The sequence below is a fragment of the Silene latifolia genome, chromosome 10, assembly GCF_048544455.1.
Source record: "Silene latifolia isolate original U9 population chromosome 10, ASM4854445v1, whole genome shotgun sequence".
Lineage (NCBI taxonomy): Eukaryota > Viridiplantae > Streptophyta > Magnoliopsida > Caryophyllales > Caryophyllaceae > Silene > Silene latifolia.
The window spans coordinates 15,932,008-16,004,096 of record NC_133535.1 but is presented as its reverse complement, the minus strand read 5'-3'; the positions used below and the strand labels follow the sequence as shown (position 1 = coordinate 16,004,096).

Here is a 72,089-nt window from a genome sequence, read left to right as displayed (position 1 = left end):
CACTTGGGTAGCTAGAGGCACGTACGCCGAAGAAGCCTCAAAGGAGGTTAGCTTTTCCCCCTAACCGAGTGGCTATAGCACCACAACTCAGTCACCGGGAAGGGGAAGAAGCCATCAAGGCAAGGGCAAAGACAAACTATGGAAGGAGCATTAAAGACCACTTTCCTGGCCCGCTCAGGGTTGAGGTACGACATCGAAGTAAGACCTCATGATTATTCAATTTCGATATCCTTTTCGTCATAGAGGAGGTTCGAAAGGGAACGGAGAAAGACTCTCAAGGTAATATCTTTGAACGTCATTAATCGCATGTTGCTCGAGGTGGGAGCTTGCTTCCCAGTCAAGCAAGGCATTAGGCGGCAGACGCCGCACTCAGCTGGAATATCGGTTATGGAATCTTTGGGAGGCTTGGCCAAGCCAAGGTGAGAGGCAAACAAATCCATGGTCAACAGAAAACTGGTATTCATCAATCTAAACTCAACAGTCTGACCCGCTGGGTCATAGTTAAAAGAGCTCATGAACTCCAAGGTAAGAAAAGGGTAAGTATGCTTCCTCAGCCTATACAAACCCGTAAAACCCAAGGTCTCGAATATGTGATGGACATCCGTCTCTATCTCTAACTCCTCTAACACGGTGGTGTCTATACACTTCGTAGGTCTCATCTTGCGTTTTTGCAAGGCTACAAAACGCTCCCTCTGCTTGAAATCAACAAAAACAACTGTAGGGTATTCGGGGACTGCGGGTACCACAGGTCCACTCCCCTCCCCCGTCTCAGGTGGGTTACCCCTCCCCCGCTTACTTTGGCGTGTTCCAAGGTTCGGTCTAAGCATCCGCTTTAGGCATAAGTTTAACAACTTGCATAAACATTCAAGCATTTATTTCATGTAATTCGAATTCGATATACTCAGCTAGGCATACCAATTTATCAACAACTTTCAACATGTGAAGCACATAATTTACGCCTGTTAGCTTTGAACATGAAACTAAGTACACACATTCATCAGCAGTTTCCAAAAATTGACATGTAAGTGCAGGTTATTACTACTCATAATCCATAGTTGTGAAAGAAATTATCATGGTGATTACATATGTTCAACAAATTCGAATATCCTAGCATGCTTCTAAATGTTGTTCCAAACACACTTCTAATCACATGTGAGTCATCCTTACTAGTTCATGGACAAGAATAGCTTAGAGCATATAATTATCACCCTTCACTATTATGAACAACAACTCAACTAGAATTTTCAGACGGTCTTTACAGCTGTGATAATTTTGGCATATTTTCATCAATTATCGTTTCTAATTTTCATATTGAAGTTCAACTCATACTTATACTGTCAATTACAACATCAATTTTCAATCATAAATCACGAATTTCCATTTGAGGCACTTTTAAGACGGAGTTTTAAGGCAACTTTCTAAGGGTAAAACCATCAAAATCTATCCTTCAACATGATATAAACAATACTTAAGGCTCAATTCTACCATCTAACCATTGTAAAACAACCAAAAATCAATTTCAATTTTGGAAACCCTAGAAATTTCGATTTCAAATTTAGCAATTTCTAATCTAATTTACAGCAATTAGTCACCAATAAGCATGAAAAGAAGGCATGTGAATCATATTTCAACCATCAAAAACAATAACCTACCCATGTGAACCGAAAATTTCAGTTTATTTCACCATTCTTACACATTCAAAGCAATAAATCGCATAAATTAGGAAGAAAAGCATACCTTGATTGATTAACAAATGAACATAAGGAAAATAAGGAATTTGAGAGAAGCTTAGTTGTAGGTGTGTCGAAATATAGGGATATAAGTAGAAGAAATAGAAAGATTAGGGGTTTTAAGAAACCCGTAGAAATTACTGCACAGTAACCTACTCGATCGAGTACCTGGGGTACTCGATCGAGTACCACCCTACTTGATCGAGTAGAAGCTATTTCGTCGAGTATCTACAGGAAATTTCATCATATCCCGACGCCATAGCCCCCTAACTAAATCGAGTAAGGTCTATCGGTCAAGTAAGCGCTCGCACTCGGTCAAGTATAGCTAAGTGCTCGGTCGGAAGTACGAAGTAAACCGAGAATACCTGCAAAACAACACCACGTGTCGAGTCCAAACTACGTTCGGAATTCGGCACTAATTATCGTGCTTGTTCATGCACTATCATTACTACGCACCACCTCAACTATTAAAGCATACATTACATTACACCATACAAATTGCCCAACTCGACTCATTTCTAAACATAATCCCGCCATCCTAGTACACTCAAACTTACTTTACACGTTGCTACTAAACTCGTGTTTACTTCAATTTGAAGCGTAAGATTAACATTAATTCTTTCTTTCACGCATCACATAAATGCATACTTTCAAAACAAATTAATCTACCATGCTTCACATTCTATCATAAGTAATTCACCTCGCACAAATCAAATATTACGCAGCGGAAGAATTTCGACCATCCTAATAAGGCATATATGCATTACTTTATGCTATGTCTCGAATTATAACTCACTATACTATAACTATCATCATAGCAATTACGTAAACTTTCGTCACACATCTCATAACCATCATATAAGCTCACTAATCATCCAAAGAGCTTCAATAATCTCATCAATAATTACCATACACGGCCCAAATATCACTATCACATCTCTATTAATTCTAACAAAGACTTAACCGGAGGTGACCCCGGTACACTTAACATACACATCACACATATACACACGGACTCCACATTCCCATACCACGTGACTGGCTTAAGTATCATGGGGCCAAGATTTTGAAATGAGGGCGCCTACTCACCCAAAATCTAGCATCAGTTGGGGCTCCCATTACACATACACCAGGTTCATTTTATTAGACTCCCTACGTTCATTATGTTCATTTGTTACAGGTTCCAAAATCTTCGCTCTGATACCACTTTGTAACACCCCCATATTCAGAGGAGCCTTAACTAGGCCTTCCTTAGGATATAAGGGTGTTACCATCTCGGTTGCCCGAGGACAGTAATAATCAAACGTCAATAAGAGAACTATAATAATGTATTACAAGTGATTTAAACCAACAAGCTATATGAAAGATACAACTCTGAGACTACTTGCTATGACTATCGAATCTCGTGAAGACTCATCCCCGCCTGAACTCCAGCTATCAACAACATCGACACCTGCTAAGACCGACTGCTCACCATAAGGGATCACGGCAGACACATAACAAACAAACAACTATACAAGGTCAGCACTGAGACAAGATAAGACAATGGCAACTACAAATATCAATGTAAACAATACCATAAATCCCAAACGCAATCACCACAATCCAATCAACTCTGTCACTGACTGTCCACTGGACCAGCCCTGCCAGTGGGGGACCGCAGCCGTACCCACCAAATCCCCGCTCATCGTATCGAGCGATCACCCTGTCCATTAATGTTCACATCCCTTCTGTGGCGGGTTCCACAGAAAGCGAAACTAGGACGTGAAGCCACTCCCGCAAGTGACCCCACTCAGCCGAGGCCACGCCTCGCGAACCATCAACAACGATCACAACCACAAAGACAATACAATTACTATATCAAACAACCAAACATAATACAGCCACAACATCCGACACACTAGACCATCTACAGAAACTGAGTAGGCGAACCTACCTTTAAGCAACCGCAACCAATCCACGCCGACAGATAACATATCCAGCGACCAAGCAAAGCCTATAACCACCATACAAATATCTATTACTAACAAGCAAACCCTAACTATAGAGACAAAGGCACGGATGATGATTATGACATACCTATTAGGGAGAAACTCAACCAGAGACCGCTACTCGACACAAGTGACGCCCTCCCAAGGTTCAAAGATCTTCAAAAAGGCTTCCATGGAGGTTTTGAGGTGAAGGGAAGGGAAAGAGGCGACTGAAGGATAGGAGGAAAGTGGCGGAAGTGATATGCGGATTTAACAAAACGCGATATAAAACCCTCGCTGAAAACTGGGTACTCGATCGAGTACCCAACATACTCGATCGAGTAGCCCCCTACTCGATCGAGTAACCTCGCTACTCGATCGAGTAGCCTCTACTCTATCGAGTACCACTCCTATCACGCAACCCAAGATGACTTCAGCACTTACTTCTAAGACTATTCCCGCTCCCAAGGTCAGTCAATGCTGGTCAAAGGGTCCCTAAAAGGACGGGTATTACAGTTGTAAATATTAATAATGATGAAATAACTAACAATAAACATGTTGCAATAATAATAAAATCGCATAAATAAAACTAGGGCAGAAATTAAATTAGAGAGAACAAAGGAATTAAAGCAAGTAAAAGCAAGATTAAGATTAGAAGGAGAGAAGGATTACAATAACAAGAATTCCGGCGTAAAGAACAATGAGATCCAAGCAAAATAACCCAAGAACAAAGTTTACAGTAGAAAAGTTTAGGGAAAGATTAAGAGAGAAAGCTAAGAGTGGTTAAGCAGTCTAAAACGTACTAATGACCTAATTATTCGAAGCTTAAATAGAAAATACAAAGTCCATAACTAAAATAAGCAACATGGGTTAATTAAGGCCCGTGTAAACTCCAATCCTCTCGATCGGGTAGTTTAGAACCACTCGATCGAGGACTTCAGCATAAGATCCTCTCGATCGAGCACAATTGTTACTCGATCGAGAAAAGCCTCAAATCAGCACTTCGATCGAGTAAGATAAAATGCATCTGATTATCAATGAATGAAGGCATCCATTATCTTCCTTTATGGTATCAGGATTAGGTTACGATTTCTAAATCGCTTCCGCTCCAACCTAATAGTCGTCCCTCTCGACTTCTTCATATTCTCTTACCCGACCTCTCGTCAAATTCACGATGGTTAATGACACCATTGGTCCATTGCAAAGCCGACTTTCCATCCCGCTCTTACCGTCAATTCTATCAGGAACCACATCACCGTCATTTTAGGTATGGACAACGATCAATACCCGTTATGGGTTGCTCTCTTCACAAATCACGCGCAATCAAATCGCGTTCTCCATCATATCATCAAGCCAAAGAACGGTATCACGAAGGCGCATAGCACCGATGATGAAAAGGAGTTGTGGGAAACCCTAGACGCCACGGTTCTCCAGTGGATTTATTCCACAGTCACAACCGAGATTCTGGAAATTATTGTTGAGGCCGACACCATCGCCATGCAAACGTGGGATCGCCTTGTTGCTATTTTTTAGGATAATCGCAATTCTCGAGCCGTGACACTCGAAGAGGAATTTTCGCACATTGATATGAGTGATTTTACGACTGCCTCTGCCTACTGTTAGAGAATGAAATCTCTGGCGGATCAATTAAAGAACGTCGGTGCTCCGGTGACTAATAGCCGACTTATGCTTCAAATGGTGTCGGGTTTAACTGAGGCTTATAGAAACGTTGGGTCGATAATTCGACAGCATGACCCGATTCCTGACTTTTTCCAAGCCCGTTCCATGCTTATTCTCGAAGAGGCAGGGCTTGCAAAACAGACGGTGACTTCCGCCCTCTATGCGAAGGCGTCAACTGACAGTGATGGTACGGGTTCTTCGGAAAAGGCTGCTGCTACAGGGACTGGGAAAGGTGGCCGCAATGGAGGAGGAAAGAAGAAAAATGGTGGTCACAAAGGAGGCAATGGGTCGAAGCAACAATCGACTTCCCCTGTTTCTTCACCGGAGTCTTCTCGCGCTGCTTGGAATAGATAAGTTGAGTTATGCTCAAAGTTTCATACCTTTACGTATGCTAGACTCGAGGGTCACTAGAAATAAGCGTCAAGTCTTCTTACTCCAGTTCTTGCAAACCTCTCAACTCCAAGTCTAGCCAAAATACATTAGTCAAGATTCAAGAAAGAGGGGAAGATTAAGGACTTGTCATCATCAATTAAATGCTTCAACGCTATATATATCCGTTACTTGATCGTCACTTCATGTATCTTTTGTGTAATTATTTTAGGTTGTATTTTCCTAATCTTGTACATTAATACTATAACTATTGTACCTCGTTAAATTAATAAAATCATGACATTCAAAATCAATTATGTCAGCTTTATCGAGGAATTTTCTATCTTAGCCGATGTTCAGTTCATATATCTCCAATTTAAAAAGAAAAGGAAAAAAAGACTTTATTGTTAGCCTTCTCCCACTTGACATTTCAAAACAAACCTATCAAGCAGGTAGAATAAAGGCCTGTTTGGATTGAGTGATTTGGAGGGAAAGGAATTGGAAAAATGAGAAAGACATTATTTGGTTAGCAAAATAGAAATGAAGGTATTTGGAGGGAGGGAAAATCTCCATTTCGCAGACAAATTATTTCTCAACAAACCTTTACAGGATTTGGAGATAAAATCACCTCTTTCATTCTTCCTCCCCTTTCCTTCGCTTCCTTTCCCTTCCCTTTTTCCCTCTCTCCTCCCTTTCCCTTCTTTTTTCCTATTCAAACACACCCTAACTTATATTTCCCTCTTTATTCCTTCTATAATGATGGAACGCCTTTCCAGAAAGATTTAGACAGGGTCAACTAGGGGAAAAAAGCTAGGCAAAGCCAGAGACAAGAGTATAACAAATCGAGTTCATGCATTTTCCCGGACAAAATAATTTTAATACATTCATCCATAACAAATGATATAGAAACTTTTCTGTAAAAAAAAAAATGATATAAAGCATAATATGTACGTGCGTGCAACATACATACGAAATGGTCATTTTGACTTTCTATTTGAAGATTTGCACCCATAACAAATAAAGGATTAACGTATATACATAAACATAAATAGGTAGTTGTGATTCAGTTGAGCTAACATGTCCCATTTTTATGTCCCGTCTTGTATCACACTATCTTAAGATCTTGACACATCACGTATAAGATAATAGAAATGGTAATAATATATATCATAGTATTATGCGTCAATAGGAAAAGTGATGAGAAAAAATATGAGACACGAAATGGGACAATGGATTTGCACTGGTTATGATTGATGAAGTTCAAGGCACGTACAAATTTTAAAACAAAAATAAAATCCCAACGCAATCAAATTACCATATTAAGACCCTGCTTTTTTAAACTTAATTTCAGCTCATTTTTGTTCAGTTTAGCTTTGGACTTCTCTTTCTTCAGTTTAGTTCAGCTCATTTTTTCACAAATTAATTATTTCTTCAGTTTAGTTCAGCTCAATTCAACTTCATTAAGTTCAGTTCAATCCAGCTTTTTTCAGCCAAAAAAATTCGCACTACCTTTTCTTCAATGAGATTTTGTGTTAGTTGATGGCAACAAGGGAGCCCACTACTTCTTAATTCTGGTGTAATGCCTATATCTCTATATATACACACACATACAAACATTTTCATAACTACTAATCAATTAACCTAATTTACACATACACTTTTACATTCAATAATCATCAATTATTAGCTTTATATTTTCAGCCTTTATTCCATATATTTATCAGCTGAATAGCTAATTAACTTGCTGCTTACTTACAAAAATGGCAAAGATGATGATGAGCAAGTCGATTATCATGTGGTTGGCTTTGGCCGCCATTGTGGTGGCAGTTGCCGTCTCTGACGAAAACAACCCGATTGAGACAACGATGACTAGCACTGATCTGAGCGTAGAAACCACCAATTTTTCAAAAAATGTAAGCACGGATCCTCTCCGCCATTGTGGTACCACCGCCAACGTGAGTAGCGGGTGTGCCGCTTTAACACCCACACCTAAAGGCAACCTTACCGTGGCTAAAACCATCAATGTTTCAGGAAACATTACAAAACCCACTTGAATCAAATATCCTTGATAAACTATTCAAGTGTCACATTTTCTACTAAACCCTATCTAATTAAAATCACATGCACCTTCACATTTATTTACTTCTTTGTCATGTCTTCATTTTTGAATTTTTGATGTTATAATAATAACTTGTATACCTTTTACTTCTATGTCATACTGTCATGAGTTAAATATATATTTTTTTTCGTTCAAATTAGCGTGTTATGTAGTGAGTAAGAATCGAACCCTCAACTTCACGATTAGAATTAAGATTTTAGCTACTGCTATTACTTAAAGTCGTGTAATTTGGATTTGATGATGAGTACTAATACCTAGCTCCTTTTGTTTCTTATAAATTCTTATAATTTGAAAATTTGAATGGTTTGTTACTTAACAAGAAAAGTTCTATGTAACTATTCATGATTTTAATAAGAATATGTGTCTTTAAGATTCATTGGACGCTCCTCCATGGTACAAAATCAGTACCTCCCTCTCACGTGCATTATGTAAAATCTACAATAAAAAGGTTGATTTGCATACTACGTACTCATTATAGTTACCAATCGTTGGTTCGCGCAGTGGTAGCATGGGGCTACCCTTGGTAGGGAGGTCTGCGGATCGATCCCCCACAACTGCGATTGGGAGGGGTTTAAATACCGTAATCCTTGGACACGCCCCGAAATCCGGATTAGTCGGCCCAATGTGATTCGGATTACCAGATGGTTTAGACCAAAAAAAAAAAAAAAAAAAAAAAAAAAAAAAACTCATTATAGTTAAGATTTTTCAAAATCCAACTTATTATACTTTTTTTATTCAAAATACTACCCACATAATTATAAAATCCTCCCAAATTGATAGCTAATAACCTAAATTAGGTCTTAATTAACCATTACAAGATAATTCTCATTAATTTTTCTTCTATTAATTCAATTTTAAAATGATCAACCCATTAATCCATTATACCCTTATTAATAATCTCACCCCTCTTTCAATCCTTTCTTTTTCATCATGTTCATCTACTCACTGCCACCATCATCAACATCCACCCACCATCACCATTCACCACCAACATTATTCACCACCTTTAACACCAATCACCATTCCATTCCATCTTCACTTTTAAAAGCTTTTCACATCACATATCAAATATTCACAACTGCCTACTCCTACCATTATTGTCATATTGAATCACCATCTACTAATAACCTCACCATGGTCATTCCCGACCACCTGCCTCCCATTGCGTCACCGCCTTAACTTGTTGTTGCACCTTCCAGAATTATACTTCTCAGATCTAGGATTTTCTTTTGTGTGATGCTGTCGTATGGTGGTATTAACAAGGTGATTTTGGGATAAATTAAAGGTGGCACTGGTGACGCTAAGGTGATGGATACGAAGTAGGGAGATAAGGTGTGGCTGGAGATGGTGTTAGATTGTGCAAGTGGCAAGAATGGGGAGATGACGATGGTGTGGTTAGGTGGTGGAAGTGTTGGGCTTGGTGAACAATGAAGATGGTGGAACTTAGGTGGTGTTGTGGTAGTGGCAGTAGCGGTGGATGCTAATTTTTGATGGTGTTAGTAAAGGTATAGAAGATGGTGGTGAGTGAGTGTGTAAAGATGAGCAAAATGGGTAGACCACATTAATTTTTGATTTTTTTAACGATTTTACCTCAATTAGGACCTAATTTAGCTTACGCAATTGCTAAATCCTACGCGCCAATTTACTCAATCTCGCGCATTTTACCCCTGATATTCCATAAATTCCCTTCGTCTTAAAAGATACTCCCCCCGTCCCGGTGAATTGTTATCTATTTCTATATTGAGGTGTATCATTCATTTGTTATCTATTTATATTTTGAACAAGTATTGAACAAGTGGCTAGTGTGCGCAAGTGGCAATAGCTCCTTTATTTTATTTGTTTGTTCCACAAACATTGGTCTTTGTGTAAAAGGAATAGATAATAATTGACTGTGATGGAGGGAGTAATAAAAAGATGTCTCTCCCTTCTCCCCCTCTCAAAACCAAAGCAATTCGTTAATAGTTCGACAAGAATGAATTGTGATTCACGCGTATTACATATAATTTTTCCGTTTTATAAACAAATTTTTTAATACCGTCTTTTAATCGACTAAACTATGTTTTTATTAAAATGGATTTTTATTAAAAATTATATTTTAATTGATATCGATTACAATTAAAGTCGGGTTGTTGAAGGGGTGGTTGTGGGGCCGTCGAACTGGCCGGATGAGTAGAGTGGTCAAAAGGCGCATAATTGGTGGTCGAAGGGTGCGGTTGTGCGCGGTTGCTTCAGTATGCGCAGGGAGAGGTTGGGCTGGTCGGCGCGGGGGTGGGTGGTCGACACCGGTATGGAGGTAGGGAGGGGGGGAACGACATGTAGATAGGGGAGGGGAGGGGGTGGCGGCGGTAGGATTGGGTGGGGGAGGGGTTGTTGGTGTTGCGTACACCATTTCCCCTTTCTTTTTTTTTCTTCTTTTTTTTTAAAAAAAAAATTGTCTCTGGTTGCTCTTTTAGTAGGGTAAAAAATGAGAGGGGTATATCAAGAATAAATGAAAAAAAATGTGCAGAATTGAGTAAATTGGTGCTCGGAATTTAGCAATCACTTAACTTATTAGGTAGCAATTTGGGAAGAGTTGTAACCTGTAATATAGGTAGTACTATGAAAAAAATATATAATATGTAGTGTTTTGAAAAATCTTGACTATAATAGGTAGTAATTTTTAATTTTTCCTCATAAAAAGATAGATATGTAAGGACCACGATGTATATCTAAGAGGGAGGTATTCGGTGGTACTCATTACTAGAATTGATCAAGTACGAGCCAACCCGTTTGGCTCGACCTATTTGGCCCTACTCGACCGAGTTCCCCATAGTCAGAAACCTGTGGTATTACACTCCTCCCCGCCCACTTCCCCTGACATCTATACACCCCATGTCGACACACCTTCGCCACACTCTCCTCATATCCCTCCAGTGAAGGTGATAGACCCCTAATTATACTCTTCTAATTAGTGACAAAAATTACTTTAATTTTAGTCTTAAAAGATCTAGTTACATGCAAGCTGAAAAGACGAAAGGTAAAAATTTCTTACATTGCTTTAGGCAAAATATGGGCACAACACAAGAACACCTTCCTTGTGTTGTTATTGAGCTTAAAACATCATGGATGATCCTCCATCACAAATTTCCATAGTAGAAAATCTCCTCTTGGTTGCACACTTGCACCCAAGACTAGCTCAAATATTCCTAATATTACTAAGTAGGTAGTATTAGAAATGTATATATATTATGTAATATTATTACTTTAATAATATTAGATGATGTATAATATATTTTTGAATTTGTTTGATGAAGATCTTGATCAACTATTGATCAAGAAAGGAGGAAGAAAATGAAGAAAATAAAATGGTGTTTCTCTTCTCATAGTTTTATGGGTCTTTATTTTTTCTAAAAATTCTAACCCTTTATGTGTGTAAATGTGGGGTATTTATATAGGCAAATAAAATGTAAACAAATGAACTTATTTCTTAGTGGGTGTGCCACATGTTACAATACTTGTCTCGTACAAGTGTCCACCCACATGTAAATTTCGGTCCATTCCGATTTCCGACATTTGTCCCACAAATGCTTATAAGACTTATATTTAATTATCTCATATAATTAAATATTAATTTAATTAATTATTTAATACTTAAATAATGCTAATTAAATATTAATGTACACTTAACTATTAAGTAACAGTTTACCATTTTATCAACATAAAATGTTTCTTATAATAATTAATTAGTTAATTTTACAACCTCTTGTAAATATCATTAATTACTTCCGCCTCACAATATACACACATAACGTAATAATTTAGTTAATTAACTATTAGTTACTAAATTCCGTCTATTTATTAATCAATTATCATATAGCTGAATAATAAATTCCTTTGGCCCGAGTTCGTAACTCGTCATCAAACAATAAATTCACTTGACTTAATAAAAGTCAATATATACAAGAAACTAATTATACTATATCTTATATAAATAATTAGTCTATCCATTTGGGCATCATCTTATAGATGTGATCTAAAGGGATCAGCTGATCACCACCGTCACACGACAGTAATTGTCAAACTCTAGTCAGTCAATCATTACCGATTAACGTTGACTAGCTGACAAATATATATAATATAAATCCTTGATATTCCTTGTACGAGATTTAGTATGTAAACGCATTATTGTGGAGGACACTCACTCCAACATCCAGAACCTACTGCCTCATCCAAACCCATACATGACCATGTCATGCGCCTTGCCAACAAAATTTACAAACCTAATCCCAAGTACGCCAAAAGTTTCCACTACGAATCTGTCTTCCCATTACCTTCCCAACACCACTAAACAAGCCCTTATTTTACCTCAGTGGCGCGCTGCTATGCAGGAGGAATTTGATGCTCTTGGTCGAAATCTCATATGTTTCCTTTTTGCTAGACATCCCGCTCACAACGTTATTGGATGCAAATGGGTGTATCGTATTAAATACAACTCAGATAGCACTCTAAAACAGCACAAAGCAAGGTTAGTTACCAAAGGATGTCGCAAAAGACTGGGTATTGACTATACGGAAACCTTCAGTCCCGTCGTCAAGACCACAACAGTCCACCTTATTCTCTCACTCGTTGTTGCTCACTGATGGTCTCTTCGTCAACTTGATGTCAACAATGCATTTCTTCAAGGTAATTTAACTGACAATGTATATATATATGATTCAACCACCCGGCTTTGTTGACCAATCAAAACCCGTTTATGTTTGCAAATTAAATAAAGCAATTTACGGTTTTAAACAAGCTCCACGAGCTTGGTACACGGAACTTAAAACCTACCTACACACATATGGCTTTTGTCAATCCTTCTCCGACTCCTCATTATTTATTTTAAAAACCAACACCACTCACATTTATGTTTTAGTTTATGTCGATGACATTATTGTCACTGACCCGCACACACTTGAAATACAAAAATCCGTTCACTACCTTGCCAACCGTTTCTCTATTAAAGACTCTGGCTCACTATCATATTTTTTAGGTGTTGAAGTTGTCCCTAATTCTCATGGTTTACATCTTAATCAATCCAAATACATTAGTGATATTTTAACTAAATACAATATGGCTGACGCCAAACCTACATCGACACCTATGTCCCCCCACCCACCCTTAACTCGTGATGATGACAAACCCATCTTAGACCAAACTGACTATAGGGCTATCGTTGGTAGCCTCCAATACTTATCTCTTACTCGATCCGATATCGCAAACACTGTAGATGGGCTTGCCCAATTTTTACAGCATCCAACCTCACTGCACTGGAATACTCTTAAAAGACTTCTCCGCTAGCTACCTCAATGGTACACCAATCCACGGTATTCACCTCTATCACAATACTCCATTATTTTTGCATGCCTTTTGTGATGTCGTTGGGCTAGAGACAAAGATGACTATGTATCCACTTCAGGTTATATCATCTACTTAGGCCACAACCCAATCTCATGGTCTTCAAAGAAATAACGGACCTTAGCTCGGTCGCTAACAGAAGCCGAATTCCAAGCCTTGGCTGATACCACTACTGAAACCCTTTGGCTTCGATCCTTACTCACTGAACTCGACATTACCATCACAAAACCACCCGCAATTTACTGTGACAAATTATCCGCCACCCACTATGCGGCAAATCCAGTTTTCCACGGAAGAATGAAGCCTCTAGCCTTATCCTTTTACTTTGTTCGAGAGCAAATTCAACTTCGCACTATCCGTGTTCAACATATTACTAGCAAAGATCAACTAGTTGATGCCTTAGACAAAACCTTTGCATCGATCCCGCTGCCACGACCTCAAACTCAAGATCGGCCTTTTGCCTCGCACGTCCGACTTTCGGAGGCGTATTGAAGTATCCAAAGATAGTAGTCAACGATTGCAAATATAATCCCGTCAATCAAGCAACTATTATTAGCATGTTCATACTCTGATTATAGGATGTAATTATTTTGTCAATCAATTAGCACAAATCATGTATATTCTTGCTATATTTAACTTTGTGTAAATCCTATAAATGATGTACAATCTCTATTTTAATCATTAATTCAAAGGTATAAATGTAATACTATGGTTTTCTATGTCTTTGAGTACTCTATCGAGTAGGGCTTACTCTGTCGAGTAAGTATGTTTGGTTTACGAGACAGTGTTCTGTTGATGGGTACTAGATCGAGTAAGTGGGTTACTCGATCGAGTAGGGGGTACTCGATCGAGTAAGTGACTTACTCGATCGAGTAAGTTGGTCTTACGGGTTGTTTTTAACGGGTTTTGATAACAACGTGAGAAAGATATATAAACTATTTATCCGCAGCTTCTTTTTATTTTTACACTTTTCTAAATTTCACAAAGATTAAACAAAGTTATGTTGCTTCTCTCTCTCCCCCCCCCCCCTCCCTCCCCCCCCCCTCTCTCTCTCTCTCTCTCTCTCTCTCTCTCTCTCTCTCTCTCTCTCTCTCTCTCTCTCTCTCTCTCTCTCTCTCTCTCTCTCTCTCTCTCTCTCTCATTATTATCAAATCCTAAGGGCTAGAGTCGTCGGATCGTTGTGTTCTTTACGCCGTTGAGACCGTCATATTGTGGGTAAGATCCTAGTATAGTTTTTATGTTGTTTCATTGATTTTGGTTGAAACCCTAATTTGATAAATTGGGGGTTTTGGGAGTATTGTGTTTATTAGATGGTGATTGTATGATTGTATATTTGATAGGAGGTGATTTCATTGAGGAACTTTGTTGATTCTCTATTGTGAAGATCTTGGTGATTGCTTTTCCAGGTAGGATTAGGATTTCCTACTAAGTTATTAGTTATATATATGTTGGCTTGTTGATTGATTGTTGGTGGTTATTAATTAATAACATTTGTCTATATCGTATTGTAATTGGTGATTGTTGATTTTGTAGTTGGTTGTGATTGTCTGTGGTTCTTGAGGTGCGTCCTCGGCTGAGTGGAGTCACTTGCGGGAGTGGCTTTACGCCCTTGGTTCGCCTTCTGTGGAAGCCGCCACAGAGGGGATGTGCATATTAAGGAACATGGGTTATCGCTCGGATAAGATGAGCGGGGCTTAGGTGGGAACGGCTGCGGTCCCCCACTTTAGTGTGTAGTCAGGTGTGTGGAGTTGTGACGGAGTTTGGGTAATGTATTTGTTGTATCTTAATAAATATTGTATTTTGTGTAATCAGTAACTGACCCCGTTTAAATGTTTTGAAAACTATGGTGATCCATTCGGGGATGGTGAGCAGTTATTGAGCAGATATAAGATGGCTTGCGCGAGGGATAGCTGGGATGGAGTCATCACATGTCTTTAGAGTCTTCCGCTGTGTCATAAACCTTTTTTGGCTTTTCAGTTGTTTGGTTTTGGAACATTTGTATTTCCTTTTACAGTTGGGATTTTGGTTGTAATCACTTAAACTATTTTACGTATTTAAGTATGTTTCTTTATGATCTATTTGATATACATTGTCTCGGGTAACCGAGATGGTAACATTCTCATGCATTAGGTAGTCCTGGTAAGGCACTTGGTGTATGGGGGTGTGTTATGAGTTTTATTTATACTCCTCTCGCAAGTGAACGATTCCTCGTTGTAATATGCAAAAGGGTCGAACCCAAAGGATGGAAATTGTGGCACTAGGATTACTCGTTTATAAACTAGTTTAGTTCGATCTAAAAAGAGGTGGTTTGAGTTCTAAACTAATGACTAGAATGCAAACTAAAGCAAGTAGGAATTAAGCAACGATTAATATTGTCTAAAACGATGATTAAGAAAGACTAGGACGGCCGGATTCACCCAAGTAGTATGGAGAGGAGAAATAGGCAAGGACTAATGGTTATCTAGGTTGTTACAACATGTAGATTCTAACACCTTATGTGCATAACAAGTAGTAAATGTAAACAACCCAAGAATTACCATTAATCCATGCCAAAGCCTCTCCTTAACACTACAAGGGATTCCCCTACATCCTAGTAAGGCACTACTCACATATACTCATGGTGACATAAGCAAAAGATGAAGAATTTAGCATAAAACAAGCAAGTGGAAACATGTTTTCAAATTCTACTAACTAAACAATTCAATATGTAAACATATGAAAGATGAACAACAATAGAGAAGAGATTATACCAATATTGAAGACAAAGTTGTAACCTTTGATTAAATAGAAGAATAATCTTCACCAATCTCCAATTAACAACCCAATACTAAATGTAAACAATTGAACAATACTAATTCTAAGCTAATATAAGAAGTAATTAATGATTGATTAGGGAAAGATTAAGGTTTTGATTATGGGTTTGCATAAGATTAGGGAAATAATTTCAGATCAGGATATGTCTTCCAAATGATTAAGGGAGGGGGTATTTATAGGTTGCACCACAATTAGGGTGAAATTACAAATGAGCTTGAAAATGCGGAAGAGGGGTCCCAGTCGGTCGACCGGCTGCCGATGGTCTGACCGGCTGGGAGTTCCCTGTAATAAACGAGTTGGAATTGAGGTCATCAGGTACCCCTGGCCGGTGGGCCGGCTGCCGGTGGTCCACCGGCTAGGAATTCATTTGACTTCTCTTCCTTTGATTGACTTTTATGCTTCACCTTGTACTCCCAGCCGGTGGGCCGGGTGCCGGTGCCTAGCCCGGCTGGGAGTTCTGTGGAACTTTTCTTGATTTCTTCCTTTCTCCTTGCTCTCCCAGCCCGGTGGCCGGCTGCCGGTGGCATGACCGGCTGGGAGTTCACTGTAACTTTCTTCCTAATTGTTTTGCCAAGTTTGTTGGGGGAGTCTCAGCCGGCTGACTGGATGCCGGCCTACCGGCTGGGAGCTCATCTCACCATATCTTCCTCCTTCTTCCATACTTAGTCTATCAAATCGTCTCCTTTGCTCTGATTCCTCCATTCCCGCCTCAAAATTTGCAAGAGGGGCATAATACTAGGGAGTCGGGGTACAAAATGTAAGGAAAGACGTATAAAACCGACTCGAATTGAGTCGGGGAATTTAAAATAAGGGAGAAAGTTGGTGCAAATGAATCCTATATCAGGGTGTTACAATAAACTCTTATAACATAGTCATAGCAAGACCAACATGAAGTCTCTTACTAAATGATCTTACCAAATAATATCTTTGTGATTATTTAATTATTTGTTAGAGATAAAATCCTTACATAAAGATCTAACAACTTATTTTATCCTCTTTTAACTAATCATTTATGGACAAGATATATGGAGAATATTTTTGAAAAGAATTGAACATTATTTAGAGGAAATAATGCCGTGATTTATAGCTTGAATTTTCCGAAATTATTGACCAATATTTCGGTCAAATTAATTACGTAATTGCTAAATTCAACACGCCATTTTACTCAATCTAACACATTTTGCCATATTTTTCCACCACTATCCTTTATTTAAAAAAAATCAAAAATCAAAAAACTAAATATAAACCGTAACCCAACCCCGACAGGCGACAACCCTTCCCACAGCCACAATCACCTTCCACCAGCACCGGCCGCCTACCCTTGCCGCCGACCTCCTGCCCCCTCACCGTTAACTCCATCCCAACCCCGTCGTCGATCAAACACCTTCGCCGCGGTTGAAGGTGGATCGAATGATGATTGCGGTTGATTCAAGGCAACGAACATGGTGCGGGGAGGGTGGTCGGTGTGGGTATGGGGGCGGAGACCGGCGCGGGGATAGGGTGGTGATGGGTGGTCGACGGTGGTAGGGGTGGGGGGAGGGGTTGTTAGCTGTTGGGTGTTGGAGATTTTTTTGGGTTTTGGATTTCTCCTTGGTGAGAGTGAGGAATTAGGGTAAAAAATAAGAGGGGTAAATTCGGAATAAGACGGAAAAAAGTGCGGGAATTAGTAAAATTGTGTGCGGGATTTAGTAAGTTCCATTAATTATTGCCAATCATCTTACTTTATAAGATATTTTGTGTAATATAAAGCCTTACATTCTCTTTTTTTTAGGGAAGGGTATTGTATGATAACTTAATGAAAATTGTATATAATTTAATAAAACGCATATATGAAAAAAGTAATTTCGCTTTTGTTTTCATCCTAAATATATATATTTTATTAGTTTTCTATTAAAAATAGAACTATGTGTGTAACACCCCGTAATTTCGGACCGTTAATATATTGCGGAAGTAATAATAATTCAAAGAAATATAATTTTATTATATTTTGAAGTAAAGTATTTATTTTGATAGTTTTGAAATGTTTAAAAATAGTTTAAACCGTGTAAAAACTTTTTATTTCGAAAAATGGGCATATCGGGAAAAAATGACAATTCTTTTGAAAATTGGGCAAACGATTTTGGAAATGGGTCGTATGAGTATTCAATTTTCTTGTAATCTCGTGTTTAAGAACTTTGGTCTTGTCGGAATTTGCATTTGACAAGCGGTTCTAATTATTATCGAAACGAGCCAAAACCGACTCGTAAAATCCCGACTAAAACCCGCTCCCTTCCTCCTTTCCTCTCCTATCCCGCGGCACCCCCTCCTTTCCCCTTCTTTTTTTCTGATTTTTCTTACCAACTTCATCTTCCTCTATGTTCTAAAACCTTCCAAAACACCATTTTTATACAACTTAAGCTTTTTAAGCCAAATTTCACCATAACTTTCTCATTTCTAGTCGGATTTTCATAAAATTTATATTTCCGGAATCCTCTCTTCGAGATCTACAACCTAGTATGTTTTAATTTCAGTTTTCTTGATGTTGATTTAAGACGAATTTGGGTAGTTTCGGTTTTTTGTACTTATTATTGTGTTTTTATTGTTTATTTAGGTGAAGAATTGGAAGACGAGTTTAGGGACTCGTATATTGTTGAAGATAGTGGCTAGTTGTGTGTTAGGGTTTAGTATTCAAGGTGCTAATTGCTCATTTTCTAGCTTAAGGTAACATATTTCGAGTTACTCGACGAATAATCGTCACATTCTTTGCTTTTTGTATGTTTTTGTGATTTTTATTTGAGTAATTTGTTTCACATGATAAAATGGGTTGCATGCATGTCTTTTGTTAGTTTAAATTCTCATAATAGTATAGAAATGGAATGGGAACGATTAAGTAATGCTTAAAACGGAGTTAAAATGAACAAAAACGGAAAAATGGAGGAGTGGGGGTGGCGGCCAGCAGGCCCGGCAGGCCCGTGCAGGCCCACGGCAGGCCCACGGCTGGCCCGGGTCAGCCCGTTGCTTGTTTCGCGGTTTTTCATGCAATATTTGTCATTTCGGGTTCATTAATGTTATAGTTAGTATAAGTTACATATGAGTACACTTTTGAATTGAATCATATTAGTAGTAAAAATTATGTTAAGGGTAAAAATTATGTTTATATTGGTAGTTGCACATGTTAGGGTAGATTATATAATGAAATTGTAATGATTAGGCTCAAAATGAATTTTATAGCGATAATTGTAATGTTTTGATGATTGTGCCGAAAACTGAGCCTTAGTCCCTTTGATCGATTCGATGTCGATTAATTGAGTGATTGGTCAGCCGCAATTTAACCCGTACCTGTCGCAGGGCTGGGGTTGCGGGTAAAAATTCGGTTGGATGAAATTTGATATGAATTGGATAATCGGCCTTTTTCTTGTTTTAGGCCATTTATCAAGTTTTTAGTTCACATGTATAGTTGGTTGAATTTAATAGTTTCTTATATTGTAGAAACGGCCCTAGATTCCCTGAAGCCTTTAATATTGTTAATATTGCTAGAATTGGTATTGAATACATCTTGCAGGTTGTTGTGTTTGTCATAGATAGGTCTTTATAGTCTCTGACGAGTATATGTTCACTGCTTAATAGCCTTTGTGTTCCTGACTTGGTGGGTTTATATCCAAGTTGGGGCATGACCTCGTTACTTATTTTGATAGTAAGTGGTCAGCTTAAGTACTAGCCAACCCTTTGGTGGACTCCTTAGGGTACTCACTTTGTTTTAGAAAAATTGTGGGTCTTGGGTGCGGTGGTGTGTATCCGCATGTCTAGGTCTGCGCAGATTATAGGCTAGGGTTGTGTTGTGTCTTGGCCATGTTTTGATAGAACCTCTGAGCCAAGATACCGGTTCGATTACCTTCCCTACCTCGTGGTATAGACTCGAGTTACAGAGTGACTATTGACGGGACTAAGAACTTATGCCTGTCTTTGATATATTGCCCTTTCTTGTATGGTGATTTTATGAATTGTAATAGGTGAGATGTAAGCCGGTTACAATTGATAAAGTTTGGATTACTATTTGTTATATGTTTCACATGATAGTTTAATTTGGTCAGTTTAGGGGTCATAGGTTAGAATACTTGATAATTATATTGTTTATCATATTGTTTACATGTTACACTACATGTTACATTAAATATGACATTTCGTGGCTGGGAGGACTCGAAGTTACTCCCCACTGAATTGTGGCTTTCGTGTTTGTATAAAATGCGATTGACAGGTTGATGATGCTTAGTTGGGGTTCACGGACGAGCTAGTGAGCAAGAGAACCTTGGACTTAGTTTGGTTTTATTTTGTAGAAACCTTTAACTTTTGGTTGTGTATATATTTTGAAGGGACATATGTCTCCCTCTTCTATTTTGGTTTGTATTACTATATTCCCGCGTCTTTAGTTATGTTATGTAAATTAGTTTGTTGCATTTGCAGGTTTTGGGCACTCTTAAGTTGGAAATGTTTGTGAATGGTTTAGGAAAGTTTTAAAAATTACAGGTTTTATCTAGTTGAACCAATTACAAACATATCCTGTCAGTTTTTCTGTAGAATTTACGTGTTTATTTAACGCTAAATTTGAGGGTGTCACAGTTGGTATCAGAGCTTGTTGCTCCCGACGCACGTTTGTGCACCCCACTTAAAATCACTTGACCTTTAAATAATAAACTTGAGAGATGGGTAGGATGGGTAGATTTAGGATTTTATGTGGTAGTCTGTTTGTGATTGCTAATTGATAGGTACTAATTAATTTTCTCTTTTGTAAGATGGCTCCGCCAAGAAGAATTGATGATGCTCTTTTACTAGTTCTTACTCAAATTCTCCAAAACCAACAAAATCAGCAGAATCAACAAGCTCCTCCTCCCCCGCCTCCTGAGGGTACTCCAGGCACCTATACTTGGGTGGCTAATCAGTTAACCCGAATCAACACTCCCACTTATGGTGGAGAGATTGATCCAGTTGCTCTTATAGGGTGGTTTCGGGAGTTGGAGAAAAGCTTTACGTTTTATGATGTTAAGACGGAATATAAAGTGAAGCTGGCATCTCACTTCCTAGTACGAGAAGCAGATCGGTGGTGGTCCATGACTGGGCCTACCGTTTCATCTGAACCAGGATTTGACTGGGAACGTTTCAAGGAACTAGTGGAGGCCCGATTTTATCCGCAAGAACTTAAACAGCAGAAGTTGAAGGGGTTCATGGAATTAAAGCAAGGAAGCCTTCCTGTTCAGGCCTTCACCGATAAATACAACGAGTTGGCTCATTATGCAATTAGATTGGTGAAGGATGACAATGAAAAAGCCTTCTTTTATCTTGAAAAGCTCTCTCCTAAAATCAAAAGTATGGTCCGACGGGATTCCACCAGCTTTGTTTCAATTTACAATGATGCTTTATGGGCTGAGAATTCCCTGAAAGACATTGAAAATGAAGCTCGTGCAACTAGTTCTAATCTTGGCAAGAGGCCTTTATATCCATCTTCTAGGCCTTACACTCCTTCACCTAGGTTCATCTCTTCTCCCTCTGACCCAAACAAGAGGAGATTTGTTTCTACTGTGCAAGCTAACCGGGGTGGTCAATCTTCAGCTTTTAACGACAATAAAGGTACTAAAGACCGAGTGTGCTATAACTGCAAGAAACCAGCACATCCTGGTAAATGCTTCGTTGATCCTATCATATGCTTTTCTTGCAACAAACCGGGCCACAAGGCTAATGTTTGCCCGGAGAAGAAGGTGACGGCTCCTACTACTCCTGCCGCCCCAGTGAGGCCAGTGAGGCCGAAGGGTCGGATTTTTGTCATGAGTCGAGCAGAAGCTGAGGCACATCCTGATATCATTACTGGTACATTTTCTATTTTTGATGTTCCTTGTTTGGTACTGTTTGATACGGGTGCCTCTTTATCTTTTATTTCAATGAAACTCTCCGATAAGTTATCACTTGAATCATCACAAGAAGAAAGCACATCTATATCCTTACCCTCTGGTGATGTCTTTTCCTGTTCTAAAATCTATCCGGAAGTCCCTATTTCTATTGTGGGATCTATATTTCCAGCAAATCTTTTCCAATTTCCACTTGAAGAATTTGATGTCATTTTGGGCATGGATTGGTTACATACTTATCATGCTCGATTTGAATGTCGAGATCAGAAAATAATTCTTACAAGCCCTTCAGGTCACCGTGTGTCTTATCAAATGGTTAAAAGACAAACCGGTACTAAATTAATTTCTGCTATGAAGTTTGTCAATGCGATGAAAAAGGGTCATCAAGCCTTCTTGTGTATGGTGACTCCTTCTGATTCTTCCTCTCTGCCTCCTAAAGAGAACATTCCAGTAGTATGTGAATTTCCCGATGTTTTTCCGGATGAGCTACCGGAATTCCTCCGAAAGGAAGTTGAATTTACTATCAATCTCATTCCCGGTACCGGCCCTATTGCTAAAGCTCCTTATAGGCTGGCACCGTCTGAAATGAAAAGAGTCAAGGCTCAGCTGGATGATTTGATTGCCAAAGGTTTTATCCGACCTAGCTCTTCACCTTGGGGTGCTCCTGTTCTCTTTGTAAGAAAGAAGGATGGATCTATGCGATTATGCATAGATTATCGTGAGCTTAACCGGGTTACTATCAAGAATAAATATCCTCTTCCTAGAATTGATGATCTTTTTTACCAACTCCGAGGTGCTTCTACTTTTTCTAAAATTGATCTTCGTTCGGGCTATCATCAAATTCCAGTCCGAGAAGCTGACATTCCTAGAACCGCCTTCAGTACGAGATATGGTCATTTCGAGTTTACGGTGATGCCATTCGGTTTGACCAATGCTCCAGCAGTATTCATGGATCAGATGAACCGTACTTTCAGAGAACACCTTGACAAATGCGTTGTAGTGTTCATTGATGACATCCTGATCTATTCTAAATCTGAAAAAGAACATGCTAAACACCTTCGTGTTATTTTAGAGATTCTGCGCCGTGAAAAATGGTATGCTAAATTCTCTAAATGTGAATTCTGGTTACCTAAAGTGACTTTCCTTGGGCACGTCATTTCAAAAGAGGGCGTTATGGTAGATCCTGCCAAAATTGAAGCCGTTGTTGATTGGAAAAGTCCGACCAATGTTTCTGAAATCCGTAGTTTCCTTGGCTTGGCGGGTTACTATCGGCGATTTGTGAAGGATTTTTCAAAGATTGCTAGGCCAATGACTTAGTTGCTGAAGAAAGAGTCTAAATTTGTGTGGTCTGAAGAGTGTGAAAATGCCTTCCAGGAATTGAAAAAGAGGTTGACTACCGCTCCGGTGTTGACCTTACCTGAAGAAGGAGTGAACTTTGATGTTTACTGTGATGCTTCTAAGCATGGTATAGGTTGTGTCTTGATGCAAAAAGGGAAAGTCATTGCGTATGCCTCTCGACAGCTTAGAGTTCATGAAGTTAACTACCCGACTCATGATCTTGAATTAGCTGCGGTGGTGCATGCTTTGAAGATTTGGAGACACTACCTCATTGGAGTCCATTGCAACATCTACACCGACCACAAAAGCCTGAAATATCTCTTTACCCAAAAAGAGCTGAACATGAGACAAAGAAGATGGTTGGAATTGGTGAATGACTATGATGCCAATCTAATTTATCACGAAGGAAAAGCTAATGTGGTGGCTGATGCTCTTAGCAAAAAATCCTGTCATTCTTTGAATTCTTTTCAGGAATTACCTCCTGAACTTGCTTTAGAACTTCAAAAATTAGGAGTAAGCCTTGTAAAAAGGGGCTCTCATCATCTTGATGCCATGTCAGCCGAACCTGACTTCTACCGTGAGATCCGTGCTTGCCTTCCCGATGATCCTACTTTCAAATCCGTTCGTACTAAAATTCAACTTGGGCAAGCTAAGGATTGTAAGATTAATGATGATGGGTATCTTCGTTATCATGGTTGAATCTATGTTCCGAGTGCAACTGATTTGAGAAAAAGAATTCTTGATGAAGCACACCTCTCTCCTTACTCCGTTCATCCGGGAGGTACCAAAATGTACAAAGATTTGAGATTACAATTCTGGTGGCCTAGGATGAAGATTGAAGTTGTGGAGTATGTCAGTAAATGCCTCACCTGCCAGAGAGTAAAGATAGAGCATCAAAAGCCCAGGGGTTTGCTTCAACCCTTGGATGTTCCTCTTTGGAAATGGGAGTCTATATCCATGGATTTTGTGATGGCTTTACCCAGGACTTCCACTGGGAAGAATGCTGTTTGGGTGGTTGTGGACCGATTGACTAAGTGTGCTCGGTTTATTCCCATTAGAGAGACCTGGAGTTTAGAAGTTCTAGCTGGTGCCTATGTGAATGAAGTAGTGCACTATCATGGGGTTCCTAAAGATATAGTTTCAGATCGAGACCCTCGATTTTGTTCTCGTTTCTGGACTGCATTACAGAGAGCCTTGGGTAGTAAACTACTGATGAGCACTGCTTTTCACGCCGCCACTGATGGTCAAACTGAGAGAACAATTCAAACTTTAGAGGATCTTCTTCGTGCCTGTGCCTTAGAATTCCAAACTTCCTGGGAGAAATGTTTACCTCTGGTTGAATTCTCTTACAACAACAGCTATCAAGCCTCCATTAAAATGGCACCATATGAAGCTCTGTACGGTAGAAAATGCCGTACTCCAGTCTGTTGGGATCAAACCCAAAATGTTCCAATGTTAGGACCTGATTTGGTGACCGAGTCCATTGAACAAGTTAAGATCATTCGGGAGCGGATGAAGACCGCTCAGGACCGTCAAAAATCATATGCTGATGTCCGTCGTCGACCACTTTCCTTTGAGGTTGATGATCAAGTATTCCCTAAAGTGTCACCTATGAAAGGGGTGAAACGGTTTGGCGTTAAAGGGAAGCTGAGCCCTAAATATATTGGACCTTTTCGGGTGATTGAAAAGATTGGTCCTGCTGCTTACCGTTTAGAATTGCCCCCAAATCTAAGCAAGGTTCACAATGTCTTCCATGTTTCTCAGTTGAGGAAGTACATTAGTGACCCTAGCCATATCATCCAAGAAGAGATTCTTGAATTGGAGCCTAACTTGGCGGTGGAAGAAAGGCCAATTCGGATTCTTGAAAAAGCCAACAAGCAACTTAGGAGCAAAGTTGTACCTCTAGTCCGTGTTCTTTGGCGTTGTGGAAATGTCGAAGAAGAGACTTGGGAGACTGAGGCTTCTATGTTAGCTAGATATCCTGAATTATTCTCGTAAGGTATTCCTTTTCTTACTCTTTTTCCGAGTTACTAAGCCGTGTTTAATCATAATTAGTAAAGATATTATTCTTATTATAAAACTTTAAACTAAAATTTTGAAAATGCTTTTATTATTTTTAATGGTTTTAACATTAGTGAATGTTAAATCTCGTTGTTGGAGACGTCCCAATAATGGGTTTTCTCATTTATTGGTGTAGAAATATTTTTATATCTTGATATGAATGTGGATGTTCTTGTCTGATCAACGAGAGTATCACCGTTTCATTGAAAAGATACCTATATTTTCCTTATGATTATATTATTAAGATGTTGTATACTATAATTTCTCCTTCTAAGTTTCGAGGACGAAACTTTTTAAAAGGAGGGGTGATTGTAACACCCCGTAATTTCGGACCGTTAATATATTGCGGAAGTAATAATAATTCAAAGAAATATAATTTTATTATATTTTGAAGTAAAGTATTTATTTTAATAGTTTTGAAATGTTTAAAAATAGTTTAAACCGTGTAAAAACTTTTTATTTCGAAAAATGGGCATATCGGGAAAAAATGACAATTCTTTTGAAAATTGGGCAAACGATTTTGGAAATGGGTCGTATGAGTATTCAATTTTCTTGTAATCTCGTGTTTAAGAACTTTGGTTTTGTCGGAATTTGTCTTTGACAAGCGGTTCTAATTATTATCGAAACGAGCCAAAACCGACTCGTAAAATCCCGACTAAAACCCGCTCCCTTCCTCCTTTCCTCTCCTATCCCGCGGCACCCCCTCCTTTCCCCTTCTTTTTTTCTGATTTTTCTTACCAACTTCATCTTCCTCTATGTTCTAAAACCTTCCAAAACACCATTTTTATACAACTTAAGCTTTTTAAGCCAAATTTCACCATAACTTTCTCATTTCTAGTCGGATTTTCATAAAATTTATATTTCCGGAATCCTCTCTTCGAGATCTACAACCTAGTATGTTTTAATTTCAGTTTTCTTGATGTTGATTTAAGACGAATTTGGGTAATTTCGGTTTTTTGTACTTATTATTGTGTTTTTATTGTTTATTTAGGTGAAGAATTGGAAGACGAGTTTAGGGACTCGTATATTGTTGAAGATAGTGGCTAGTTGTGTGTTAGGGTTTAGTATTCAAGGTGCTAATTGCTCATTTTCTAGCTTAAGGTAACATATTTCGAGTTACTCGACGAATAATCGTCACATTCTTTGCTTTTTGTATGTTTTTGTGATTTTTATTTGAGTAATTTGTTTCACATGATAAAATGGGTTGCATGCATGTCTTTTGTTAGTTTAAATTCTCATAATAGTATAGAAATGGAATGGGAACGATTAAGTAATGCTTAAAACGGAGTTAAAATGAACAAAAACGGAAAAATGGAGGAGTGGGGGTGGCGGCCAGCAGGCCCACGGCTGGCCCACGGCTGGCCCGGGTCAGCCCGTTGCTTGTTTCGCGGTTTTTCATGCAATATTTGTCATTTCGGGTTCATTAATGTTATAGTTAGTATAAGTTACATATGAGTACACTTTTGAATTGAATCATATTAGTAGTAAAAATTATGTTAATGGTAAAAATTATGTTTATATTGGTATTTGCACATGTTAGGGTAGATTATATAATGAAATTGTAATGATTAGGCTCAAAATGAATTTTATAGCGATAATTGTAATGTTTTGATGATTGTGCCGAAAACTGAGCCTTAGTCCCTTTGACTGATTCGATGTCAGTTAATTGAGTGATTCGGTTGGATGAAATTTGATATGAATTGGATAATCGGCCTTTTTCTTGTTTTAGGCCATTTATCAAGTTTTTAGTTCACATGTATAGTTGGTTGAATTTAATAGTTTCTTATATTGTAGAAACGGCCCTAGATTCCCTGAAGCCTTTAATATTGTTAATATTGCTAGAATTGGTATTGAATACTTCTTGCAGGTTGTTGTGTTTGTCATAGATAGGTCTTTATAGTCTCTGACGAGTATATGTTCACTGCTTAATAGCCTTTGTGTTCCTGACTTGGTGGGTTTATATCCAAGTTGGGGCATGACCTCGTTACTTATTTTGATAGTAAGTGGTCAGCTTAAGTACTAGCCAACTCTTTGGTGGACTCCTTAGGGTACTCACTTTGTTTTAGAAAAATTGTGGGTCTTGGGTGCGGTGGTGTGTATCCGCATGTCTAGGTCTGCGCAGATTATAGGCTAGGGTTGTGTTGTGTCTTGACCATGTTTTGATAGAACCTCTGAGCCAAGATACCGGTTCGATTACCTTCCCTACCTCGTGGTATAGACTCGAGTTACAGAGTGACTATTGACGGGACTAAGAACTTATGCCTGTCTTTGATATATTGCCCTTTCTTGTATGGTGATTTTATGAATTATAATAGATGAGATGTAAGCCGGTTACAATTGATAAAGTTTGGATTACTATTTGTTATATGTTTCACATGATAGTTTAATTTGGTCAGTTTAGGGGTCATAGGTTAGAATACTTGATAATTAAATTGTTTATCATATTGTTTACATGTTACACTACATGTTACATTAAATATGACATTTCGTGGCTGGGAGGAGTCGAAGTTACTCCCCACTGAATTGTGGCTTTCGTGTTTGTATAAAATGCGATTGACAGGTTGATGATGCTTAGTTGGGGTTCACGGACGAGCTAGTGAGCAAGAGAACCTTGGACTTAGTTTGGTTTTATTTTGTAGAAACCTTTAACTTTTGGTTGTGTATATATTTTGAAGGGACATATGTCTCCCTCTTCTATTTTGGTTTGTATTGCTATATTCCCGCGTCTTTAGTTATGTTATGTAAATTAGTTTGTTGCATTTGCAGGTTTTGGGCACTCTTAAGTTGGAAATGTTTGTGAATGGTTTAGGAAAGTTTTAAAAATTACAGGTTTTATCTAGTTGAACCAATTACAAACATATCCTGTCAGTTTTTCTGTAGAATTTACGTGTTTATTTAACGCTAAATTTGAGGGTGTCACAATGTGTACCTCAACCATCCGTTTAAGTTTTAGTTAGTCTCTCATATGATGTCGAGTAATGATTCCGAGGTCCCAAATTCAACTTATAGAAACCCTAACAAGTGAAATTTCAGCACAAGTTATAAGAAAATTTGTGCAATTTCTACTTTCTAAATCCACTTTTGGATGAAAGTTGGATTATACCCTTTCTGTCTGTCCCGTCATTTGTTTATCTTTGATTTGGTCATAAAGACCAATTATTTGATGACAAATGGATCAAATTGAGTATGAAGAATCAAATTGTTCATCAAAAGTATTTCCAAAATAAAAAAGTAAACAAATAACCAGAACCGAAGAAATAGTATAAATACATTTAATTACATCCGCGTAATTTTTATTTTTATTATTATTTTTATTGAGATTGTCTTCTCACTTTTTTTTCCATATCTAGGGGGACTTTCTCTTCATTAGAAAGAACAAGTCCTTGTATACCCAAATAATGCATTTAGATAAGATGGGATTTTATTATTTCACGACATGATGCACAATCAAATTCAAAGAATTTATTACTCTTCATGCAATCCTGTCTTCCAATTTAATACCAATTACCAACGGCAGCCGGCCGACAGTCGTTGAAAAAAAAAATTCTAATCTCGCTCCTTGAAGAGGTAAACTATTTATTATGGTTTATTTAACTGGATAGAAATTGGAGTAATAAGCAACAACAACATTACCCCAGTCTCTCATTAACTCCGGCAAATTGTAAGGTTAGGAGAGGGTCGTATGTACTAAAACAAAATTCTTGATGTAATTTCAGATTTCCAGTCATGAACCAACTATACAAACTTTAATCAACAAAATAAAAACATAAGCAATTTATGATCACATAATCTCTAGTAATAATTTAGATTAAGTAGAGGCTTTTCAGATATTTTATGTTATAAGTTGCATTTTATATAAATACATCTTTGTAAAGGAATGAAATGAACCAAGCAATTACAAGCAGGATAATTATACTAAGACCATGTAATTTAAAAACAAACAGTGCATATTTAAGTTGACATAGATTGCTCGATTTAAACTTCTCATTGTTTATCCAATAATATTAGGATTATGAGGCAAATCAGATAAAACGGTAATAGACAGAGTAATATTCTTCGTGAGGATGTTCTAGGTGTTTACGGTGTTTCTTTATCTCCTATTGTAGTTAGTTAGCTTTTGGGTTCTGCCCCTCTTATGTACCCAAAAAAAAAAAAAAAAAACTAAAATTATTACTATACGGAGTACCAAATGATGGTTGCACTTGAAATTTACCAAATTTGACGTTAACCTTAGTTGCTATAACGCAAACCGATTAAAATAGTTGATTGAAACAAATGTGAATCAAATCAAAACCAAATTCATGACAACCAATCACCAGAATGAAATTGATCGGATTTCACCAAATCCAAAAATTGGACCGAGTACCTGCTGAGTATAGCCCCACTCAAGAGCACGTTCTACAATTATGCTTCCAAGTATACTACTACTCTATTGCAGATACCTCCGTCTTAAATAAGACTAGTTCGTTTTAGAGGCACAAAGAGTATAAATTGACGACTACATCAAACACCAAACAAAAATATTTCAAAAAAAATGGAGAAAACCAAAACTTTCATTACAAAAGAAGAACTAAAAACACACAACAAAAAAGATGATGTTTGGATATCAATTTATGGCAAAATATACAATGTAACAAATTGGGCAAATCACCACCCAGGTGGTGAACTTCCCCTCTTATATTACTCTGGTCAAGATGCTACCGATGTTTTTCTTGCTTACCATCCTCAATCATCTTCACAACATCTTAATCAATTCTTTACTGGGTATTACCTTAAAGATTACGACGTGTCCGAAATCTCGAAAGATTATCGAAACTTAATCTCAGAGTTTCACAAAATGGGTCTTTTTGAAAATAAAGGTCATGGTGTTTTTATTACTATGTGTTTTGTAGTAATTATGTTTTTACTGTGTGTTTACGGTGTGGTTAGTAGTAATAGTTACTTGGTTCATGTTTTTTGTGCTATATTGTTGGGTTGTTCATGGATTCAGTGTGGTTGGATGGGTCATGATTCTGCACATTATCAAGCAATGGTTAGTCCTTGGTGGAATAGACTTATGCAATCGGTTTTTGGTAATTGTTTGACCGGAGTCGGTGCGTCTTGGTGGAAATGGACTCATAATGCACATCATATTGCTTGTAATTCTCTCGAATTTGATCCTGATGTCCAACTTATGCCTTTTCTCGCGGTTTCTTCCAAGTTTTTTAACTCGCTAACATCTCATTTTCATGAAAAAACGATGAATTTTGACTCATTTACGCGTTTTTTAGTAAGTAATCAACATATTACATTTTACCCAATTGTTGCATGTTTAAGGGTTTTTATGTTTGTTCAATCTTTTAACCTATTGTTTTCTAATCGAAAGGTTGTTTATAAGAATAGGGAGATAATCGCGCTACTTGTGTTTTGGGTTTGGTATCCGCTTCTTATCTCGTATTTACCTAATTGGTATGAGAAAATTACATTTGTGGTAATTTCTCTAGGGCTCACCGGAGTTCAGCATTTTCAGTTCAGTTTAAACCATCTCTCATGTGACGTTTACACGGGTCCTCTTAGTGGAGGCGATTGGTTCGAGAAGCAGACTATTGGAAGTCTCGATATTGCGTGCCCGTCTTGGATGGATTGGTTCCATGGCGGTTTACAATTTCAAATTGAGCACCATTTGTTTCCTAGGATGCCAAGGTGCCATTTGAGGAAGATATCCCCACTTGTTAAGGGGCTTTGTAACAAACACCATATTCCTTATAAATGTGTGTCGTTTTGGAAGGCTAATAACTTGACATTTAGTACACTTCGGACCGCTGCGCTCGAGGCACGCAATCCTATCAACTCTGCCCCAAGGAATTTGGTGTGGGAGGCCATGACTTCTCAAGGTTGAGGAGCAAACAGGGTGACAAATCTGACAATAAATGTTATGTATTTGTGTGAGCATTTTTTTTTTTGTTAAAGAAAAAAAAAATCAATGTAATAGTTTACACTTGTTTTATTTCTATCTCACAAAAGAAAATAAGTGTAAACTATTCACTGGAACAGAGGAAGTACTCGACAGTGTCGTGTATCAACACAAAAATTTAATTTTAGATTGATGCATGTGTGTTCAAACGGAAGAATATGATTGTAATTTCGTGTCTTCTCATTCATAATTCATTCATAATTCATTCATAGATAATTTCTATTGCTTGGCTCACTTGGAGTTTTCATTCTGGAAACCAAATACAAGATATACTCTAATAGCAATGTTAGAAGGACTAACCTTTATATGCGGAATAGGTACGAATTGACGATGAGGACGTGTTGATGTTCCGTCCACGAAACCCATTTTCGACGACTACTAGAGTCCTCATAGGGTTTCTTATGATGGTGGTTCCAAAAGCTCAAACGATGGTTGTTTGATTGTGATTATAGTGTTTCTAATAGACTAGTTGTGGGTTTCCACCCGATGGGCGCACTGCCCCAATTTAGCGAAAGGGTTGGCGAAAGTAATTTGGGTATATCAACGGGCCAAATTGCGTTGAATAATAATCTAATTTGGGAGCAGGTGAGCAAATTACATATGATTACGAATAAATTACAGATAATGCTAAATAGGGTGAAACATATAATAGCAACTGGAGAAGAAGACAAGAAGATAAAATTTCGATAATTTGTTACACGACCTTAGTGAAGTCCAAAATAGCAACTGGAGAAGAAGACAAGAAAATTAAATTCCGATAATTTGATACACGAAGTGTGTTATGATCTAATTCGAAGAGCATAGTGGAGTGTTGAAAGACCGTTGCTAGCATTACAAGCATCATTCTATTTGAGCCTCAGAGGGATTATTCAATAGTATGAGTAAAACCATTTCTTGTATCAAACCGCCATCACATATGAATTTTAAACAATTATAAATATAGTAGTAACATGCGTATAAGCTATTCAAAACGATACCATATTCCATAGCAACAATATGAATAAACTCGGAAGTGGTGAGACGAATCGCAAGGGCCCAATCATGTCCATAAGCAATGAAATCGAACAAATCTACCCCGAACAATCATTTTCATCACTTTATTTGGAACGTTCAATTTTAAAAGAAAATGAAATAACCACCGATTCACTATACATCATGTTGAAAGATTGAAACAACAAGCACTTCCCAATAAACCCTAAGTTAATCCTGTAAATACACGACTATAGTTTGAAAAGCGCTAGCTATTGTGAAGTGGAGTTCATGCATGATCTTTCTGTTTCTGTTTCTGTTTCTGTTCATGAATTTGATGATGTTCACGGCCTATAGAAAACAGTTTTTTTGTATGGAAGTATCAGGCGCGGTACCCCAATTTGGTGAAATGCTAGGCGGAATTGAATCGAGATTGAGTGTGTGGAAGTACAAGGCGAAATGACATTGTTAATAATGCGTAACAAAAGTGTAAAATCATGTCACATGTTTTGTCTTAGTGTCAGGAATATAACACATAAGTAGTCACGGTGATTCACAGGGAAAAACAAAACGTTAAACGAATTTGGTGGAATTCTAAGCGGAATGAAGCAAGTCGGTAGTGTACAGAAAGGCACATACTCATAGTAAGCATCATTTTATAACCAGTTGCCTTGATGGAAAAAAAAACACGCCTTTTGAGACACCTAAGTAAATTTGTTTCAGATACAAGAAGAGTAAGAATGTCTCCTTCCTTGACGGGTCCCTTGCTGTTTCTCATGATAAAACAGTTTTGGTCATCCAAGAACTTAACCCTAACTTGAGTCACCTGGCCCCTTGATCCTGTGCAGCCCATGATTTTAATGACAGCATACTTGGGTGCGGAATCCATTCTACAGTTTCATAAAACAGTATACAATCGGCATTCAACAAGTACTATGCAAAGGATCACACAAGCATAAAGAGTTGCAATTTGTTGTTTCCACAATATAGTTAAACAACCAAGATACCCCCAAACAAATGATAGCCCAAGATGGTATTAAAAAGATCAGCAGAGCCAAAAGCTAAAACTCTATCTCTTCATTTAGATTCAGTACAAATTCATTTCAATAGCTAATATCTCCGTCTTGATCATTTGTTTACCTTTTGCAATAGCTAATATCTCCGTCCTAATCATTTGTTTACCTTTTATATTCTTTGTGAGGGGTATTTTAATGAAAAGTAAACAAATGATTGGGACTGAGGGAGTAATAATCAGTAGCTTCTCAATGTTCATACAAATTCATAACGTTTTATAACTCAAAACCAGCACATCTGTTGGCCCTCCAGTATATGGTAGAAGCTATTTAAGTAAACATCCAAAGTATATGGTATAAGCTATTTAAGTAAACATGCTTCAACATCAAAGATCAGAAAAGAGAACTATGTAAGGGTAGAAGTCGCAAGTGCAGCAGTAAAAGTACAAAAGTACAGGCAACAAGGGGAACATCAACTCACGGTAAGACCTGTTTATCAAACCGCTAAGTTGCTGAAGAAAAACAAATTAGAGCTGGTCATTTTTCATACAAAATGCTAAGTTGATAACATGTGTTTATGTACCTTAGTGCTTCCACTTAGTCTAACTTCAGATAGCCATCCATTGTCAGCGGTGTCCATTCCCTCAAGTGTCAATTTTGTTCACTGTCTAAGACAGACACAAATACACGATAATATTTGCAAACAGCCGCACTGGCATCACTCAAAAAATAACCCTTCCCTCTACCAATCTACCTAAAAACAAAGAGGCATTATCTCCGATCTATTGAAGATCTCTATGGAATTCTAGTTTAGAACAAAAATGGCCTCATTCAAGCAAGTGGGAAGTTAACTGTCTTCCTTAATCTTTTAATAAAGACATGGAGAGATGATTTACAGTAGTTATGTGTCAAATGAAGTAAACAACAACAAAGCTCAAAAATTGATAAAACTATTAACCAAGTTGGTGCACCTCTTCAAATCGTGACACATCAATCATTAGGCGTAAACTTATAACTAAATACTTCAGAGCAATGCATTTATTCATAGAATAATATTTAGTAACATTATCATGAACAAGCGTAACATCACGAATTCACGACCACAAAACCAACTGAGTTCGAAGTTTAAAGTCATAAGGATGTATGACTGTCAAACCCTGTTATTTCTCCACTCAACTGCAATAAAGGCTAAAAAGATCATGCACAAGAATAACTTAATAATTACAATGTGTCAATGACAACGGTAAATTGCGGGGTATGGTTGTAAAGAGGGAGGTCCGGGTGTACACTGCATTCTCCTATACTGAGAGACTATAACATCATGGATTAAAAAAACAAAGCAAATGTGAGACAGCGAGAGAACATATTTTATTGTTCATAGAATTAATTACTGATAAAGGCATGGGCTATGATACACGAAGGAGTCGAAATCAAAATCATTGAAGGTTAACGACCAGTTGCCTGAATTCCAAGCTACGGCTCTCCGAATCGCCACTCTTACTCTAGTTGTTCCTTCCTCTACTTCTCCCTTATTACATCTCCTCACATCTTTTAGTTTTTCCTGCAAAATTATTCACACTCTCTTCTTCTTAAACAAATGGTCTCCTATACAACCGTTTAATACTTCCACAAAATTAATTTACAAACACAGTACTCAAAGACATAGCAATTCAAATGAGTATCTCTCCAATAGTCTGCCAAAAGCCATAGGGGGAAAAACACAAGCTAAATCCCACCCATCTACCCATCTCCCCACATCCCTCTCAATCTTAACAAAACCAAGCGCAAATCACAAGTTCTATTAACAAAACGAAGCATAAACAAAAGCATAGCTTGAGAGTGTACGAGAACAGCCTTGAACAGTATTTTGTTTCAACAAAAACCAGGCATAAATAAAAGCATGATCTTCCAAAAAAAGATGAGAAAGAGAAAAGAAATAGGAGTGTACAGTGAAACTGAAGGGGAAATGGAGCTGACACAAATCAACAGCTCTCCACCGTCACCACTTTCACCCACCACTGACACTGTCACCAGCAACTTCGGCCTCCAATACGCAGTCACTACCACCAATTCAATCTAGTGAATATAATGTAAAACCAACTCAAAGTAACCCATTAAAAATAACCAATCCCTACCCTGCCAACAACTATACAAGCAAACACTAAATGCAATATGACTATAAAATGTTTGATTTTTGATTGACTTTGGCTAGACCGTGATCAAAATGAACATTCTGATCAAAATGACAATTATGAATCTATTCACCTAGGGGATTGCAAGACAACTTTTAATGGCAGGAGGATAAAACCATAAAACAAGCCAAATACATGTGAAAACTTGCAGCAAAGTGTAGCCTCACATTATATCAAACCAAATAGAAGAATTCAGTATGCAGTTGTATGCTTGTTGTAGTTTCTCAACTTGCAAAACACAATTACGTCCAAAACTAAAAAAGTAACAACACAAACAATTAATTTAACTAAATGGTTACCATAATGTTTTAACTCAAAGTGGAGCAAATTAAAGAACACATAATTAAAAAGATTGTCATATGGAAAAGAGTAACAAATCAGTCTGATTATAGTAAACGCTATTATTAGCTCACTTTCTGAGACCATGAATTATCATAGGTGAATAGCAACATCTAGTGGCCCTAAATGGACTAAATGTCTCATGTGACAATCAATTATAGTCTTCGAAAGTTGAAACCACAGTTTTTTTAACCCAATAAAACACAAATATCTAAATCGAGCAGAGGACATTCAGAAAAAATTAGCCGAGTGATGATTTACTCACCTACCCAATCTACTCAATTCCCCAATTACTAATTTTGCAGCTCAATCAACTCCAAAATAATCTGCATTTATTCACAGATTCCATCCTCAGAGCTTAACCCAGCAATAGTTTGGACAAATCATGACACCCACATTTAATCTATGTTACTCCGACACTTCACCTAACTGCCGTGTCGCGTGTCAGACACGTGTCGGTATCCGACACGACACGATACTTTGACACTTCAATTTAGACTACAAAACAGGAAAATTTGCCCCAAATAGCCGTGTCCGACACGCCGACACGTGTCGGCGTGTCTGAGTAACACAGCATTTAATTAATTATTTTTTGAATAGAGTTCTCCCTCCCCATATCCCGTCTCAATCTCATCATAACTTCATCAATGTAAACAAAACCATCTCTGAGACGACTTGTTGTCTCTGAGACGACATGCCACATCCAACTTGGCACTTGGGATGTTAAAATCTCTCACCTGGCCCTCTCAAAGTTGTGCATGTTATTTCCCTTCCAAAAAAAAAAATGTTGCGCATTTTACTTAAGTGTCTCATTTCTTTCCGAGACGGCTTGCCATATCCAGCTTGGAACTTTCCTCCTCATTCTCCCTTCTTCTCTTTATCCTTACCCTTGCCTTCCTTATCCTACTGCATTTTCCCTCCTCCTACTCCTACCCCTTGTCCTTCCTCTTCCCCCTCCCCCTCCCCTTGGCAAATATTTCACATGTATCAAGTTAATACAAATGCATGAATAAACATGATTTAAACTTCTGAAGATATTTAAGTATTAAAGATAATTGAGAGGGTAAGATGACTAACCAGAAAGCAAAAGATCAGCATAAGGGCCAATCTCATCATGTCTCGCTCTTCAAAACCAGAAAGCAAAAGATTATCAATCGTCTCGCCTTTCAAACCAACTTGTAAAAAAGGAGCTCACATTATCCGTGAATTCCTTTTGTTGAAGAAAATAAATAGTAAAATGTGGTAACTGGTAAAATATATGCTCACCTGATTAGTCTATCTCTCTCAAGACAATTATAGTTTGCCTTTACCAAGACTTTTAGCACCACTGGACCCAAAATTCCTATGTTCCATGTCTCAAGATGTCCTCCCACATTCTTCAGGAATTAAATTTTTGAAATAGTGTGAGAATGATATAAAAAAATATATTAGGTACAAATGCAGATAGCCAGAAAATGCTTACTGGCAAATCGACTGCTATGCTCAGTTGCGCAAATTTGTTTGTTCCCGGCAGTACAATGCACTTTTCCTGCGAAAATAAATCTTCTCGGGTTTCGGTCTCCAGGCATATCCTGCAAGTAGTTATCGATCATTGGATCACAGACCTAATACTTCATAATTCTTAAAACGAAAGTCCAATTACTTGTGAGCCAGAGTATCTTCTACTCTTTGTCTCATTCATTAGGTTACAGATTTCTTTATCGATACGCAAAGGCATATCCTACAAGTAGTTATTGATCATTTGTTTTGTTTTTTGTGGTAAGAAAACAATTCTACCTTGCTTATTTTTCTAATTTGTGCCAATTTGTAAAATGGACCCACAATTATTGAAATCTAATCTGGCCATTATTAATCGTCGTTAATCCACAAAAGTTAAAATTATTTGCTGTCTTTCACTGCAACTTAGTGGTGCGTCACTATAAACCCTTCAATCTTTGTGTTAATTAGATTTCGAATCTTTAATAGAAGTATTTAATACATGTCATACTCTTGGTTTAAAGTAAAGCGTCGAAATGTTTTACCCATATCCAATTGTTGAGTGTCAAACACAGGAACAAGAGAAAAAAAGAAGTCACAACAACACAGTTCAACTGACAAAAAACCAAGCAATTTGTTTTTTTTTTTTTTACCATATTCATCAATAGGATGTAATTAGCATACCATTTTGTCCATTTCATAACCATTAGCCATTTCTTGATTATTTAATAGGTATGCATTTTGTTCCATATAAGCAAGAATCAATAACAGATACACCACAATAAATTATTTCCCCTCCAACAAAGAAAATGTTTGGATAGAAAATCATCCCCTCCCCCTTTTCCCTCATCCTTCTCCTCCTCCCTCCCCTCTCCCTTTCCCTCATCTATCTCCTCTCTCCCCATCTCCCACCACTTCTCCTACCCCTCTAATTGGTTGCATTAAATATCAGCCCGAGATTGATAGTTGTTGCTTGATCTCATAATCTCAGATTAGGCATAGAATGAATTTTCAAGCCCAGAGAGTATACAATTGTATAAATTCTATCCTATATGAAATCAAGCGGTAAGTGGTAACGCTAGAAATCCAAAATCAAAAATCTGAACCTATAGCCTAGATGTAGGGGAGCCCCATCATTCCTCTGATCGGGTGGCTTAGCATAGGAGACGGTTTAAGTGGTAGCGCTAGATGTTTGTGTTAAGAATGCATATATAAAACTAAGTACAGCTTCTTCTCTCGAAATATCACTCTCATGATAGAAGGGTTCAAAAAACATACATGACAATTTAACAATCAAGTATGTACTTTTCAAGACAAAGGGTGTTCTTACCAGTTTGACACCAACACATTAATGTACTTCCAGGTGGTTTGCACTGCAGACCATTGGAAGGAATAGAAGCTCCACACGGCAAAGCTGACATGAAAATAACCTATAAAAAGGATGAGATATTAGATACAAACACGATTGTGAATAACATATAAGAGATGGGAATCAATGAAATTATAGAAAAGTTAAAATACGGAGGCTAAAATACTACAATTTTTAAGCAGAACATATAAAGAATGAAGATACATCCATAACAAAGAATAGATGAGCAAGTACACTGAAAGCTGGTTAAGGTTGTCGATTCCGTTCCCAGCATCTTACAGTTGCTAACTCGCTCGCTCGCCCCCAGCCTCACTTACATCTGTTAAAACTAAAAACTCCATGACCTCTGTCCTTTTCTCTTCTTTATCCCTCCCTCTAATGTATTTTTTTTTTAAAATAAAGTAACATACTGAACTCTTTTGCCACTCTTGCTCTTTTGTATATATGTTAAAACTAACAAATTAACAGCCTCTCCAACTTTGCCCGCTCCCCTCCCATGTTTCTTTGTTAAAACCAACAACACTAACAACGTAATGGCGAACCGCCTAAAGAACTGATCTCAACAACACTAATGAGAACGAAGAAATGTTTTAATTATATTGTCTCATAAAGAACGCTAAAAGTTTAGCCTAAATGTCTAGCATGCACTTGTGACTTCACCTTCGTAGTTTGACAAAGCGTTGATACAGCTATGAACACGCTGGTTATGTCTGCTAAATGAGTAAAAAGAATGAGGAAAAAGTTTTCTTCTGTACTAATGACTATCACTCTCATTCGATTAACATAATTATCTTTCGCTTTTGGCAGTATGAATAAGCCATTGAAAAGCTAAAACTCATTTTGACATCGCTTAGCTCCATGACCTGATTGTGAGGGTATACAAGTTCGGCCCGTGGTCCGGTCCGCGGTCCATTCGGTTTGGTCCAGAACCGGACCGAAGACCAAAGTAGAGTAAACAGGTGGACGTGGACCGGACCAAATAAAATACGGTCCGGTCTGGTCCGGACCAAATGGTCCGGTCCGGTCTGGTCTTTGGTCCAGACCACTGAGTGAACACCCCTAGACATGAATGAACCCAAAAAATTATGTAGAATAGGATAAAAGGTTTCAAAAACGATAAGAAATTTAAATCGGCTCATAAATTTCTATGATCCTAACTCATATTAACTATCCCGTCCCTCATGTCTATCAAAGGAAACAAAGCTGTATGAGGTTACTCTACACAACCAAAATAGTTAACTTTTTTAAAAGTAGGGATGTAACTAACAACTGAAGCAAAATTGGAAGGCATACCTCGATAGATAAGACAACCTATGCATACAAACCAGACAATGGAGTAGAAGATTCAGCCAAAAATAGTACAACCCACACACAACGGAGCTTACATGATTCAATCTTCACTCACCACTTTCAGCGACCACTCCACCGCCGACTCCGTTGTCTCCTGCTTCGACCTTCGATACCCAGCCACCGGTAAAAATTGTTGTTAGTGGACATAGTCAACTATACCGACTCAGCTCTAACCAAAGCAAACCCATCCTACTAAAACTCATGTGGGTGTGGATGTGTCGTACGTGAGTATGTGAGGCGAGAGACAATGTCGGTACACATCTTCTACGCAGACTATTTATGCACACCTACACCAAAAGTGAAACAGGAGCAAGGGGGTTATCATTTTTGTTAAGATATTATTTAGTCCATGACACAAGGTAGGCCAAGTGATCCCAAATCAAGCCAAAAAGAAATGGATTTCAGAAGCTTAGAACATCAGAACAGTTCTCAGAATCTCAGCAGAAATTGGGCAACTTCATTGCATCATATCTCATGCTATGCTAATTGGATATGAGTGAATCTTATGTCCCTAGAAATATTGGAATCTTAGTTAAACAATGCATTTTGAATCACCACCATATCAGATCTATAGCATGACTTATGGCTGCTGCAAGCAGACCCTGCAAAAGAATGCTATGACGCACATTTCTGACCTGAAGTTACTAACGGTTTAATAACTCAATATTCAGGCCATGTTCTTACATGATTCTAATTGGGAATGAAAGACAACTCATTTAGCTTTCATATGGTGTATCATGGGCCTTTTTACTCAACCTGAGCTAGGAGAAATGTTGTATCAAAGTTACTGCTGCTACACAGGAAACATGTTGAACTTTCAGCAGTTACCTGCAATCACTCAAGGTTGAATAATAAAAGATCTAGGAGGGTTTTTAGGGTGATTACAATTGGAGAGCATAGCCAACTCATGTAGCTTTGATTTGGCATATGGGTCACTTCCTGGTTCATCTTGAGTCAAGAGTTATGGTGCCTGAAAGTTGTTACTACGTGCTGAAACGTTACAGCACAGTTCAGAAATGACCTGATATCACTTATAAACATGCATATCCCGACTTACAGATCATTATTGAGGGTGAAACTTGTTGGAGGTGAAAGCTAACATCTGTAGCTTCAAAATGGTATAGGTTGGACATGTTAATTTCCAGGTATCAAAGAGTTATGAGCTCTGCAAGTCGTCCCTAATGCTAAAAGTAATGCTAAATCAAGTTTGTTATACTTGTGTGTCAAAAGGGCATTCTATTCATTCCACACAACCTCTAATCCTTGCAAAATAGCATCACCTGACCCTATGTTTATGCTTATGCAATAGAATATGGTGAAGGGGATGTGGCATTCAGAATTGACCTTCAGAAAAAGTCAGAAAAAGGAATGCGCCAACTCTCCCATGTGATGCCTCTTTGTCCTTTTCCTTCCTTTAACTGGCAGCAGCTACAAACCTGATTTGTCAGACCCATTTTATCCATGAAAAAGCGTACAATCCATAATTCGAGACACAATAATAGATCAATTCACAAGATTCGGTTACCCTTCTATCCCAAATCGCAAGTTCAATTAACGCAACATCACATGCAAACAAGGAAAATAATGCAACAGAGTATAGTCTATTCATCTTGATTGTTTTCACACATTTATCGAAAATGAGTAAGAAATAATTAAAATCAGAAATTGGATGTAAATCAATAAACAGAAATCAAATGTAAACCATAGAGAGTAGATGAATACCGCACTATGTTCCCTCCTTCCAATCTTCTGCACAACTTCGTAGTCATCTGGAACAATAAGAAATAAACACAAGTTCACTAAGTATACAATAAATTTGTACATTATAATTTCAGTCTTTTAACAACAAAAAAATACTCATTATCCTCCGTGTAATACACTCTCTCGCCGACGTATGGTCTGTGTACGAGCATGGGGGTCTCAAGTAAAGTTTGTTAGAAATTTAAATTGGAAATATAGCTTCACTACTACAGATACAGGCTATAACAACGGTTAAAAAACGTTGTTATATAAAAAAGCGGACGTTGTTAAAGCGTCCGTTGTAAAAGGTTTTAACAACGGTTGGTTTCTTAAGGAACCCGTTGTTAAAACTATTAACAACGGTTTTTAAGTATCAAAACCCGTTGTGGAAAGTGTGACTCAATTTTGGTGGGAAAGTTATAACAACGGTTGTAATATAAAAAACCGTTGTTATAACTAAAGACAACGGGTTGTTTCTCAATAACCGTTGTTGTTTGTTTTTAAAAAAAAAAAAAATTAAATATTACTAGATGCATGCATAATTACGGCCCGTTATAATTCCGATGCATGCATTATTACTGCCATCCCTGTATATGAATGGACAATATATGGATGAGAAGGGTTATAATAAGATTTGAAGCAGCAGAGAGAGATATGATGATGATTATGGCACAACTTCCTAAACATATATTAATTAAAAAACAACTCAAAAGACACATTACTTAGTATAAATACATGCATTATCTCAACTAACATTCCATTATCTCACTATATATCTCCAAACCCTAACTGCTAAAACAAACTCCAAATAAACCCTAATTAATCTTTCAAACAAACTCCAAACTTCATCAATAAAATGAATGATACCATCCTTAAGACTCTTACTATGACCGAGAACAACAACAGTTTCATCCGCCGGTTGCTCCACATTGAGGACAGTTTCAGGAGCTACCTTGTGGATGCTCGATCCGCACTCAAGGACGCCCAAAAAATGGCTTGACAGAGCAGCAGTTGTTGCAGCTATATGACGATATAACAACTGCTGAACGAAACCTCCAAATAGCTAAGGAGGAGAGGATGGATATGATAGAAGAGAATAAGACTCTCTATGAAAATATAAGAATTGCATTTTTATCAATGTAATTCTTTTTTTAATTTATGTATTTATATATATATATATATATATATATATATATATATATATATATTAATTAATTAATTAAGTTTATCATGCATTCCTCTCTATCATCTTGCTTCTTCTTTGTTTTATTTTATTTAATTTGTTTTACTAGCTAATTAAGCGAATAATACTTAGAGAAATAACAGAATGATCGATAAAAAACACATACATGCAAATGAAATAATTAGAAAAAGAAAATAATGACGATGAAAGACGATGAAACCAACAGTGACGGCGAGATTTACCTGATAATTAGAGAAAGTAAGAGACGATGAAACCAACAGTGACGGCGAGATGATAAAGCGACGATGAGAAAGAGAGAAAGAGACGATGAGAAAGTGTGTGTTTATTGTGTTTGTGTTTGTGTTTATTGTGTTTGTCTGTGTTTGTGTTAAGGTTTGTGTTTTGTGGCTGTAGCTGATCTGTGTTTGTGTGGTTTATAGTATGAAAAGTATTGACAACGGTTGTTAAACAAAAACCGTTGTTAAAAAGTTTTAACAACGGGTTTAAAAAATAACCGTTGTGATTACTTTTCACTAACTTTGCGCCATTTTTGCGCCAAATTATTAACAACGGTTGTGCATGTTTGACCCGTTGTTAAAACTTATAACAACGGTTATATAACCATAACTGTTGTAATTAATTTTAGTAAAATTCGCGCCATACGTTCTACAACATCTATGGTGATTTTCGTGAATAAGCGTTGTTAAAGGGGCGTTGTAGTTGCCTGGATTTGTAGTAGTGCTTGAACAATCTAACCAAACTACTCATAACATCGACACATCGTACTTGCTAAATCCTCAAAATAACCTAGAAATTCCAATATTCCCAAAAAATTCGTTTAGGTTGATTTCTTTCGCGCTTCTTTCCTTCTTTTCTGGCGTCGACGTGCTTAATACGGCTTAAAAATTGGCAAATTAGTAAGAATTTCCATTCATGGTGAATAATAGCTATAAGACATTAAAATTGCCCAACTTATTGCATGCAATCAATTTAAACCTAAATAGAAGCCCCAAATTATTGCATGCAATCAAAATCAATTTAAACCTAATAATTAAACCCTAAATTAATTAAAAAAAAGGCATACCTCAAGTGTGAATAATCACTGGCTAAACGGAAAAAAAAAAGCAAACAACTTCAAGACGGCTAAGTAAAAGGCCCTAAACAGAGATGAAGAGATATCAAAAGTGCTTAAATTAGAAAATGAATTAGAGTAAGAATAAGAAAAAAAAAAAAGAAATCACACGAATCAAAAGAGGAACTTACCTAATACAATCGAAATCCCTAATTTAATTGTGAACCATAACCCTAATTTGTGATATTTAAGTGATCTGGGAAAGTGGGTTGATTCAACTGATAAATTTGAGATGGGATCCGACTAATTTGAAGCAATTTGTAGGAGAGATTTGTGCGAGAAAGATGAAGATCGCATCAGAAGAAAGAGAATTGTGTGAGAAAGATGAAGTTTTTTAAGAGGAAAATGAGAAAGAGAGACAGAGAGAAAAGGGAGAAAGCGACGCGAATCATAACATAAAATAGCCAGGGGCAAAATGGGAAAATAAGGGGAAAGTTACTGTTCTGGGAACAGTAACCACACCTCTCACTTTTTCTGGGAACAGTAACCACACCTCTCACTTTTTAAGGAGTATGGATATGGATATGGAAACGGATAGGGGAGAATAGCATAGGAGTAATTGTACGGTATTATTATTGATTCGTTTGTGGTTCTACCAATACAATAGGATGTCGTATATATAGTAGATTTAGGATCTCCTATTAACGGAAACGCTATAAGATATAATATCAATATTATTCTCTACGATATATCTCGATACCGTATTTCCTAAATATGGATATGTCGATATCTCGACATATCCCGATATCTCGTAACATCCCCCTCAAACCCATGGTAATTTGTCAAAATTTCCATGAGTTTGCCAGATTAAGAAAGAAGAAAAATCCGATGATCTTCAATTTTCGATCTTGGAGCTTAAAGTCTTCTACAGGAACGTCAATCTTTTCGAACCTGAATCTTTTCGAACCTGTAAATCGTCGAACGAGAACGTCGTAGCTTTTCAGACCCGTCAAAATTCAAACGAAACGAGAAAGTCGATCTTTTCGAACTTGTTGAATTTCGTGATCAGGAACGTCGCAATTTTTCGAACCGGTCCAAGTAAAATTATCGAAAAAAAACATCTAAATGCTGACCAACGGTCAAGAGCTTAGTCGAAAGCACCATTGACTAATACACTTTATAACAGCCACCACATTGATAACCGTTTAAATTTCAATAGTCTCACTCGGCCACACAATCAAGTTGATGCTTTGTCTTGGCCACAAAACCAAGTTTTGATGAAAATCCAACTAACAAGAACTATCAATCACATCTTATATAGAAAACGGGGCGTGCGATTAAGAATGCAACAACTAGTGTTATATTCAGTCACCATCAAACTAACATAACACTTTTACAATAACGATTCCCCAGGTCATTCAAAACAGCACCGCAACATTCACTGGCCTTTAATTTATGCTACAGCATGTTACGTAGTTATATACTAAATATAACTGCCACATGGTGAAGTTCAGTTGACCATTTCTTAGACATTAATGAAAATCCATCTCAACTCGATTGTTTTCCTAACATGACCCGTTGAACCAACAACAATATGATTCTCCAAAATCACCACTAAAGTAGCATCATCAAATCTCAATTTTATCTCCCAGCTCCAAGTCAAAAGGGCTTCGTACAAAAATAGCACAATCAAGTCCAAAATGGCTCACATGGCGATAGATTACTGAATTATCCACCACTCTTATAACGGTCGACTAAATACATATAGTATGATATATGTGTCACAACATAGGTCCTACTACAGTGGGCATGCCACTCTTCTATGTCGCGAAAATCAAAAGTCTAGGTACTACTCACGTATCTAACCAAAGTCGCCTAATTGACATATTTAATGTCCAATCCCGCACTCAAGATTCGATATCTGAAGCTTTAGTACGAAAGATATGAATTTCATTCTCGACTCTTATAGAGTTTCATCTTAGACTTACTAAGGCGATTGTATAACGAGTCAATAGACTACTTATACTACACAAGTATAAACTTAGTCATCCATACACACATTAAGTGTCAACATGACTCGATCTCATCTTGCGTGCTCCACTAGCATCAAGGCGATTATTACCTGTGTGACTAGGCATCATAAATTAAAACTTGGTGACATCTAGGCATCATAAAGTTCGGTAGCATCTCTAATGTACCTTGACATGCAAAATATGCTCATGAACACTTCCCAGAAGAAAAACAAATATTTATTCCATAATGCTCAATACAAGTTCATTATCCAAAGATAGCACACCATCTCCTTTCTTCTAATCTCTTCATTAAACAGATTTTTATTTATCACATCCAAAGGTAGCACACCATCAAGAGAAGAGTTACTAATAGTCACAACCAAGGTTGTTTAACTATCTGGTAAGGAGCTCAATAAGAATAAAGTCCGAGTATATTCAGGCCATGTACGACACGAAGATATCAACATTTTATGAGTGGTAACTTTTTATGAGTGATATCCAGGGCGGGCGACACAACTCCGGCACGGCCGGCACGGGCATGACAAGGACCGGATGAAAAATACCATCGGCGCGGGCACGGCACGAGCAGGTTGGGGTCGGGGCACGACTGCGATTTGTGAAAATTTTCGTGCCCAGGCACGGGCACGGCCAAAGCACGGACGAACTGGCACGAACCAGGCACGGCGGGCCTGACACGGCACGACCCGAATTTTGGCCCATAAATTTGTGATTGTTGTAATGTTGTCGTTGCAATGTGACTGTTGTAGTGTTGACGTGTTGTTGCTGCCATTGGAATGTAGCCGTTACTTAGGCTTTGTTTTATTATTATTTTTTCTCCCCTAACTCTATAAATACCAATCAATTCTCACCATTTCTCTCACAAATCATTCTTCTACTCATCTAATAATCTTATATGTTTACTCAATTAGTCATACTCAAGTTATTAAACAAAAAGTGTTACTGTGTATTAACAAAAAAGTACTAAAAATATAACAATTATAAAACAATTTTTTTTTTTTTAAAAAAAACTAAGTTTTATGGTCCGGCCCATGTGCAAGGCACGATTAGCGCATGGGTCAGGCATGGCCCGAGCACGAAAATGGGCATGCGAGGAGCGCGCCGCGGCGGGGGTTGGGTGAGTGGGTCAGGCACGACACAACACGGCCAACACAATATCCGTGCCTGGCCCGGACCATTTTTGGGAGAAGGCATGATGCGCGTGCCGGCCTAGCACAGCCCAATGTCAACTCTAATCACATTTAGAGCCATCACAATTTGTGATCGTCACAAAAGAGACTAACTTTAAAAAAAAAAAAAAAATTCAATTATCCGATGGGTCGAGAAGAAAAAGAAAACAAGAGTGGGGGAAGGAATAATACAGAAAAGATTCTGGTCAAACACTATTGGCTACTCCACTGTTTCTTACAGCAACTACAATTCTGCTATGGTCTGCTACTTGCTGCTAACCAAAAACTGCGGAAGTCCCTCAATTTTCTCCAATCAAATTTAATTTCCGACAAATCAAATTAACCAATCAATCAACAACTTCTTCAATGTCGATCTTCTGTAATCGTAATAAGTTATCGACGCATTTGATTCGACGTTTGAAACATCAATTTGCGTCGTCTTTTTTCGTCACAAATCACAGATCTTTCACTACTTCTGAAGGTCATCGCCCTGCTATTGTCAACAAGCGTAGTCTCGATATTCTCCATGATCCTTGGTTCAATAAGGTGCTTGCTTTATTTTGTGTTACTTGATTTACAGATTTTTATTTTTTGATTGGTTTTTTTGCTGTGATTTTGCTTGATTGATTGCGATTTAGTGTGGATTGATGATTATGAAGCTAGTGTAAAGTTTGATTGTACTGTTGAGTTATAATTTTACGTTTTAGTTAGTAATTTACCTTTATTTTTTAAGGCGAAGATAGAGTAAATGGACACGTATATGAATTGGTCAAGGCCTTACGCTAAGTCTATAAGGTTGATCATGGTTCTTGTATAAGTACACTCCATCCCTATCAAGTAGTTGTCATTTGATCTGGGTGGTCTAAAAAGGTCAACTTTGACTGGTATTATCTCTTACAGAGTTACAGTGCGCAATTTTTACCCATCGAGCCATCACAATTAAATTGTCTTCATTTTTCTGGATAAAGTTGTTATGATATGTCTTCTTTTCCTAAAAACATCAAAACAGACAATGTAAATGGAATAAAGCGACTACAAAAATAGTACAACAAATATTAACATAGTTAACCATCAAAGTCAAATAAAAACAATATAGGAATGAAGTTACTGTTAGGTTAGTTCAAGTATATGGAGCATTAATGTTCCCCCCCCTCTATTTTGGTATGATTTAAGGAGAAATGATGAACCACCTACTCTACCCCTTAATAAAGAGAGTTGTGGAAGTGTTATTATGGTAAAGATCGTGGTAGTTAGTTATCTAGGGGTAATATTGGATGATCAAACTTTTTGTTACTCCTTACTACATTTAGAAAAGTGACAAAATTTGAAGTTAGATTTTGGATGAAAGTGGGGCAATAAAATTGAGTTGGAGGAACATTTTCCTTTTGTATTGTTGTTTCATATAAAGAATTAGTAATGCCTTGTTTAGGAACTTGGAATTGGAAGAATTCTAAGATTGAGTCAATTCCATTGATTAGGAAACTCTATCATTCGGAAATGGAATTGACTCAATTCCTCTCTAATTCCAAGTTAGTTCAAAATGTGTTTCTCTTAAATTTCAATTCCACATTTTCCAATTCAATTATTACTCTTCTCTCGACCCTAAACTTGTCAAACCGGTTGGCAGGATAGGTGTGGGTTCGGTCCATTTGACTTTTTGCGGTCTTCAGGACCACAGTTTGACCATATTTTTCATAATTTTATATTTCTTCTTTTTAATGCATAACTTTATGAATGATTTTTTTTAATAACAAATGTATTATGTTTGTGTTATATTTTATTTTATTTTTATTATCTTTTTAACATATTCATCACGAAAGTTTTGAAACTTAGACCTTAGAAGTCAAATGACACATTGAATTCCCAAAAATCAATTCCAAGAGCTACTAAACATCATTGTGGAATTGAAATACTTCGTACTTCTTATTGAATTCCAAGATTTCCCACACAAGTTTTAGGAATTGGATCAATTCCAAGTTCCCAAACGCAACCTTAGGTGAAAACTAAAGTATTTGATATTGCAGAGCATGCACATAACTACAAAAGTTATGCCATACCATGATAAAATGTGGTTTATCTGAAGGCTAATAAAATGTTACTACGAAGAAAATTCTGCTGCACCTTTTTATATACTTGTTTCTAATTTGTCATACATTATTTCATAGTAATTCATTGAGCTAATTCTGTTAGTCCCCTTTCTGATATTTGATTGTTCCGTTGGTAGGGCACAGCATTTTCTATCACAGAACGTGACAGGCTTGATCTTCGCGGACTTCTTCCTCCAAATGTCATGTCTAGTGATCAGCAAATTGAACGATTCAGTTAGTTTCCGTATACACCTTACTTCTCAGTTTACGCACTTGTTATTGCTCTGTTCAGGTGCTTTCTTTTGTTACTCAATGACAACACAATGACACATACACGGCTTTTCTCAGATTTCTGAATTTATCTATCAGCCTCTACCTTGCGCTTTACTATAATTGTACTGCGCTTTATTATATCTGTTCCTAGGCGATGTCAAGTCTTGATTTTATTCATCTCAGAAATACATTTATTTATTACCACATACTGGTTAGTTATCTGTCCAAATGAATTTTACTCTGGCTGAATGCCACCTAAAATGGACCTATAGCATTTGTTTCTCATAACCTATTCAGGATCCATAAAGTGACATGTTTTGGTCCCAGGAGTTAAAATGAATCCTGAACGACTGTGATTTTGGGTATTTTTCGTATTTCAGTGGCTGATTTAAAGAGACTTGAAGTGCAAGCAAAAGATGGACCATCTGATCCTAATGCTTTGGCCAAGTGGAGAATACTCAACCGATTGCATGACAGAAATGAGACAATGTACTATAAGGTGTGTTTAGACTCTATTTCTCTATTTCTGGATTTTTCTTCTACATACTCAATCGTTCCAAGTTATCACATTTACTGTAACCCAACTTATAAGAGAAATTGAAGTTATAGTTTTCACACTGCCCAATTGTTAGCATTAAGCTGGAGAACTTAGAAGTTACAGCTGAAAGATTTTGAGCAGCTAGCTATATATATGATGTTTTACTCTCATTATTGTCTAGATTGTATATCATGATCACAAACCAGCATTATTTTAGGTTTGTTATTGCTACGCGAGCAACTTTGGGCTGAGGCAACGGATTGTTTTATAGGATTACAATTACTTCCATTATTTGTTTTCATTACCAAATCGGAAAGCAGGACTTTGTTTTCATTACCAGCTTGGTTAGTGATCTTTAAATCACTGATGAGGGCTCTCATTATTTGTTTGTTTTTACAGGTTTTGATTGCAAATATTGCAGAATATGCTCCGATTGTGTACACCCCTACAGTTGGTCTTGTTTGCCAGAACTATAGTGGCTTATATAGAAGACCAAGGGGGATGTATTTCAGCTCGGCTGATCGTGGAGAAATGATGTCTATGGTTTACAATTGGCCTGCGGAGCAGGTATATCTAATGAGTTTACTGATTAAGATCAGAAGATTAGAACTGGCGAACATAGTTTGTGTTAGCAAAATACTAAAATGGTTACATATAGCTTGGATTGTAGAGACCTTGAACTATAACTTTTAACAAATATGCTTGAATCAAGATATAGAAAATCTGAGGTCTCTGCAGTTTTGAATCAGAATTTGAGCAGTGGCAAGATCATTGCAGTGGTTTTTTCCCTCTTTTGCAATTTCCGATACTTGTTCAATCATTCAATAGATCAGAAGACACCTCAAGAAATAAATTGTTAGTCCCTTCTATTGTTCACATTGTACAGTTGCTTATATGATTATATACTTTTGAGGTTGCAGGTTGATATGATAGTTGTGACTGATGGTAGTAGAATTTTGGGCCTTGGAGATCAAGGAGTTCAAGGCATAGGTATTGCGATTGGGAAATTAGATTTATATGTTGCTGCTGCCGGGATAAACCCACAAAGAGTAATTCCTTGACTTCTGATCATCCTCCCTCATATAAATAATTATATCTTTCATTTCAATGTGTTCCGTGATCTGATAATTTTCTTTCTGTTCTACTAATGTCCTAAACTACTTCAAGGTAGCCTCATATGTAGATGTGTGCTGAGTGGATCTAGTAACGTAGAACAGAGGGTCTGGGTTATCTCTAGTTGCTTATGAAGTAACTTAGGCAACTAAATATTGATAAAACATGGGATTTATTGTTTCTTTTTTTTCCTGCTAAGAAAGAACAGCCGAGGATGTAGGTAGTGAATCTTCTACTCCAAACAATTATGTAGAATCTTTATCACCTTTTTTTTTTTATCATACCTGTGACTAAAATGTACAAAAAGACTTGTTCAATTAAAATTACAATCGTTATACGTTAGCTAACAATTCAGTATCTGACTCCCCGAATTATCCATTCTGCATCATGCTCCTCATCTCTTTTGCTGTTGTGGCCTTTGCCTTGTAATTTATTATGGGATCCGAGTTAAAAAGATTTAGGTTACGGTGGATAGAAACCATACTCTTGCTTTTGACCCGTCCATCTGGTGGATCATATCAAAAAATATCTGAAATTGATAGATGCTTAAGAGTGTATTGCTTTCGTTAAGTCCTAGGTTCCTAAAGTCCCAGTCTTTAAAGGGAGGCCATGGAGGCCTTGAAATTCTTATTATTCTTTCCGTGCTGAGCAGGTGTTACCTGTGATGATTGATGTTGGAACCAACAATGAAAAGCTTCTTAAGGATCCCTTGTGTAAGAATATTATTCACATGTCGGAGTTGACTTTTGTGGCTTTGAATGCATTTCCTGTAAAATTTCAAGTGCTTTGCTTTTCGCTTGAGCTCTATTATACTTTGGCATCTGGTGTAGGCTACATTTCTTGTATGGGTGCTTTTACACAAAAATTGAAATTTTAGCCCCTTGAACTTTTAGGATTTTGCTGTTAGTTATCCTTGGTGTATTTTTTCGTACTCTGAAATCGTTTCAACTTAGAAGCGGACTTTTGTTAAACACTTGCCTTTTGTTTAAGTTCTACACCTTCGTTTGTGCTTCTGATGAGTAGTTTGATGAAGGAGCCATGGAGGTCATATTGTTCCCAAGATTGTTGAGTGTTTGTTTCTGTTGGCCTGTATGAATGTGTAGTATTGCTGTCCACTACATCACATTTGTGAGTAGTTCCTCTGTGACTCTGTGAGATCTGATGCAGTAGGTTGCATTGGTAAAGATTTGTTGCCTCCTAAAGTTAGATATCATCACAAATCATCTTGGAGACAGCTTTTTCTTTTGTGAAGAACCTCCTCAAAGATCTGAAAATGCACATACTTCCTCTTTATTGACCTGATAAAATAAATTAATGTGGGTTTAAGAATAACACGTCTGTACTTCTGAAATATGTGAAAAAAAGAAATTGATGCAAAGAAAGGTTGCATTGTTTATATCTTAAGTTGCAGATGTCTGATTGCATGTTTAACATTTTATACTTCTATCGGCAGATTTGGGATTGCAGGAGCACCGTCTTGAAGGTGAGGAGTATCTTGCAGTTATAGATGAATTTATGGAGGCTGTTTTTACACGTTGGCCTCATGTTATTGTTCAGGTGAAACATTCTTGATGTTACTGCTTTTGCTTTCTGTACCACATTAAGAAGTTTGTTGATCTCCCGCAACCTTTTTGACCTCTTGTTTTATTTTCTGCAGTTTGAAGATTTTCAGAGCAAATGGGCTTTCAAGTTATTACAACGTTATAGGCATAACTACCGAATGTTTAATGATGATGTACAGGTATCTGGATGCTATTGGCAGATATTTAGTTTCTTTTATAGTTTATTTTCTGTGACATTGTGATAAGGACAATGTCATTTACTTATCTATTGACAACCCGGAAAAAGGACTATGCCACAATTCAGCTCACTTGCTTTGTTCTCTCCACTGAACACATTTGACCCCTTTTACAATATAAGAAGCTTCTGATGTTTGGGAAAAAAAGATACGGAGTACAATAGTACTCGTACTTTCTTCGAAGTCCTAACATGTCTTGTTTGTTGCGCTGTGAGGTGTGTTTATACTTACTTTATCAGTTTCAACGAGCAAAGTAATTCACTTTTGTGCTCACTGTATTTGAATGGCTTAAATATCTTGCACACCCTTGATTCTGATCTGCTGGAAACAGGGAACAGCAGGTGTTGCAATTGCTGGACTTTTGGGAGCTGTGAGGGCTCAAGGAAGGCCAATGATTGACTTCCCTAAACAGAAAATTGTTGTAGCAGGAGCAGGAAGGTTGAGACTTGAGATTCTTAAATTTTCAATGGGCTCATGATGAATTCCTAGTAAGATATATCAATTCATGGAAAGTCTTTCAGAGTCTGATTAGCTTAGGTTATTTTGGATCCAACAGTGCAGGAATAGGTGTTCTTAATGCTGCTAGGAAAACCATGGCAAGGATGCTAGGAAACAATGAATCTGCCTTTGAAAGTGCAAGCCACCAATTCTGGGTTGTTGATGCCAAGGTGAGTAAATATTGATGTAATTATCTGTAGGTGATCTTGTAGTACTCTATTCCTGAATCTTGATGCATTCTGGACTTGTTGGCTATCTAACAACTTCAGGATGAGTAATTTATGATGTGATTCTAGTATGTGATCTAACAGTACTCTATTCCTGATCCTGATGCAATTTGGACTTGTTGGAAATTGAGCAACTTCACTGTGCTAATCTAGACTGTGCTTATCTTTATAGATTGGATCATGACTAAAAATTTGGAACTTTTGGTTTTAGCTATACTGCTGATTAGCAGAGACTAAGGGAGTAAGATGTCAATGTGGGTTTAGGAATAAGCTGTTCTACTGTGCATTTCAGGGACTTGTTACAGAGGTTCGTGAAGATATTGATCCAGATGTACGACCATTTGCAAGAAAGGCGAATGAAATTAGTCGCCAAGGGTTGAAGGAAGGGGCTAGCCTGGCGGAAGTGGTTAGTGAGCGTCATTTCTGATTTTCAATTATTAGTAGAGTTTCCAGTTTTTGTCTGACAAGTTGATCCCTCAGAAGTTTACCCTCCTTAATTTCTTCCTTTTTTTTTAATTTGTGGTTCATGTTATTTGTGACCCCACATTCTTACCCTCCTTAATTCTTGTGCCATGGAAGGTGTGAGCCTTATTTAGAGACAGAGGGAGTAGTTTTCTAAATTTATTTTATATGTTACAGGTTCAGCAAGTGAAGCCTGATGTACTTCTCGGATTGTCTGCTGTTGGTGGTTTGTTCTCAACAGAGGTAGGCTTCAACCTAGTGCACTCGCGAAAATGCTTCTGTGTTTTTCTGACTCCTCCTGCAAATCAAGATTATTAGGATGTGCACACTACTATCAAACTAAGTCCATTGTTATAATGGACGAAGTCAAATTGGCTCTAAAAACTCTTGTGTTTATTCCTCTTTCAGTAAATTCGCATCCAGATACAACCTCTTTCTTTTTCTTATTTGAGAGAAGAAACAGCCTCTTTCTGTTTAAAGGGAAAAGGTTATGAATGTCTGGCTCCACTAACCTCATTGGTGAAAGAGCCTCTTAGGAGGCTCTGATGATGATGATGAGTACCATGCGTGTGCGCACTAATTGATAGATCAACTAATTTGGTCGTCGGAAAATTGCTAGTCCTTATCCATTCATAAGATAAGCGTCTATGTAACCTGAAAGCTTGACCTCTTTTTTCATTCTATTAGACATTTAAGTTTCACTTATGTGATAGGTTGCCTTTTTCTCTTGTTTTCCCTGTATATTCAGAATGATATACAGCCTTATTTCTCCTGTTTTAGTAGCTTATTCCTGGGATTTTCTTTTCTTCCTCTCACCATATTTATATTCTAATATCACTTCTTAGTTCCATTTATCCTGCATTCAGATCTTTGAGTGTTGTTTCAGCTCAACACTTTTGTCTTTGTCAAACATCTCAAACTGCAGCGCAAAGCCTTGCAGGATCTTCTCTTGCAAGAATATTCTTCTAAAGTAGATGTCTTAAGACACTTGGGGTGATGTTTTATGTTTATGGATGCCTTTTTGGATAAGGAGTACTTTAAATTCCAGCCTTCCCACCCTACTTACGTCATAAGGATGTCAGGGCCTAAGACTGGAAGAGGAACCTAAGTCCTGCTGGAGTATATATAGACCTGGCAAAACAGGCCTTATCCAAAACATCCGATTTCATAATTACTCCTCACATTTTTAGCAAACTGTTATTCATCCAATCTGAGCAAAACCAGCATGAATTTCAAACCTAAGGTCTGCTGGAGTATATATATAGACCTGGCAAAATAGGCCTTGTCCAAACATCCAATTGCATAATTACTCGACACATTTTTAGCGAACTGTTATTCATCCAATTTGAGCAAAACCAGCATGAATTTAAATATGCTTCAAGGCGTATATTCAAAAGATGCTGTGATATAATATAGGTTTGGTATCTCTGAATTGCCCTTTCTTCCTGTGATTAGGTTTTGGAAGCCCTTAAAAGCTCAACATCGACAAGACCTGCTATCTTTGCAATGTCAAATCCTACAAAAAATGGTTTGTTTTCTCATACTTAATGCCGTTTATATGGATTCTGTTACGTTCTCCTACTTTTTAGATCGTGAGCTTTTTCACAAATTTTATGGTTTTTCATGGACTATGTTAAGTTTCTCCCCTTTATTTTATTTTCACAGCTGAATGCACCCCTGAGGAAGCATTCTCCATAGTAGGTGATCACGCTGTATATGCAAGTGGCAGCCCATTCCAAAGTGTTGATCTTGGTATGCGTTGAATACGGTATTTTCCTTGGAATGTGCTAGTGTGTACCTCATTCCTAATCTGAACTTTTAACTGGCAGGAAATGGTAAAATTGGTCACAGCAACCAAGGAAATAATATGTACCTTTTCCCAGGGTTAGTTTACACTTCATCAGCTTTTGATATACCAATTTTTTTTCCTTTTTCTTATTCCAGAAATATTTTGCTTTGATGAACATTCAGGATAGGACTTGGTGCCCTTCTCTCCGGCTCTAGAATCATCACGGATGGCATGTTACAGGCTGCCGCTGAGCGGTAAGATTCAACATATTTGTGAGATCTTAACCAGAGTTTGTAGAACGGAATGTGAATTTTTTATCAGCGGAATTCATTTACTCATGAATGTCCTTAACTCTGATAGTCTATATTCTATAATCTGTGCACTCTTCTTGGCTTGTTTATCATATTACAATACATTATACATCTAAATTAAAGCCTGTGGGCTGTGGGCAAAGATTGTACTTGACGAAATATTTGTCAGAAGGCAAAAGCTATTTATTCTCATGGTTGGTGTAATTAGTGTTCTATTTGTGGGCCTTAAACCCTTAATTAATCTACAGGTTAGCAGGATACATGACTGAAGAGGAGGTGCTTAATGGGGTTATCTATCCATCAACATCAAGGTTATCAGAAAGTATTTTGCTACCTTGTCAATATTTAAAAGACCTGTTGTATTTACACTTTGAACTTTGCAGAATTCGGGACATCACGAAGCAAATTGCAGCAGCGGTGGTCAAAGAAGCTTTAGAAGAGGACATTTCAGAAGGCTACCGTGACATGGATCCAAGGGAGCTTCAGAGGTTAAATGAGGTAGAGTTATGGCCTTTTGTATTCAGTATTGGACCTACCTATGATTTGCACCGAGAAGTATCTAACATGAAGTGTCTCTCCAAGTGCCAGGCTCGCCTATTTATGAAATATTCTTATGTTTTGGTTTAAAATGAAGTTTTCAAGTATTATCCGTGCTGGAACATGGCACACAGGTGCAAGAGATAATATAAGTCAGAGCAACATAGCCGAATATATGTGACTACTATCTCTGTCAGTGTTTCAGCAACTGAAAGAACCATGACAATAATCTTGCGTTGAAATTTGATATTGTTGTTACAGGAGGAGCTTCTGGAATATGTCGAGAACAACATGTGGTCTCCGGAATACCCTACACTGGTATACAGGAAGCATTGAAGCCAAAGGTAGAGAAATCAACAAGTTGTGTTTTTAGAGGAAAAGAAGCTCCTTGACATCTTTTCCATGTTCCTGGTCGAAACCAACTGTTACTGTTACTTTGGCTCGAAGATGTCTGCTCGTTTAATTGGTTTTTCATTTTTTACAAGGGCAACCTTCATTTGCTTGGTCAAATCATTCCAATAGAATTACCATATTAAAGTGTGACTCGAAGCTTGGGTCTCCGCCAGCCTGACCTTTGCCTCCGGAACTCAATAATATAGGTTTTTTTGGTTGTGATTTTATCAAGATTCAGACTGTACTTTATTATTTATTTCGCGTACAGTGTGAATGTAATTATGTAAACCCTGTTGTATTATAGATGTATGTATAATTTCCACAGATAGTGAAGTTTCACTCACGAGTGTATCTCCTCACTTTGTACTCCGGGCATCTTTATTTGGTGTGAAGGGACTTCCAATGCCATTGCTATTGTTATTTTTACTTCCTAATGAGTTTTTATAGAATACCGAGAAAAATCATATTACTATACTTGACATTAATTTTTACGCACTTTAACCCTCCTATTAAGGTTTAGGTGCGTTTTGACTTTTGACATCAAGACGACGAGAGTTTAGAATGATAGAAGCAAGATGCTCCTGTAAAATAGAGGATTGGAGGGTTTACGAACTACAAGATTTGTATTTGCTTAGTCGTAATAATAAGGTTAATTCTACACTCGGACAAAAAGTATTAAGAAAATTAGATGAGATACAAATATTAAATACAAATTCTTGTATAAAACAGTTTTACACAAGTGTTATTTCACCTACACATAATCTTATCTATATAAAACAAAAAACGTTTCAAGCATTCTCCTTAAGCCACGTCATCACATACATATTTTTATTTTTATTTTTTTTTAAAGAAATGTGGGACCCACTGAAAAAAAATCTGGAATTAATTGCTGAAAAACCTCTATGTTTAAGTTTTAGACGTAAATGTTTACGTTTATGTTTTCTACACGTAAATATTAGTGAATAATAACGAATAATAAATAATTTGAAATTAAATAATTCAGCTCAAAAATTTTTACTAATAAATTACTATTTATTGCACCAACTGTTAAAAATCCAATCCAAATTTTTACTACAATAATAAATTACAATAACAATTAAAATAAAGTACGAAAAAAATATATCAACTGATACAATCAGTATTGTTAAAAAAATACTAAATACTAAATTTAAGTTTAAATTAACCGTAAATGGAGTAAGAAATTAAAGAACAACATACTAGAATTTCCTTTTTAAAAAATAAAAAAAAAAAAGCTATTATCTCATAAATATACTCAGTCAGATATAATTTTTCTATATGACATGCATATTGTTTTATATACATTGCATTTAATATACTCTATATCATGTTTTAAAACTGATTTAACATACTATCATTATAAGAGAAATAGTATTTTGGTTAATATTTTTTAAATGTTAATTATTTACGACAATGTTCATAAAAATATACCCGTGCAATTCACGGGTTGAAAACTAGTTTTGTTAAAATTGCTTTCATCCACTTGTTTTGCAATAAGGACCTCATTGTCTTTATTGGTGGTAATTTGACAATGTTTTTTTTTTAAATTCATTTTATAAGAGATTTACTTAGATAGATAAGTGGTCTTATCGCTACTCTAAAATATCTAATTACACTCCATAAGTGAGATTTGACCAGATTCAGACCTCGATCCCAACTGACCGAGTTGCCACTAGAGTTGGCAATCCAAGCCTGGGCACGACGGGCGGCCCGAGAATGGCACGAGCACGGTCCGGGGTACCGTAGCGGGCCGGCTCGAGCACGGCGCGAGATTTGGGAAAAGGTCAGACCTAGACACGTCGAGTTTCAAGCCGTGCCATGCCGGCCCGCTTTTCCCATTCCCCACCGTGGCCCGTGCCTCGACCCTAAATATGTGTATTGTTTGGGAATTATACGAATTATTGTAAACATTTGCATAGTGTTATACACTTATACTTCGTAACTTACTTTGGAACTTCATGTTGCATAGTGCCTCCCCCCCCCCCAAATATTATCCTACAACTGGTTGTATAAGAGCTATGTACAACCGCGTCAAAGTTATCGAGCTCTCACACAAAGTTATTGAGTTATTTTACAAGTTATTGAGTTATTTTACGAAGTTATTGAGCTTAATAATTATTCTGTTAAGCTCAAAAACTTTGTATCATAACTCGATAATTTTGTTAATAGAGCTCGACAACTTCGTAACAAAGCTCCACAACACTGAATAAGCTGTATATACAACCGGTTGTATAATACATTAATCGCCCTTCCTTCCCCCCCCCCACTCCCCACCCACCCACATAAACACATTACTTTAATCATTTTACAAAAAAATAAAAATAAAAAAATTAAGTCACTTGGCCGACCCACGGGCCAGGCACGACCCAGGCCACGACTCGGCCTGAACACGAATTTGCCCGAGCCAAGGGCGGGCCACGGTGGGGGATGGGAAAAGCGGGCCGACGCGACATGGCTTGAAAATACAATTGACCGTGCTTGGTCCGGGCCAAAATTTCGACTAAGCACAACGGGCCAGGACCCGGGCTGGAACGACACGGCCCATTGCCAGCCAACTCTATATGCCACCTCTACTAAAGGTGGACAAAAGTGCGGGGCTGCTTGCCAACCTAGCCCGACAATCTAAACTGGACCGGGCCTCTATGTGGGCCAGTCTCAGGTAGCCAGGCCGGCCTATGGTCAGCCCAAAACGGCCCCTGCTGACCCGACCCAATGTCTATCTTTACCGGGATTCGGAGTAGGAATTATTTTGGGTTTACCAAGCTAATCAACTCCCCCTCCTTCACTAAATTCAAGCTTCCTCAAATATACTGGGCACTTAAATTTACTGCACAACCTTTAATTTCATCCTTCATTAGGTAAAGTTTCAATCTTTCATCTTTTTTTTTTTTTTTGCTTGAATGTCAACTTTATATTGTATTTCTTGCAAATTTGTAATGGCTTCTTTTGTTTAATTTCAGTTATTATTATTGCTTTGAGTAATTAGAAGTAGATAGAAGAGCATACCAAAATGAATGCAGCCTCAAATGTTATGGAACTTTGGAGAATTCCTTCAAATAGATTGTTATTCAAATCCCACAAATTTTCTAAAGGTAACAATTTTTTTGTCTTCTTATCCCCTTTTATTGCTTTACTGTATGCTTCATTTTATGTTAATTTTCATTTTGGGTCATTCGGAAACTGCTACTTTGTGTTGTTAACTTAAGGATAAGGCTGCGTACATCCGACTCCCCCTTACCCCACAATTTTGGCACTAGGATAGCATTGTTGTCACTGTTGTTGTTAGAGTGGCTAATGTCACAACTCACAAGTGAAAGTGGATATTAGGGCAACTTTGATAAGTTGGGTATTTGAGTAGATAGTTTGATTGGTTTGAGGATGGAGTTTAGTTTTAAAGTTGTTACGTCGAAGGCCCCCTTTATGATGTTCAATCATAACATGCTGTTGTTATACTCATCTCTATATTAACTTATCTTATATCATCAATGATCAATGTGTCCGACTCGTTTGAGGGTAATATTTGTCTGAATTTAGTTCTAAAAAGTAATGTATAACTGTTTGCATATTGGTTACTTGTTTACGGCCAAGCCACTATATTGTCCCCGCTTGACTTTGTTGGACAATGAAACTCGACTTTGATACATAATTTCTCATAATACGATAGTTGCAACTTTTGAAAATGATAATATGATAGTAGCTATTTTGATGATCAATGTATCCGACTCGTTTGAGGGTAATATTCGTCTGAATTTAGTTCTAGGAAGTAATGTAAGCTTTGTATAACTGTTTGCATATTGGTTACTTGTTTACGGCCAAGCCATTATATTGTCCCCTTTTGACTTTGTTGGACAACAAAACTCGACTTTGATAAAGCTGCACTTCATTTTATGGGAAGTTGGAGTCATTAGATGCAGTTCTCGACACAATTTTCATCTTGGGTCATTAGGAAACTACTACTTTTGTGTAAAGTTGTTATCACAAGGGTAATGCTGTGTACATCCGACCCCCCTTATCCTGCAAATTTGGCACTGGGATATGATTGTTGTTACTGTTGTTGTTAGAGTATCTTCTTACAGCAGTAGCTTTTTAGTTAGGGTGAATAATGGTGGTTGCTTAGTGGCTAATGTCGCGACTCAACCAAGTGAAACTGGGTGCTAGGTTGACTTTGATAACTTGGATTTTCTGAATGAACAGTGTTTTTGAGTAGATGGTTTGATTGATTTGAGGATGGAGTTTAGTTCTAAAGTACTCCCTCCGTCCCGGTCAATTGTTGTCCTTTCGTTTTGGCACAAAGACCAAGGAAAGAGTAAAAGACCAATAACTAAATGACAAGTGGAACAAATTGAATGAGAATGATCAAATTACTCATCAAATTCATTCTTAAAATAGAAAGGACAACAAATGACTGAGACACCCTAAAATGGAAAAGGACAACAAATGACCGGGACAGAGGGAGTAGTTGTTAGGTCGAAGGCTCGGTTTATGATGTACAATCATGAGATGATGTTATACTCATCTCTATTTTAACTTATCTTACATCAATGTGTCCGACTCGGTTTGGGGTAATATTTGTCTGAATTTAGCTCTAAGAAGTAATGTAAGCCTGTATAACTGTTTGCATATTGGTTACACGCTTACTGTCTCCCACCCATTTATATTGTCCGCGTTTGACTTTGATGGACAATGAAACTTGACTTTGATACATATTTCTCATAAATTCGATAGTTACAACTTTTGAAAATGATAATATGAGAGTAGCTATTTTGATCAATCAAATGACAAATTTACATTATATCTAGTGTTTTTTGTCCAAAACCACCTTTAATATAAGGTCGTTTGTGAAACACCACCTTTAAAAAAAATTCTGGCATTTTGGTACCTTTAAAAAATAAAAATTGTAAAACACAAACAAACCGCCGGAGTTTGACCAAATTGAAAAAAAATCCGGCGTTGACTTCGTCTTATTAACATTCTCAAGCGTCATTTGTAACAATTTTAAATCAAAACCCAAACTTCCTCAACACCACACTGCTAATCTCCCTTCTTCCATCTTATTTTCTTCATCTCCTTCATCGCACTCTTTCCCTCTTCACTCTATCATCTCCATCATTCGTCATCTAGCTCCTGCTTTATTAACAAGTCTTCTTAATGAAACTTAGATTATGGTTACTTGCGCATATGTGCTTTCAATGCATTTACATTCAAGCAATTTAACATATCCTTAAATAAATTAAGTGTGAAAAGTCCCACTGGAAAATAAATATATGTGTATTAATTTCGGCCGGAAAATGGGAATGATTAAGGATATGTGCTTGGTGATTGAGTTATATGTGCTTTCCTTTTCCGGTGGAGAGCATATGCGCTTTCAATTGCTTGATTAAGTATTTGTTATAAGATGAAGTTTCAGTTCCCTCTTCATTGTTTCTCATCTCCGTCATTCGGCATATAACTTCTTCCCGTATTTTGCTTCTTTTAATTATGTCTTCAAATGTGTTGGAATACTCACATCGACATTTGATTATTAATGAGTATGTTAAGTGAAAAGTGAGGCGACAAAAGAGAAGAGAGAAGAGAGGAAGAGAAGACAGAAGATAGTGAAGAGGAAATGGAGGGAAAAACTATGGTGGGAATATAAGGGGGAAAATGGAGGGAAACTGTCGGAGTTTTTACAATAATACCCAGTTTCCGGCCATTCAGTGGTGTCTTACAATTTGTTTTTTTTAAAGGTACCAAAATGCCAGAAAATTTATTAAAGGTGGTGTTTTGCAAAAACCTTTTTTATAAGGTGGTGTTAGACAAAAAACACTTATATCTATACATATGTTTTTAATTAAGGGTCAAAGGTTGGCATCAAATGACCACCAAAGTCAAATGAGGACGATAAACATGAATACAGGTAGTATTTGTCTATGTTTCAGTGTGTGTCTATTTGGCTCATATAACTGAGATTTTCTATTGTGATTGCCTTGACAATCTGATTAGTGCTATGTAATTGTTTAGTTCCCCAGCAGCTGCATCGAAAAGTGCTCCATCCTGTTATGTGCTTCTGCAGAGAAATGCAAACTACTACACCTGATGTTGTTTCTGCAAGCTATATCACCACTACAAAAACTAAAAAGATTGACAAATTACAGGTCAATTTTGTGCTCCTAAGAAAGGCTTCTGAGTTACTTTTTCTTCCTCCTATGCTCGGTTTTTCTAAGGATAGTAATAATTTCATCATTCTGACGCATATCTTTGTAGGTTGATGAATCGATGAAAGCTCAGACCATTGGCGCCTTTCAGAAGCTGCCAATGGTGATGCCAGCCACTGATATTCTGGGATCTGCTTTGCGGAAAGCAAAGATGGTTTCACCTACAAAGGGTATTTGTTTATAGAAATAGTACTCTGTGTTTACAAATGATTAACATTAGTGTATTGAAATTTTTATTCGCTTGTTTTATAGGCATTGCCAATATTGCGAAGCGGGAGAGGAATAGGGGTGCTAAACAACTTGATGCACTGATGAAAGTAAGCTTTCCAATGTAAATATCTTATTACTCTCTTGGTCTTGGCTTCTAAGGTTGCAGTATGCGTATAGTTTGACCATTTCATTTCATTGTTTCTTCAGGAGTTGGCAGTCCCTCTCAGAACTTATACGGAGAACTTCCCGAACAAAAAATACTTGCATCCTTATGAGAGATCCCTGGTCGAGTTGACTCTTGGAGATGGATTCTATGAAGAGGTGATTCTAAAACACTCTCACAATTATTTGTCCTTCCAGTTATATTAATGGCTGCCGCTATAACTCTACCCATAGGCTAGCTATTGGATTTTAGATAAATTTGTTGTTCATGATCTTTTCAGAAGCATCAGATCTTTTCTATCTTGTTTAGCTGGCCATTTCCTTAATTGATGAGTAATAGTCTAATGTGTTAACTCTTAGAATGAACTTAGAGCGCATCTGGTTGCTTGTCGGAACTCAAAATTCCCGTGAATTAGTACTTGTGATGAATTACGATTACACGAAAAAGTTGTGATATGTGTTTAATTGATAAGAGAGTTAGAATTACTCATGGGAAGTCTCACTGACCTAAGTCTCCTTAGATACGCAATTTCCTCTAATTTGTAGGAGGTGAAACTTCATAGAAATCCTTTTTCCAAAGATTTTATCTACCAAACAACTCAGTAGTTTTCCATATCTAAGAAATTGATGGCAACTAAACAACTACTAAGGGAAGATGATGCCGATGACTATGAGTAGCATGTGACAAACTGAAGGGAGAAACTTTTGGAGACCAAAAAAATGGTAGGCCCATATGATTGGCTTAAGTCTGAGATAATGCTACTACGGTTAATGTTGATTGTGGCCAAATAACTCGTTGCAGAGCATTGGTTGCAAGAAATAGTTAGCTGCATTGTTGTCAATGGTATCAATGTTATCTGTCAGGGACATTTGCTAATGGCTTATCTTCAATGTTCACTGTAAAGAAGTTTTCATAAGCTCATTTAGGTTTTCTTATGAATTATTAAGAAGGTTTTTGAATGTTATGAAAGATCTTACATAAATGATGAGTATCTGCAAAACCACCAAAATGTGACGACCCTTGTGACATTTACTGTTTTGCCTTTAATCAGTGAAGGTAAACTATACGCTAATCATTAAGCCAATTGCCGGTCTTCTATTTCTCCAGTTTCATGCATTATGATTTGTTTGTTAGAACTTTCGGCTTTGATTAGTCGTATGTATGTTTACATTTTGCCCTTGATTATTTTGTAGGTTTTGTGGAAGGTAAATAACCTGCGGAAGAAGGTTACTTCTGTTGCAAAAGAGCGTGCTGCTCTTTGTGCCAAGGTCGATTTCGTATGTCAGATTTTAATATGGCTGTTCATATGTACAATTTCCTAAATACCCGATACTCGTTAAGTCGAATTGGTCTTTTAAATTCCCCACCAACCAAAAGTGGTGCTCCATGGATGGTTCATTTTGTGTCTACAAGATGGGAGATGGGCAATTTCTCTCTTTACTTTCCTTAAAGTATTCAAGTTTTATTTTTTGTTTTAGACATTTTTCAGTCTTTCTTAGTAGGAAGAAAGAGAGGAGGAAAAACAATATAGTAAGAGTAAGGTTCAGAGAAAATTACTTGTAGTTTGTTCTACTTGGTTTAGTTCTGTCTTGAGATGGCTACATGCTCCAGTATGCAAGTGCTTATAACTCGCATCCTGCAGTAGAGCAATTTATATAGTTGTTGTGCTAGTTCTGTACTTGTGCATCTATGAAATATTTTAACAAGTACCTGTCTGGAATGTTGCAGTCTACGACTAAGAAAGAGGCCGAGGAACGGTTGAATGAGGTAAATATCCAATTAGGAAACGTCAGGAGTTATGATCAGTTTAGTTGATGCAAAATCTTAATCTTATTGTTTTTTTCCCAAGGGTATCAAATGTGTAGAAGAGACTTTCAACCGTGAGAAAAAAGCTGTTGATAGTTTGTTGGATATTGCCAAGGTACGAGTCCTTTGCAAATGTTCTATGTTGAAAAGTTGCATGAGAATGGAATCTGGTATATTTTCTATTTGTATGCATGTGTGCATACTGCATGTTAGGATTCTTTTCTTTTTTTTAAAGAAAAATATAGCATTGAATTGGTGTCTGGTTGATGATGTTAGCAAAATTGGCATGTTGTGTCGTTGGACAGATGCAAGACATTGTTTGGTTGATGAACAGAAAACGTTCTTCGATCATACGGACTGGCAACAAATATCAGTTGATTCTATGGTTTTTTGTCGTCCTGACAATCATTACCTTTGTTTTTTTCTGGGACGGGGGTTTGTTAGGTGTTAGGGCTTCTGTGTCAAATAGTAGCATTCCTGGTAGAATTGAAAATGAACTACATCTTGGTGGCTGTACTTTTTATCTCTGGAAATGAAAATCCGAAATTCACCTCACTATTCGAAGGAAATGCATTTCGTAAATTAATCTCACATTAATCACGATTGTTTGTAGGCCTTACGAGCTATGCCGGTTATTGATCTGGAAACTCCAACATTGTGTCTTGTTGGAGCTCCTAATGTTGGTAAATCATCTTTGGTCCGTATCCTCTCAACTGGAAAGCCCGAGGTATGCAGAGATCTGAATGTGATTACGGTTGAATTTATATTCAATTATTCAGGTCTTGTATTTCTTGTTTCGGGTCACTATTTTTTAACTTTTGCAGTAATACGGTATTAGCCAAATTGTCAATCCATGTTGATCAATTGGAGTTGTCTCTTGCCTGATGCTCTAACAATAGACTTCCTGTACTTTCGATCTGACCAAGTTGCTTTTCACTTGCAAATGACCAAAACAATATTATCCCTATTGTACTCCCTCTCCGAACTAGGCTGCAAGAGGAGTCCTTTTCTCAAATCCCGCCAATACTTGGAGAATGCATAAACTTTAGACGGATATTCTTTAGACAGATTCATTTTCGGCGTACCTAATATTCTTTAGACAGATTCATATCCCAGAATGCATAAACTTTATGGTGCGTGATAGTGAGCCTTGAAAAGTGAAGCTTGTAAGATCTTGTAGAAATTTACTGGTTCTTGTACACTCTCCAGATTTGCAATTATCCATTCACAACAAGAGGGATACTAATGGGTCATATTACTGTTGACTATCAGCGTTTTCAGGTCAGTTCCTCAAACATTCAGGTTCAAAAGTATTTTCACGTAATGTTCTCCCAGTTTGAGTTGGAACTTGTTGCAGGTCACTGATACTCCTGGTCTGCTCAAGCGCTCAGATGGTGAGTGAAGATGCAATTTGCATTCTTTTGTACATTATGTGTTGTGGAAATCATGCGACTCATAAGAATGGTGTTTCTACTACTAAATAGAAAAGGTTCTTGAAATGTCTCATGGCATAGTTATTGTTAATAGTGGCATTCATTTAGTGTAGTTGTTCAAATACACTGAAATTGAAGCTATAATCCCTATCAAACTTAAAGTTGTTGTCGCCTACCGTCCTCCAGGTTCCAGGCTCCGTCCCTTTTGTTAAGATTTTCACGTGCTTTAAGTTAAACCTTATCTGTTAAATATTTGATTCATCATCATTAAATCCCATGTTGCTGTCCATTCTATCTAAATGTATGTTTTTGGTTTGTTCTCTCTTTTAATCAAAAGAGGTTAGGAACAATTTGGAGAAGCTCACTCTTGCAGTCCTCTCGCATCTGCCAACTGCAGTAGTTTATGTTCATGACTTGTCTGGTGAATGTGGAATGTCAGCCTCTGACCAGGTAATTTTCTGTTTTATTTTTATTAGATGAAATTACTTGTTAAGTACGCTGAAGCAATGACGGTCAGTCGTAGACTTGCAAAAAATGAGTGCACTGTATGTTTAAGGCCTTTTAGCCTTTGATCTTAATTTTATAACTTTCCCTTAAAAACAAACAACACTTATTTCTAATTTTATAACTCTGTTGGAGAACTTTAGTGGTTGGGAGTTGGGACTCCGTCTGAAATGCCAATCGACAAATAGTGACTTGGATAATGATAAAATCACATAATAAAACATCCGCTTTCCTTTGAGAGTAATTAGTACCATGACAATGTGGTTAAGATACTTATATATTGATGGGTGGTTTTTTAGATGTAGGGGGAATAGCCCCTTACCCGGCCCTTCTAAGACCTGATTTTGATGATTTGGTCGAAAATGTCTAGTACCGCAGCAGGGGTTCCTTATAATGCTTCCGGTAGCGACTTGAAACAATTTTAAGATTAACTCTATTGTTATTCTCTGCGTGAATTTTTTTTTGATAACTCAGTCTTTCATGTCATTACATTATACTGTATCTGTCACCAGATTAGGCATTGCTTATTAGGCCAGTTTGTAGTAAATTGTATGCCAGGCTCTCTCGAAATGGTTTGCAGGATTCTTATTATGTTGCTGTAGTGTCATGGTTAAAATTCTTGTTTTTCGTTAAATATGCAGTTTGTAACCTACAAAGAAGTGAGGGAGAGGTTCCCCGATCATCTATGGCTTGATGTTATTTCCAAAGGTGATCTCTTGAATGACGACGACCCATCAGTTTTTGTAACTGAAGATTTAAGCACAGAAAATCCAGATCTAGCGAGATATCGGATGATTGGGCCTCATGGAGCTATCCGTGTATCTGTAAAGACCAAACTTGGTCTTGACGAGGTGCTGCTTTTATTTATTCTGAATTTCGCTTACTTAGCTTATACTCTTCCGGTAGAGAAGGCGAAGATTCAAGGTTTAGGGATGCAGTGTTGACGTTTAAGACCGAAAATCCTCGAAAGTTTCACCTGTTGTACCGTAAACTTATCCTGTGCCAGTGTTAACCAAAAACTTGCACCTATACTGTTAAGAGTTTTGTGACACTACATATTGCTTTCGAGTCTTGTCCCTGTTACTCATATTCGGCTTTTGTAAGCCCTCCTATCTCATCTTCATTTACCTTGTTTTACTGCAGTTGAAACAGAGAGTTCACCAGTTATTGCTCTCGCAGTCAACTAAAATCAAAAGCCAAATTACGGAATCAGAGAGTGCAGAAGTCGCTTCATGAGCAATCGTGCACTCAGAAGATGTTGAAGCCTAGTATTGTCTAGAATCAGACTACTCCTTTGATGGAAGAAAACGATCTTGGCTCAGAGAGATGCCCGTTCTTATATGCAAAGGGTATCTACGTCTTAAGCAACTGCAGGTATATTGGAGAACAGAGCTTAAAGGCAAGCCCTGCTTGCAACTGGTTCAGAAAAGCAGGCTCACTTTGAAAAAGGTAATAGATGAAAATTTTGTGGAAGCTTTCAACTATGAAAATTATTGAGGCGATTTCAAATTTTTGACTTATAACTTGGAAGTTTGTTTTAATGCCGGTTCCAAGAAAAATAAAACTGTTTTATTGCGAGATTATTTCGACAGTCACGCTCTGTGGTTATCATTCTTCAACTTTCTTAACACTCAGACATAAAAAAAACTGTCATTGGATAATTGACACAAGGACTATCTTTTCTTAAATGAAATAAAGTGCTAAGAGAAGGTTACTTTTTCTTTATTGTACATGCTCTTATTTTCCAATGAATAGGAGACATTAATCATTATATTGTTATTCCATCTCTATCATTCATAAGAATCAAGTCTTTATAATCATGTCATTCACGTGGACAAAAACCCAAATATTTGTGTAAGATAGTTTTGCACAAATTATTGTAAAACACAATTTTTTATTGACTACTTTTACGCACTGACAAAGTCGTACATACGTTTGGATCTGTTTTATAACTATATTACTGTAAAAACTGTTTACAAATTAAAAGACTAAAACTCGGATTTAAAACCCGTCTTTGTTATGGTCAAATTAATTAATTATCTCATCAAATCAAATTTAGACTATAACACGAATTTGATTGCAATTTTTTCCAATTATTCCATAAACTCATTTTCATATAGAAAATTTCAGAGCTTTAGCCACAGTTCACCTGCATGATACATTGTATTCAACACAATGATTCAAGTATTCAACTACTTCATCAACTTGCATGGCTATTTGCTAATCCAACACTTAAACATGCATCATTAACCTGAATACCGAAAAAAGGACTGCGCATCTGATGCATTATCTCATATCCTTTTAGTTATTGAGTAAATATGTATTTTTTTTGAACATATTTAATTATGTACTGTTTTTGACAATATTGTATTTTTTTAGTTTAATGTTTAAATGAAGGTGCTCAAAAACTTTATACTAAAATTTACAATATTTGGAAAAAAGCTCAAAAATTTTATTTTAATACTCAGAAAGTACACAATCAGAATATCAGATGTTTACATCTGATGTATAGTCTATAAACTGCCTCACACTTAGACCAGCCGATAATAAATTATTTTAATTTAATCAAAGTTCTTGGATTGGATTCAAGTATTGGAAATACAACCGTGTTAAAATTTAAAGATAGCTTTACTACCTTAATGATCTTACTTGACTCAAATCCAAATTAAATCGAATGGTATACACAAAATGACAATAACAACCAGAATGATATTTTATAAAATACGTTAAACGTTTACTTCGATCGACAGCTGGTTGACAACAGTTGACTACGACTTCCTCGTGGACCTGTCGAAATTATTTGGCATGCGTTACTTTACCTTTTGCAAACGGGAAAATGAGTTAGCGTCACTCTGTGTCACCCAATCTCGGTGCCACCCTCTCAAATGCAATAAATGAAGACCTACAAAATAATGGATATATCCCATAGAATAAGTGGGGACCTCAATAATAAGAGATGCATGTGAGAGGGTGGCGTCGAAATTGAGCACCGTCCGGTGACGCCGTATCATTATCCCAAACAAACTGTATGTTCCATGCATTTTGGACTTTTCCTAAAATATGAGTATATTTTTTTTTTTCCAAATGAGTGCATTATGTCGCGAGTGAGAATCGAATTGGGGTAAGAAAGTTCTTACCACTTGAGCTAACTCTCGTTCTCAAAATATAAGTATATCTTAAAACAGTTAGTCTTGCTGAAGACGGGTCGGAGCAAGTGACGGGTAATGCCACTCACAAAATGGATAGGGGGGACAAGGTGGGGGCACCCCCATGTGCTTCCCTCTCTCCTCTATTTGGGTCATTTGTGAGAGGAAATGATATCCGTCACTCCAAAGTGACGGATACGTGCCGTCTTCAATGAGATTTTGTGATCTTCAAAATGTTTAATGTTGTACGTTTTTTTTATCAAATCATGTACCTTCGTCCTCTTGGACATATCATTAAATCACGATTTACTAATGAAAATCAGTTAGTCTTGCTGAAGACGGGTCGGAGCAAGTGACGGGTAATGCCACTCAAAAACGGATAGGGGGAACAAGGTGGGGGCACCCCCATGTGCTTCCCTCTCTCCTCTATTTGGGTCATTTGTGAGAGGAAATGGTATCCGTCACTCCAGAGTGACGGATACGTGCCGTCTTCAATGAGATTTTGTGAATGAAAATTAAGGTAAATTCGTCACATATATTTTAAATAAAATGTACTCCGTAATAATTATATCCATAAAAAATAATTAACGCGACAAACAAACAAACAAATAAAAGTTAAATAATCATCTTTGATTTCCACAAGGATCTAAGCTAATCCCAAAATCAAGAGGATACCCAATTTGGGTAGAAACATGTTCAACAAATAAAATAAAACGAAACAATACATTTCTTTTCTTAATTGCTTGTTGTTGATGATAATTTTCAGGAATAACTTGATGCCTACAAACCGGGCATGTCGAATGAGATACAAGCCATGGATCAATACACTCAACATGGAAGCAATGCTTGCATTTCGGCATCTTTCGTATCATTTCGCCTCGGGTTAATTCTTCTAAGCAAACCATGCAATTTGGAGCATTTTCCATATAGTTCACCTTATTGGGACTATAATACTTGGTGGCTGGAAGGCAGTCGCCACGGTGTCTTAGTGACCGTGTTATTAACATAAAGACGATGACGGTGAGGAAGATGGTGAAGTTGTTTGTAAGGTCTAAAGGTATCTCCATGGTGGAATTTGGAAAATGAGGTTATGGAAATAGCTAGTTTGTTTTTTGGGTAAGAAAATATGGCAAGTGTTGGGAGAAAAGAAGTAAGTTGGACCTTACTTCACACCGTAAGGTTCTCTCACAAGTGTGAAATACATGGGTGGTGGGACACCCCCATGTGCTTTCCCACTCACTCCATAAATGAGTTTTTTGTGCACAAATTCTTATTATAGACGGACACTATCCGTCTATACGTATAGACGGATACCATTTCTCCTCACAAAATACTCATTACCATAAAATGGGAAGCACATGGAGGGTGCCCCACCTTGTCCCCCTACCCATTTTATTAGAG

The 72,089-nt window shown here is 37.3% G+C and overlaps 3 protein-coding genes across 4 annotated transcripts; all 3 read left to right on the top strand.

Annotated features, from left to right (window-relative positions):
- The first annotated feature begins 29,867 nt into the window (after positions 1–29,867).
- On the top strand, positions 29,868–31,239 carry LOC141607836 (acyl-lipid (9-3)-desaturase-like). Its single transcript, XM_074427183.1, has one exon. It carries the CDS (start codon positions 29,868–29,870, stop codon positions 31,209–31,211), a length of 1,344 nt encoding a protein of 447 aa, XP_074283284.1. The 3' UTR covers positions 31,212–31,239.
- A 16,136-nt stretch (positions 31,240–47,375) lies between these two features.
- LOC141605262 (NAD-dependent malic enzyme, mitochondrial-like) lies at positions 47,376–57,565 on the top strand. The gene is made up of 19 exons (XM_074423961.1): positions 47,376–47,734; positions 49,413–49,509; positions 49,929–50,047; positions 50,486–50,653; positions 51,007–51,135; positions 51,852–51,912; positions 52,653–52,756; positions 52,857–52,940; positions 53,329–53,435; positions 53,554–53,665; positions 54,015–54,128; positions 54,362–54,427; positions 55,640–55,712; positions 55,850–55,936; positions 56,014–56,068; positions 56,156–56,227; positions 56,533–56,595; positions 56,668–56,782; positions 57,083–57,565. The coding sequence occupies exons 1-19, from the start codon at positions 47,555–47,557 to the stop codon at positions 57,155–57,157; spliced, it is 1,881 nt and encodes a 626-aa protein (XP_074280062.1). The 5' UTR covers positions 47,376–47,554; the 3' UTR covers positions 57,158–57,565.
- A 2,401-nt stretch (positions 57,566–59,966) lies between these two features.
- LOC141605261 (uncharacterized) lies at positions 59,967–69,267 on the top strand. Of its 2 annotated transcripts, none has more exons than XM_074423959.1 (15): positions 59,967–60,090; positions 60,193–60,324; positions 63,233–63,366; positions 63,476–63,596; positions 63,679–63,743; positions 63,844–63,957; positions 64,993–65,067; positions 65,528–65,566; positions 65,649–65,720; positions 66,219–66,332; positions 66,815–66,886; positions 66,963–66,999; positions 67,376–67,488; positions 68,184–68,393; positions 68,686–69,267. In XM_074423959.1, exons 2-15 carry the CDS (start codon positions 60,243–60,245, stop codon positions 68,776–68,778), a joined length of 1,341 nt encoding a protein of 446 aa, XP_074280060.1. In that variant the 5' UTR covers positions 59,967–60,090; positions 60,193–60,242; the 3' UTR covers positions 68,779–69,267. The 2 variants fall into 2 exon arrangements, with proteins under 2 accessions (XP_074280060.1, XP_074280061.1); XM_074423960.1 differs by having other exon boundaries at positions 59,984–60,090; positions 60,219–60,324.
- Positions 69,268–72,089: the final 2,822 nt, after the last annotated feature.

Bases quoted from the DNA above. Each gene is read 5' to 3' on its own strand.
- LOC141605261 (XM_074423959.1), top strand. From the start codon at position 60,243: ATGAATGCAGCCTCAAATGTTATGGAACTTTGGAGAATTCCTTCAAAT. The intron at 60,325-63,232 runs GTAACAATTTTT...GTAATTGTTTAG, and splicing joins ATCCCACAAATTTTCTAAAG to TTCCCCAGCAGCTGCATCGA. The intron at 65,721-66,218 runs GTACGAGTCCTT...GATTGTTTGTAG, and splicing joins GTTTGTTGGATATTGCCAAG to GCCTTACGAGCTATGCCGGT.
- LOC141605262 (XM_074423961.1), top strand. From the start codon at position 47,555: ATGTCGATCTTCTGTAATCGTAATAAGTTATCGACGCATTTGATTCGA. The intron at 56,596-56,667 runs GTTATCAGAAAG...TGAACTTTGCAG, and splicing joins ATCTATCCATCAACATCAAG to AATTCGGGACATCACGAAGC. The intron at 56,783-57,082 runs GTAGAGTTATGG...TTGTTGTTACAG, and splicing joins AGCTTCAGAGGTTAAATGAG to GAGGAGCTTCTGGAATATGT.
- LOC141607836 (XM_074427183.1), top strand. From the start codon at position 29,868: ATGGAGAAAACCAAAACTTTCATTACAAAAGAAGAACTAAAAACACAC.